Genomic DNA, 71,753 nt, shown 5'->3' with positions numbered 1-71,753 from the left:
CTTCCGTCATGTACAAAGCCAGCTCCATAAAGAAGTGGTTTGACCAGTTTGTGTGGTGGAAGCCTGACCTCAACCCTACTCAATACCTTCGGGGGGGAATTGGAACGTTGATTGCAATTCAGGTCTTCTCATCCAACATCAGTACCTGACCTCATACATGGTAGCCAGTTCCATAAAGACATGATTTGACCAATTTGGTGTGGAGGAACTGGAGTGTCCTGCACAGAGCCCTGACCTCAACCCTACTGAGCACCTTTGGGGTGAGTTTGGAACACTGATGGTGAGCCAAATCTCAATCGGCATCAGCACCTGACCTCAGAAATCGTGGCCAGCTCCATAAAGACATGGTTTGACGAGTTTGGTGTGGAGGAACCTGAGTTTCCTGCACAGAGCCCTGTCCTCAACCCTACTGAACACCTTTGAGATGAATTGGAACATTGATTGCAAGCCACGTATTCTTATTCAACAAAAGTACCTGACCTCATAAAGACATGGTTTGACCAGTTTGGTGTGGAGGAACTTGAATGTCCTACACAGAGCCCTGACTTCAACCCTACTGAACACCCTTGAGATAAGTTGCAATGCCAGTTGTGATCCAGATCTTCTCATCCAACATCAGTACCTGACCTCATAAATGTTCTTTTGGCTGATTAGACATACATTACCCCAGACACCCTCCATACTCTTGCTGGACGTCTTCCCAGAAGAGCAAAGGATGTTATAGCCACAAAGCCACTCTGTATTAATGGCTTTGGTTCTAGAATTAGATGTTCAACAAGCTCCCGTAGGTGTGTGATGGTCAGGTGTCCAGAAACATTCAGCTGTATAGTATATTTCTATCCAATTGCACCCTTGATCATATTATGTAGCCTCCTTCTATGACACCTTCATCTCACCTCAACCAATTTACTTTCCAGAGAGCGTTACCTGAGCACCTTACTACAAGTGGAAATGATGTTGAAGATTTGGTTCCCCGGGGTCAGCAGCTCCTCTTCCTCCTCTTCGTCCTACTCAGACTTTGACATGGAAGAACCTCAGCACAAAATGGCCAAGGTAAGGACAACTATGAAGACAGAAAAGGTTGACCCTATTGGTTTTGGGGAATATTTACTACTGTATGTGTACTCTGACCATTGTCATTGAGTGAGAAAATGAGGGGAATCAAAATTTAGACTTTTCTCCAGAACATGAGGAAGGGGGAAGTCATCCAGTGGGGATTTCCCTTCACTTTGGGAGATTTCCTCTAAATTCCTGTGAAATTTCACCAATGGTACACAGAAAAAACCTGGCAGGGGGTTTAACTACACTATCCAACTTGGCTTATAGACTCACTTCAAATATGTCTTGGCATTGGCCTCTTGAAGTTCCATGTATATTAAAAAAAAAAAAAATTAGACTGGGAGAAAAAGCAGCACAATGTGCTAACCAAGATGAGAACATGCTGATAGGATGAGAGTAGAGTGGTGGAAAGATGAGCCCGTCGGTCTACTGCTTCTCATTTCACTGTCCAGTCAAAGGCTAGGGAAGGGACAAGACCTGTTGGTATTAATTGCAGAGGAGAGAAATCAGGCAGGTAGAGCAGATCCATGAAGTATTTTATCTCTGTACTTAGTAGTATGCCCAACATTCACCTTTAAATTACGTTTGATCTTTTCCACCACCTTTTTGTCTTTAAATCCATCTGATGGTTTTTGTTTTTTTTGCAGCAGCCAAATCTTGTATCTGCTGGACAGAAAATCTGCCCTTTAAGACCAGTTCGTCCTTCAAGCAGTCCGACTATGAATAAACCACCAGAATGTCACACCTTAGCCCCAGTTCATAGAGACTGTGTGTGCTGCAAAGAAGTTTTGACAGAGTGGCCAACCATGAACTTGACCTGGATGCACACCGCGCCCATCTGCAACCCTCCTCTAAGCCAGGTGGACCTCCATCTCAACACCACTGTAGGCCAGGATTTGTTTTATCCTAATGGCAACAGCTGTGGCATCATTTTTGTGGTACAGAAGAGTCAGGCGCCGGTGTCCCCAACAGTGGAATCTGTAGACAGCGAAGATAAGCCTTTAGACCTTCGATATTACGGAGAGGGCTCACAAGAGCGTCTATCTCCCCGGAGTCGGAGCGCTCCGGCCATAGTTGACCTCCACGACCGAACTGATGTTGGGCAGTTGAAGTCTCGTTCACGTTCGCTCACAACATTCACGTTGACCTCCGGAGGTGAAAATACCTAAATCGCCTCATATCATGTCTCCCACTCAGTTCAAACTCTCCATTGAGATCACATGGGCCACCAGTCTTGGAAACGGGGAGACCCAGTCGAAATAGGGGGAAAACAAGAGAGGACAATGTTGCATTGTATTGTTCCATGTGAAGCCTTTTTGTTAAGGCTTTAAGATTTTGTTCTGTTACACTGAGCTGAATTCCAAAGAGATGCAAAAAAAAAAAAAAAGATGGACGCCCTACGTCCAACAAAGGCATCTTGAAGGGGAGTGAACAGCAATATCTGTTGTCTTTAAGTGTATTGTCTTCAAAAAAGCATTTTTGGCATGTTATCTATATAGAGATACAAACTATAGCTTGTGGCCAAAATGTTTCCTTTTTATATATACAAGATTTTATGTGGTAACTTACATTCAACACTGCTTGAAATAGAGACCAAACCATTCAAATTTGAAAGAGCGAAAAAAAAATTGAGCGTCCTCCAAGGAGAAATTTTATGAAGGGACGAATGTTGGTTCCTGAGGTTCACCGGTGAGCTCCTCACCTTCTCTGATAAAGTGAGCTTAGTGTTCTGTTGGGTCACTTGTACTTTGGAAATGGCAAAAATTTGTTGGATCGAAGACGTGTTTGCCGAAAATTCCCTGCAAACCACTTGCCTATCCATCGTTTCTAATGGCCATCTCTTTGCTTGACGTTGGCCAACGTCTGCCGCCTTGAGATTCCGAGGGTTAGAAGTTCCAGGAATGTTTTTCAGCCAATGTGCAGTGGATCAAAGCAAATTCCCTTGACTTGACCTCGCCTTTTTTTTTTTTTTTTTTTTTTTTTTTTTTTTTAAATGGGCTCCCAATGACCCCTCTGTCGGCCATTTTGGGGTTTATTTTTTTTTTTATTAAAGGCAAATAGGCTTTTCAGGTTGCAAAGGAATTTTTAACTTGGCTTTGTGAATGGGGTCGAAAATTCACTTTGCAAAGAATACCCACTCAATCCAAAAAAATAAAGTATTTAGCTTGCACATGATTGGATGTTGGAAGTCAGCAGAGCTCCAACAAGCTAAGGCAAGGTCAAATTCCACTGTAAAATTTGCAGCCTATTTGCCTTTAGTATATCGACCCCTTTGTCTCACTGAACTGAAAAAATGTAGGCAAAACGAAATGTAGGCAAAATATTTTATTTTTACATTTCATTACAGAAATATTTCAAGTGGAACTGCCATTTTTTGTTTTGGATAGAGCGAGGAATGGGTTAAATGGCTGTCATGTTTCGGGTGGGGGGGTGGTTCATGTCTCTAACAAAAAAATCCTGAAAGGTCTTTGCTCCAAAATTGAAGCCCAGTTTAAATCTGCTAAATACATCCCAGGTAGATCAGAACAAAAGGACTTCATAGTTTTTAAAGTAGAAAATTCTTTCCTCTGCCAGCCTTCTGCAGAGAAGAACTTTCTCTGTATGGAAGCGGTGGTCTCTCCGCAGAGGTCCACACGCCCCCCCTGCCGAGTCAGGCCTATAAGGCTGCCATCAGCGAGGACCTTGCTCCTACTGATTGGAGATGTCTCGGAGAGCATGCTGAAGGCTGGCAAAGGGTAGACTTTCCTACTTGGGCTATAGCTGCTTTCTGAAGAAACCCAACTGATGCACCTGGAATGATTAGTGGATCAAAACGAAGTTCAGTTGGAATTTTTGGTTGGGCAGGTTTTTTGGAATTCTGTTGAAAAGTTTCATCTTTTGTATGACAAAGCACAATTATTTTGGGTATTGTTGCCTTAGTTACACATTATTTATGCTGCCATTTTGTGCTCGAAAGCAATAGCTGTGATCCTGCAGCCTCGGTGTTCGGGACAGACCCATGACAGCGGTGGTTTCTGGGAGGACTAGAGGGCTAATTCCTGTCTTATTTGCAGCAGTAGCTTCAGTTGAGTGTATAGCAGTGGGGTTCACGATAAATGAACATTGTATGCATGTTTGGTTTTTTTTGGTTTTTTTTTTGTACCAACTCTGTTGCATGGGAGTCCCATGGAGGGTGGTAGATGGGTTCCCATGACTCTTCCCATAGGTGTTCAGTATTGTCTGTCTAGACAGATTGTTCTTCACGAATGCCAAATCAACGTTGGCTATAAATATGAAAACTTCCAGGGAGGCCATAGTGGTTGGATAGGGTTATTTTTGCTGCCAGCATATTTTAAAGCCAAAACTTCCTTTTGGATAGAGTGGAAATGGATATTTGGTTTCTAGACCAGCCTTGCTCGACACTTTTTAATCCAGAGAAACTCTTGAAATAATCTTCAGCGGTTGGGGAACTCTTCCCATGACTTGCCTTTTGGAGGGCATTAGGAGAAGGCCCCTTACATTAAGTGGCCAGTGGGAAGAATGCCCTCTTCTGTTGGTGGTCATTGGGATCAATGACCCTTGGTGATCAATGGGAAGAATGGTCCTTTACATTGGTAGCCAGTGGGAAGAATGCCCTCTTCTGTTGGTGGTCATTGGGATCAATGACCCTTGGTGATCAATGAGAAGAATGGTCCCCTACATTGAGTGGCCAGTGGGAAGAATGCCCTCTTCTGAGGGTGGTCATTAGGAATAATGACCCCCTAAGTGGTGATCAGTGAGAAGAATGGTCCCCTACATTGGTGGCCAGTGGGAAGAATGCCTTCTGAGGGTGGTCATTAGGAATAATGACCCCTAAGTGGTGATCAAGGAGAAGAATGGTCCTTACATTGGTGGCCATTAGGAAGAATACCCTCTTCTGTTGGTGGTCTTTGGAAACCATGATACTTGGTGATCAGTGGGAGGAATGGGCCTTACATTGGTGGACTTTGGAAACTATTATTATTATTATATAGTATTTATATAGCGCCACAAGGTTTGCTCAGCGCTGTACATTATAGGGGGGGACAGTACATGAGACAATACAGTAACAGAACAATACACGAGGGGTTCGAGGGCCCTGCTCTTTCGAGCTTAAAATCTAGGAGGGAGGGGATAGTGGTACAGGAGGAAGTGGCTGTGGGGGATGAAGTGGTAGGAGGAGTGGAGGAGAACGGCTGTTAGGTGAGGGCGGGGTAGGCTTCCCTGAAGAGATGGGTTTTCAGGGTGCGCCTAAAGGTGAGGAGGGTAGGTGACAGTCTGATGGATTGGGGTAGTGAGTTCCAGAGGATGGTGGAAGTCCTGCAGTCCGGCGTAGGAGAAGGAGACCAGGGAGCTAGAAAGTAGGAGGTCTTTTGAGGAGCAAAGAGTATGGGTTGGGTGGTATTTGACCATGACCCTTAATTAATGATCAGTGGGAGGAAGGGCCTTACATTGGTGGCCAGTGGGGAAAAATGCACTTTTCTGTTAGTGGTCATTGGGGATCAATGGGAAGAATGGTCCTTGCATTGGTAGCAATTAGGAAGAATGCCCTCTTCCGTTGGTGGTCTTTGGAAACCATGACACTTGGTGATCAGTGGGAGGAATGGGCCTTACATTGGTGGCCAGTGGGAAGAATGCCATCTTCTCTTAGCGGTCATTGAGAATGACCCTGATTGGTGATCTTTGGGAAGACTGGTAATGACATTAGTGGCCTGTGGGAAGAATGCCTTCTGTTGGTGGGCAAGGGGAAGAATGTCCTCTTCTCATGTTGGTTATTGAGAACAATGGCCCTTAGTCGATGCTCATTGGGAAGAATCCCCCCCCCCTTAGAGTCTGTTAAAAGTTAATTGGTTATGTACCTGGCTCTGCCAAGTGGTGATGGACCAGGAACTACGAAAGCAACACAAGATGGGAGGTCAATTGGCTACAACTTCGCAGTCGCTGGAGAAACCCTGGTTGAGAATGGCTGATCTAGACCCATAGGATGGATTGTTGGGTCACGCTACAGTATCTGCCCATTTATACTGTTGCATTTTAACACGTGTTACAATGCACTAAATCCATATGTCTAAGTTCCTTCCATTTTTAACAAAAAATCTAGGTTCTGTTTTTTGTTTTTTGCTTTTTTTTTGTTTTCTCATGTTTTAGTACATTCAGAGGTCCATAGAAGTCGATGTCAAAGCATTAACACTCAAATAACATACTTTTGATGTATTGACAACATATCTTAATGTGTCTGGGTCTCCAAAAGCCTAAATTCAAAAATGCATTAGAAAAGCTACCAAAATAAATGCACATGTATACGTCTAAATGGGCCTAAAAAGTTAGTGGGAGAGGAGCAAAGGCCAAAAAATAGGTTAGATTTGTGTGCCTATTGGTAGTTCCGTTTTAAGCCTGAGGTCTATTGGCCCTATGGGTGGTGGTCTATAGACATAGGATTGTTGCCTGAGCTGGACAAAATGGGCCGGATGGGATCCTTGTAATCTCTCATCTATGGGTACCTTCAGCCTGTAGCAATGCATTTTAATGTTTGAGTGGCTTTTTTACTTTTTTTTTTTTTTCCTTAGCATTCTCTTAATACGAATGGACAACAATGCGTGACGCATTGCCACAGGTGGGGAGCGGGCAGCCGCATTTAATGCTGTTTGGGGTAATTGAAGTTACTCTATGCACTGAAACGTTCTATGCAGTTTTGCAACATTTGTAAGATTTGGGGAGCTGGGATTAAAAACAAAAATTATTATAAAAGAATGACATCTCAATGGTTTCAGCGTATTTCTGATTTGTATAACTGACAATAAAGAAGGGCATTTTGTGCCAAGTAATTACACATTTTGTGACTCCTTTTTATTCTGCCACGTGTATTATTTTACTTTATTATTTATATTTATTATTATTTATATTTTATATTATTTATTTTTTATATTATTTATTTTTTATATTTATATTTTATGTTATTTATATTTATTATTATTTATATTTTATATTTATTTTTTATATTTATATTTTATGTTTATATTTATTATTATTTATATTTATTATTTATAATTATTATTTATAATTATTATTATTATTTATATTTATTATTATTATTATTTATAATTATTATTATTATTATTATTTATTATTATTATTTATATTTATTATTATTTATATTTTATTATTTATATTTTATATTTATATTTAATATTATTATTTATATTTAATATTATTATTTACTTTGTGTTGCAGCAATTGGTAGACCGCATTTTATTACCTGTATAGTACGCCCCTTCATTTTTCCCACTAAATGGACCCTTTATTACCAGCCTTTCTCAACCCTTTTCTAGGGACGCACCGATATCGGAGGCCGAATTGTATCGGGCGAAAATGGGGGTTATCGGCATTTTGCTGATTGGGGGGAGGGGGAAAGCAGGTGCTGGTAATGGCTGGCGATAAACGTGCAATTTTTACCATGTTTTGGTTAAGTCTTTCTATTACAATGGATTTTTATTGGTATCAAATCAGCAGAAAAATCCTAGGATGAGTCTTTCATAGGTCATGTGACTCAAACGCATCAAAAACACAACATGTCGGCGTTTTTACATGTTTTTGCTGTTTTCAATGCATTTCAGCCCTGGTTCACACCAATGCAGCCTGTGTTTTTTGTCTGTTTTTATAGTACATTGTTTTTTGTTTTGTTTTTTTCGTTTTTGTTTTTTTTTTTTTTTGGGGGGGGTGGTTTTTGTTTTTTTTCGGGGGTTTTCCTTCTGTTTTTTGGTAGGTTTTTCGTTTTTTTGGGGGGTTTTGGGTTTTTTTCCCTTCGTTTTTTTTTCTTTTTTGTTTGAGGAAGCATCAGCACAATCTCACTGATATCTATGAATTTTCATATATAAAAAAAAAATCCATCATATTCCTCTGATAGCATATTTATTTTACCCTTTTCCCTCCTTTCTTCTCATCTCTTTACTCAATATATTGACAAACAAACTTAACCCCTCCATAAGAATACAATACCCATTTTATCGATTACCGTCCCCCACCCCTCAATCTCCCCCCCAGTGCATTGTGTTTTTGATGTGGGTTTTTTTTTGCTTTTTTAATTATTTCTTTTGGCAGACTTATTGCTGGGCAAATTTTAAAAACGCTTCAAAACCGCACTACATGTGTTTTCTGCAGCTTCTCCATTGAGGTCTGTTGAACCAAAAATGCAAGGTTTTGTGTTTAAAAAAAAAAAAAAAAAAGTTCTTTTTTTAAAACGCAGCAAAAAAGCATATGTGTTTCTGTAAAAAGCCCTAAAAAACACATTGGTGTGAACCAGGCCTCAATGGGGAGGCGAGTGGGTTTTTTTTTTTTTCTACCAAATACAGGTGTACCTCAGTTTACGAACACCTCAGTTAATGTAATTTTTGGTTTACGAATGAAAATAATGGCCCAGTTTACAAATTTTTTTCGCAATACGAGCGGTTTCATTAGTTTTCAATGCATTTACAAATTTTTTTTTTTTTTTTTTTTAACCAGGTCTCTGTACAGTACTATGCTTTTAAAGTGTACTTTATAAAGTGTTTTGAACATAACTTGTTTGCCTTTTTTTCTGACCTCCAGAACGGATTAATTTGGTTTTCAATGCATTTGCAAATTTTTATTTATTTTTTTTTTTTAATGTCCCTTTTTTATGCCTTTTTAAAAGTGCACTTCATAAAAAAAAAAAGTCAAACTTTTATCTGTTCAAACCTCTTTCTGAAGTGCACTTTTAAAAAGGCATAAAAGGGACATTAAAAAAAAAAAATAAAAAAATTTTTTGCAAATGCATTGAAAACCAATTAATCCGTTCTGGAGGTCAGAGAAAAATTTTTGACTTTTTTTTTTTTTTTTTTTTTTTTTTTTTTTTTTTCTGACCTCCCGGAGCAGATTAATTGGTTTTCAATTTTTTTTTTTTTTTTTTTTTTTAATCATGTCCCTTTATGCCTTTTAAAAGTGTACTTCATAAAGAGGTTTGAACAGATAAAACTTTTTGACTTTTTTTTTTTTTAAGTACACTTTTAAAAGGCATAAAAGGACATGATTAAAAAAAAAAAAAAAAAAATTGCAAATGCATTGAAAACCAATTAATCTGCTCCGGAGGTCAGAAAAAAAAAAAAAAAAAAGTCAAAAATTTTTTTTTTATCATGTCCCTTTTATGCCTTTTAAAAGTGTACTTCATAAAGAGGTTTGAACAGATTAAAACTTTTTGACTTTTTTTTTTTTTTATCTGTTCAAACCTCTTTATGAAGTACACTTTTAAAAGGCATAAAGGGACATGATTAAAAAAAAAAAAAAAATTGAAAACCAATTAATCTGCTCTGGAGGTCAGAGAAAAAAAAAGTCAAAGTTTTCTCTGACCTCCGGAGCGGATTAATTGGTTTTCAATGCATTCCTATGGGAAACTGCGTTTCGGTTTGCGAATTTTTCGCAGCACGAACAGTCCCGCAGAACGCAGTTAAATTCGTAAACCAAGGTACTCCTGTATACACCAAAAATGCCGCAAGCAGGTTTTTTAACTTGTCAAGAAAAATGCAACAGACCATTGTAAAGACATACATTGAATTTAAAGGGATGCTTTTTTTTTTTTTTTTTTTTTTTTTTTTTTTTTTTCCTTCTTGCGTTTTGGACGCAAAAGCGCTTCACAAATTGCTCAGTGTGAAAGCAGCCTATTGGCCAAAGGTTCTGAAAATAAATTCATATTAATTTTACATTTGGATTAATTAAAACGTTGAATATAAAATTAATATAATATATAAAAAAAATATACTTTTTTTTTTTCTTTTTTTTAATTGTCCTTTTTTTTTTGGCCAAATGCATCCTGAAGTTTCGGTACAGAATTTTTTTCATTTTGGGGCATAGCTACTTTTTACCCCAGGGGGTCCCCTAAAATTTCCAGGTCTTGGGGAACCCTTGCTAAAACCAGTTCAGTGGGGGTGGGAAGGAATGTCCCATTGGTGGTCCGTAGGAAGACCCTGCAACCCTTACAGATGGCTACAAACTTGCTGCTGGCTCTAAGTGGCACTGGACCCTGAAGTGTGTAAGTACCATCAGATGAGAAGTCAAGTGGCCACAGCTTGAGGAACCTTTAGGGTTCAAAGGAATCCTGGTTGGGAATGGCTGCTTTATACCCCATACCGGAATATTCTAGGGAAACTAATGTCCACTACGCTGGTGGACTCCTGACATAAGGGCCAAGTATATACTGGTACAGTAGGGTACGCTTGCTTCCCAGTGTGCCATTCTCCAGCAATGATTGGTGCAAGCTCACAGGTACCTCTGTTCCCCACCGCCATTTTTTTTAAGGTGCCACTCTCCTCTTCTGCCATTGGGCAGCCATATATAAAATACAGTCATGGCCAATATTGTCCCGCCTGAATTTGTCAGATCACGCACCACTTCACCCAGAAAATTGTTGCAATTACAAATGTTTCGCATTCTCTTGTCTATTTCTTTGGTTTCTATCGGTAGGACACAAAAAGCCAAATCTGACGCATTCCACACAAAACCCCCCAAAAATGGGCTGGACAAAATTGGCAACCTCCATGTAATATTTGGTAGCACACCCCCTGGAATAAATAACTGAACACAATGGCTTCCTGTTACCGTCAATGAGTTTCTTCCACCTCTCTACTGGAATTTTGGATCGCTCTTCTTTCACCAACTGCTCCAGGTCTCTCAGATTGGAAGGGTTCCTTTTCCCAACTGATGGTTTGAGATCTTTCCATGGAAGCTCTATGAGATGGAGATCTGGATACATTGTTGGCCAGTTCAGTCCTCTCCAGCACTTTTTCTGAAACCATTTCTGGGAGCTTTGGGTCATTGTCCTGCTGGAAGACCCATGACCTCTGACGGAAACCCAACTTTCTGACACCGGGCCCTACATTGCACCCCCAGCATTCTTTGGTGGTCTTCAGACTTCGTAATGCCATGCACACGGTCAAGACATCCAGTGCCTGAAGCAGCAAAGCAACCCCAGAACATCAGTGACCCCCCACCATGTGTGACAGGAGGGACTGGATTCTTTTCTTTAACCACCTCCTGCCCACCATATAGTCCAATGACAGATGCAAGGCGGTTCTCTCGTTCTGATAGGACGTCATATGACGTCCTCCCATTCTCACTGCGCATGCGCGGCTCGGAGCGCGCAGTGATCGGCAGTGCGCTGTGTCCCTCAGACACAGCGGATCACCGATCACGGAAAGAGCCGGAGATGTCTGCTCGGTCATGTGATCAGCTGTGTCCAATCACAGCTGATCACATGTAAACCGGGAAATGCCGGTTATCGGCATTTCTCTCCTCTCGAGCCGTCACACTGACAGAGGAGAGCCGGTAATCGGCTTTCCGCGGAGGGGACATGTACAGTGTGCCCTGATGATCAGTGTGGCCCCAGCAGTGCCACCTGTAAGTGTCCAGTGCCACATCAATGCCACATATCAGTGGCCATCTGAGCTGCCTTTCAGTGCCCATCAGTGTTTGGGTTTGTTGAGTTTTTTGGGGGGGTGTTTGGGTCTTTTTTGGTTTGTTTTTGTTTGTTGGGGTTTATTTTGGATTTGTTGGTTTATTTTGGGGATTTTTTGGGGGGGGTTTGGGGCTTTCTTTGGTTTTGTTTTTGTTTTGTTTATTTTTTTGTTGGGGGTTTATTGGGGTTTTTTTTTGGGGGGGGGGTTCTTTGGTTTGTTTTTGTTTGTTTTTTTGTTGGGTTTTTTTTTGGGGGGGGGGGGTTTCTTTGGTTTGTTTTTGTTTGTTTTTTTGTTGGTTTTTTTTTTGGGGGGTGGGGGGGTTTGGGGTTTTTTGGTTTGTTTTTGTTTGTTGGGGTTTTTTTGGGTTTGTTGGTTTATTTTGGGTTTGGTTTTTTTTTTGGCTTTTTTTTGAGGGGGGGGGGGGTTTTGGGTTTTCTTTGGTTTGTTTTTTTTGTTGGGGGGGGTTGGGGCTTTTTTGGTTTGTTATTGTTTGTTGGGGTTCTTTTTGGGTTTGTTGGTTTATTTTGGGGTTTTTTTTGGGGGGGAGGGGTTTTGGGTTTTCTTATGTTTGTTTTTTTTGTTGGGGGGGGGGGTTGTTGGCTTTTTTTTGGGGGGGGGGGGGGTTTGGTTTGTTTTTGTTAAGGTTTTTTTTTGGGTTTGTTGGTTTATTTTGGGGTTTCTTTTTGGGGGGAGAGGGGTTTTGGGTTTTGTTTTTGTGGTGTTTTGTTTTTTTTGTTGGGGGTTTGTTGGTTTATTTTGAGTTTGTTTTTTTGGCTTTTTTTTGGGGGGGGGGGGGGGTTGGTGTGGTTTTTTTTTCCCCTGTGTTTTTTTTTTTTTTAATGAATAGTCAGGTTTTTCAAGAGGAGAAAAGTCTTCGTTATCAGTATTTGAAGTCTTCAAGAATGGGAGTGTCAGGTGAGAATCAAGGAAACAAGCCAAGGACTGTTTGCGCAGGAGAGATATTGTGAATATAACAGCTGCGATTATGCAGATCTATGGAGCACATTGGGGTTACACAAGAGGAAAGGTGAGAACAGCAGACAAAGGAACAATGGCTTGTCTCGGCCTTCAGATCTGTGTGCAGCTCCACGTGTTGTAAGGTGAGATGGTGCCTGCTGCGGGCGGAGCTGGGGAGTGCCTTTCTTTGCCTTGTGGCTGTACCTTGCAAATCCATGTGAGCGGACATTCCTCTGTCCTCGCAGAACATTGCAGTTAACCCAACATTGCCCGAGTTATGCCTACATAGGGCTAAATTCATGGGGAAAAAAAAACAAAAACAAAAAACCTGCAATGCAATGTGAGTGTCTGAAATTAACACAAAAAAATCCACCATAAGAGTGGAGGAACTCATGTTCTGTATGGAACCCTGCCCTCAACCCTACCCTCAACCCTACTGGACACCTTTGGGGTGAATTTGAACACTGATTGCAAGTCAGATCTCATCCAGCATCAGTACCTGACCCCATAAATATTGCCTGGCTCCATAAAGACATGGTTTGACCAATTTGGTGTGGAGGAATTTGAGTGACTTGTACAGAGCCCTAACTGCAACCCTACTCAATGCCTTTGGGGTGAGTTGGAACATTGAATGCAACAGCACAGGAATAGAGAAGACATCTTCCAAGGGGGACACTAGTTCTGGTGACCACCAAGGATTTCCCTCACTTCCCATTTTGGCTATGGGACAGGAAGTGAAGTCTCCCCAGTGGGACACAGATGGCAAAAAACTGAACACGCACACACACACACCCCAATCATGTGATTCAGGTGTTCCAATCCCCTCCATGGAGACAGGTGTATACAATCAAGCCCCTAGACATGCAGACTGCTTCTACAAACATTGGTGAAAGAATGGGTCGCTCTCAGGAGCTCAGTGACTCCAAGCGTGGTCCCGTGATAGGTGGTCACCTGGGCAATAAGTCCATCCGTGACATTTCCTGGCTACTAAATATTCCACGCTCAGCTGTTAGTGGGATTATAACAAAGTGGAAGCAACTGGGAACAACAGCCACTCAGCCACCAAGTGGTAGGCCACGTCACATGACAGGGCGGGGTCAGCGCATGCTGAAGTGCGCAGAAGTCACCAACTGTCTGCAGAGTCAATAGCTAAAGACCTCCAAACTTGATGTGGCCTTCAGATGAGCCCAACAACAGTGCGCAGAGAGCTTCATGGAATGGGTTTCCATGGCCGAGCAGCTGCATCCAAGCCTTCCATCACCAAGTGCAATGCAAAGCGCCGGATGCCGTGGTGTAAAGCACGCCACCACTGGACTCTAGAGCAGTGGAGATGTGTTCTCTGGAGTGACCAATCATGCTTCTCTGTCTGGTAATCCGATGGATGGATCTGGGTTTGGCGGTTGCCAGGAGAACGGTACTTGCCTGACTGCATTGTGCCAAGTGTAAATTTTGGTGGAGGGGGGATTATGGTGTGGGGTTGTTTTTCAGGGGTTGGGCTTGGCCCCCTAGTTCCAATGAAGGGAACTCTGAAGGCGTTAGCATAGATAGACATTTTGGACAATTTCATGCTGCCAACTTTGTGGGAAGAGTTTGGGGATGGCCCTTTCCTGTTCCAACATGACTGCGCACCAGTGCACAAAGCAAGGTCCATAAAGACATGGAGGAGCCAGGTTGGAGTGGAGGAACTTGACTGGCCTGCACAGAGTCCTGACCTCCTACTTCCCAAGCAGCTTGTTCTGGGGATCTGTGTTTTGTCTCCCCACAGCCGATGGTGCCATCTTTTAGGAAGCCTCGTCCTCCTTCTCTGAGATGTTGTAACTCCCATACCTGTGTGATGGGCCTTCCCAAGAACTTTCTGACTTTTTCCCAAAGATGCTGAATTTTTAATGTCGCACCCTCCTAGTTAAGGTTTAGGGTGCTAGATACATTTACTTTGGCTCCTCTATAGCCAGTGGAGCAGAGCTTGATTACTTTAGCCTGCTCTGTGTTTCACGGGCTGCTGGTCTGATTACTTCCCGCTGCTTTTTAGAGGGTTCTGGAATCACAGTGGGAGGAAAGGCAGAAGAGCAGTCTGAATATTTATGGGAACCCAGATAATTCCTAGGGAGGTACGCCTAGTAGGTGGCCGGGGAGCCCATAAATAGTATGAGGTCTGAAATTTCAGTCTGGAGAGCTCCCGAAAGAGCGCTCGGTGAACGTTGGGAGAGGGGGTCCAGCTGTTCTCTGGTACTGTGAATTTAGTTTCTCCTTCATTGAAAAAAGCCTGGTGGATATTGGAAAGTGGTAACTGATGATCCCGTGGCATTGTGAGTACTGACTTAAATTCTGAGCCCTAGTGACTGTGTGGCAATTCCCTGTTCTCCAAAAAGGCCCCAGTCAATACTCAGCCAGTGGTGATTTCTTTGGGAACCCTATCCTAGTTACTTCATCTGCTCTGTGACACAATAATGATCAGTAGAAAGAGAAGTAACCCATGTTCCCCTCATCCCATCCAAGTTCGATCTGCAACACAACACACTCCGTAGACTATTGCTGAGCCAGAGAGAAAGAAAGGCTGTGTGCCTGGCTGTGTTTGCACTAAATTTGGGGAACAAATCGGTTATCATCAGCGGCTCCTATGGAGGTGCGCTACATTAATTTGGTTACTGGATCTCTGGGCGCCATTCTCCGGCTGTCTGCTGACCTACTAGAGTAATGTCACTGCGATATTGCACTGTCCCATGCAATAATTCGATGCTGCCATTAGATGCCCTCAGTCTTCCGAGACAATAATTCAATTCTGCCACTAGATGTCCTCAGTCTTCCGAGACAATAATTCAATTCTGCCACTAGATGTCCTCAGTCCTCCGGGGCAATAATTCAGTTCTGCCACTAGATGTCCTCAGTCCTCCGGGGCAATATTTCATTTCTGCAACTAGATGTCCTCAGTCTTCCCGGGCAATAATTCAATTCTGCCACTAGATGTCCTCAGTCCTCCGGGGCAATAATTCAGTTCTGCCACTAGATGTCCTCAGTCCTCCGGGGCAATATTTCATTTCTGCAACTAGATGTCCTCAGTCTTCCCGGGCAATAATTCAGTTCTGCCACTAGATGTCCTCAGTCTTCCCATGCAATAATTCAGTTCTGCCACTAGATGCCCTCAGTCTTCCGAGGCAATAATTCATTTCTGCCACTAGATGTCCTCAGTCTTCTCGGGCAATAATTCAGTTCTGCCACTAGATGTCCTCAGTCATCCGGGGCAATAATTCATTTCTGACACTAGATGTTCTCAGTCCTCCGGGGCAATATTTCATTTCTGCCACTAGATGTCCTCAGTCTTCCCGGGCAATAATTCAGTTCTGCCACTAGATGTCCTCAGTCTTCCAGGGCAATAATTCATTTCTGCCACTAGATGTCCTCAGTCTTCTGGGGCAATAATTCATTTCTGCTACTAGATGTCCTCAGTCTTCCGGGCAATAATTGCATTCTGCCACTAGATGTCCTCAGTCTTCCAGGGCAATAATTCAGTTCTGCCACTAGATGTCCTCAGTCTTCCGGGGCAATAATTAAATTCTGCCACTAGATGTCCTCAGTCTTCCAAGGCAATAATTCAGTTGTGCCACTAGATGTCCTCAGTCTTCCGGGGCAATAATTAAATTCTGCCACTAGATGTCCTCAGTCTTCCTGGGCAATAATTCAGTTCTGCCACTAGATGTCCTCAGTCCTCCGGGGCAATATTTCATTTCTGCAACTAGATGTCCTCAGTCTTCCAGGGCAATAATTCAGTTCTGCCACTAGATGTCCTTAGTCTTCTCGGGCAATAATTCAGTTCTGCCACTAGATGTCCTCAGTCATCCGGGGCAATAATTCATTTCTGACACTAGATGTTCTCAGTCCTCTGGGGCAATATTTCATTTCTGCCACTAGATGTCCTCAGTCTTCTAGGGCAATAATTCAGTTCTGCCACTAGATGTCCTCAGTCTTCCGAGGCAATAATTCATTTCTGCCACTAGATGTCCTCAGTCTTCTCGGGCAATAATTCTGTTCTGCCACTAGATGTCCTCAGTCATCCGGGGCAATAATTCATTTCTGACACTAGATGTTCTCAGTCCTCCGGGGCAATATTTCATTTCTGCCACTAGATGTCCTCAGTCTTCCCGGGCAATAATTCAGTTCTGCCACTAGATGTCCTCAGTCTTCCGAGGCAATAATTCATTTCTGCCACTAGATGTCCTCAGTCTTCTCGGGCAATAATTCAGTTCTGCCACTAGATGTCCTCAGTCATCCGGGGCAATAATTCATTTCTGACACTAGATGTTCTCAGTCCTCCGGGGCAATATTTCATTTCTGCCACTAGATGTCCTCAGTCTTCCAGGGCAATAATTCTGTTCTGCCACTAGATGTCCTCAGTCTTCCCGGGCAATATTTCATTTCTGCCACTAGATGTCCTCAGTCTTCCGGGGCAATAATTCAGTTCTGCCACTAGATGTCCTCAGTCTTCCGGGGCAATAATTCATTTCTGCTACTAGATGTCCTCAGTCTTCCGGGCAATAATTGCATTCTGCCACTAGATGTCCTCAGTCTTCCAGGGCAATAATTCAGTTCTGCCACTAGATGTCCTCAGTCTTCCGGGGCAATAATTCAGTTGTGCCACTAGATGTCCTCAGTCTTCCGGGGCAATAATTAAATTCTGCCACTAGATGTCCTCAGTCTTCCTGGGCAATAATTCAGTTCTGCCACTAGATGTCCTCAGTCTTCCTGGGCAATAATTCAGTTGTGCCACTAAATGTCCTCAGTCTTCCGGGGCAATAATTAAATTCTGCCACTAGATGTCCTCAGTCTTCCAAGGCAATAATTCAATTCTGCCACTAGATGTCCTCAGTCTTCCAGGGCAATAATTCAATTCTGCCACTAGATGTCCTCAGTCTTCTCGGGCAATAATTCAGTTCTGCCACTAGATGTCCACAGTCTTCCAGGGCAATAATTAATTTCTGCCACTAGATGTCCTCATTCTTCCAGGGCAATAATTCAGTGCTGCCACTAGATGTCCTCAGTCTTCCAGGGCAATAATTCAATGCATCCACTAGATGTCCTCATTCTTCCAGGGCAATAATTCAATTCTGCCACTAGATGTCCTCAGTCTTCTCGGGCAATAATTTAGTTCTGCCACTAGATGTCCACAGTTTTCCAGGGCAATAATTAATTTCTGCCACTAGATGTCCTCATTCTTCCAGGACAATAATTCAGTGCTGCCACTAGATGTCCTCAGTCTTCCAGGGCAATAATTAATTTCTGCCACTAGATGTCCTCATTCTTCCAGGGCAATAATTCAGTTCTGCCACTAGATGTCCTCAGTCTTCCAGGGCAATAATTCAATGCTGCCACTAGATGTCCTCAGTATTCCAAGGAAATAATTCAGTTCTGCCACTAGATGTCCACAGTCTTCCAGGGCAATAATTCAGTTCTGCCACTAGATGTCCTCAGTCTTCCCGGGCAATATTTAATTTCTGCCACTAGATGTCCTCAGTCTTCCCGGGCAATAATTCAGTTCTGCCACTAGATGTCCTCAGTCTTCCGGGGCAATAATTACTTTCTGCTACTAGATGTCCTCAGTCTTCCGGGCAATAATTGCATTCTGCCACTAGATGTCCTCAGTCTTCCAGGGCAATAATTCAGTTGTGCCACTAGATGTCCTCAGTCTTCCGGGGCAATAATTAAATTCTGCCACTAGATGTCCTCAGTCTTCCAGGGCAATAATTCAGTTGTGCCACTAGATGTCCTCAGTCTTCCGGGGCAATAATTAAATTCTGCCACTAGATGTCCTCAGTCTGCCTGGGCAATAATTCAGTTCTGCCACTAGATGTCCTCAGTCTTCCGGGGCAATAATTAAATTCTGCCACTAGATGTCCTCAGTCTTCCTGGGCAATAATTCAGTTGTGCCACTAAATGTCCTCAGTCTTCCGGGGCAATAATTAAATTCTGCCACTAGATGTCCTCAGTCTTCCTGGGCAATAATTCAGTTCTGCCACTAGATGTCCTCAGTCTTCCAGGGCAATAATTCAATTCTGCCACTAGATGTCCTCAGTCTTCTCGGGCAATAATTCAGTTCTGCCACTAGATGTCCACAGTCTTCCAGGGCAATAATTAATTTCTGCCACTAGATGTCCTCATTCTTCCAGGGCAATAATTCAGTGCTGCCACTAGATGTCCTCAGTCTTCCAGGGCAATAATTCAGTTCTGCCACTAGATGTCCTCAGTCTTCCAGGGCAATAATTCAATGCGTCCACTAGATGTCCTCATTCTTCCAGGGCAATAATTCAATTCTGCCACTAGATGTCCTCAGTATTCCAAGGAAATAATTCAGTTCTGCCACTAGATGTCCACAGTCTTCCAGGGCAATAATTCAGTTCTGCCACTAGATGTCCTCAGTCTTCCCGGGCAATATTTCATTTCTGCCACTAGATGTCCTCAGTCTTCCAGGGCAATAATTCAGTTCTGCCACTAGATGTCCTCAGTCTTCCAGGGCAATAATTAATTTCTGCCACTAGATGTCCTCATTCTTCCAGGGCAATAATTCAGTTCTGCCACTAGATGTCCTCAGTCTTCCAGGGCAATAATTCAATGCTGCCACTAGATGTCCTCAGTATTCCAAGGAAATAATTCAGTTCTGCCACTAGATGTCCACAGTCTTCCAGGGCAATAATTCAGTTCTGCCACTAGATGTTCTCAGTCTTCCCGGGCAATATTTCATTTCTGCCACTAGATGTCCTCAGTCTTCCCGGGCAATAATTCAGTTCTGCCACTAGATGTCCTCAGTCTTCCGGGGCAATAATTACTTTCTGCTACTAGATGTCCTCAGTCTTCCGGGCAATAATTGCATTCTGCCACTAGATGTCCTCAGTCTTCCAGGGCAATAATTCAGTTCTGCCACTAGATGTCCTCAGTCTTCCGGGGCAATAATTAAATTCTGCCACTAGATGTCCTCAGTCTTCCAGGGCAATAATTCAGTTGTGCCACTAGATGTCCTCAGTCTTCCGGGGCAATAATTAAATTCTGCCACTAGATGTCCTCAGTCTGCCTGGGCAATAATTCAGTTCTGCCACTAGATGTCCTCAGTCTTCCGGGGCAATAATTAAATTCTGCCACTAGATGTCCTCAGTCTTCCTGGGCAATAATTCAGTTGTGCCACTAAATGTCCTCAGTCTTCCGGGGCAATAATTAAATTCTGCCACTAGATGTCCTCAGTCTTCCTGGGCAATAATTCAGTTCTGCCACTAGATGTCCTCAGTCTTCCAGGGCAATAATTCAATTCTGCCACTAGATGTCCTCAGTCTTCTCGGGCAATAATTCAGTTCTGCCACTAGATGTCCACAGTCTTCCAGGGCAATAATTAATTTCTGCCACTAGATGTCCTCATTCTTCCAGGGCAATAATTCAGTGCTGCCACTAGATGTCCTCAGTCTTCCAGGGCAATAATTCAGTTCTGCCACTAGATGTCCTCAGTCTTCCAGGGCAATAATTCAATGCGTCCACTAGATGTCCTCATTCTTCCAGGGCAATAATTCAATTCTGCCACTAGATGTCCTCAGTCTTCTCGGGCAATAATTCAGTTCTGCCACTAGATGTCCACAGTCTTCCAGGGCAATAATTAATTTCTGCCACTAGATGTCCTCATTCTTCCAGGGCAATAATTCAGTGCTGCCACTAGATGTCCTCAGTCTTCCAGGGCAATAATTCAGTTCTGCCACTAGATGTCCTCAGTCTTCCAGGGCAATAATTCAATGCGTCCACTAGATGTCCTCAATCTTCCAGGGCAATAATTCAGTTCTGCCACTAGATGTCCTCAGTCTTCCAGGGCAATAATTCAGTTCTGCCACTAGATGTCCTCAGTCTTCCAGGGCAATAATTCAATGCTGCCACTAGATGTCCTCAGTCTTCCAAGACAATCCTTTAATTCTGCCACCAGATGTCTATAGGATTCATCATGAGATAAGAGGACTTTGGCTCTCTGTCCTGCTGCTGGTGTGTCCCAGGCCATGTCCCAGTATCACAGCATCAACCTTACCTGAGTTCCTGCACATGAGCACTAACTCAAAAAATTCATTCATTTCAGCCACTGGGGCAGCGAGTAGTCAATCCCTACATATTCAAAGGCCTCTGGGGCTAAGACCAAACAATAAAATGGGCGTGATGGGCAGTTCTTGCATTTATAGTGGTAGGGTCTGGGCTGGACCAAGCAATAGAGAGTGCGTGATGGGTGAATCCTGCAGGTTACTGCATATTAAAAAGGTGCTCTTGGGGCTGGACCAACCAATAAAATGAGTGGGATGGGTGATTTTTGCAAATTTAGAGGTGGGGTTGGGGCTGGACCAACCAATAAGGCGGGTGTGATGGGTGGTTCCTGCGTATTTGGAGGCATGATCTGTGCTGGACCAACCAATAAAGTGGGTGTGATGGGTGGTTCCTGCATATTTAGAGGTGGGTGTCTGACCTAGACCAACAAATAAAGTGGGTGTGATGGGTGGTTCCTGCATATTTAGAGGTGGGGTCTGGGCTGGACCAACCAATTAATGGCATGTGATGGGTGGTTCTTGCACAGGGGCAGACTGACAACTCATGGGTCCCCCGGGCAATAGGGGATCATGGGGCCCCTGTGTCCTTGCCCAAACTCAAAAAAGCTTATGAAAAATGTACCAGGGGCATCTCATGGGGCCCCCTACTGACCCCAGGCCCTCAGGCAGTGCCCGAGTTTCCAAATGGTCAGTCCGCCCCTGTTCCTGCATATTTAGAGGCAGAGTCTGGGCTGGACCAACCAATACAGGGAGTGGGTTGGGTGGTTCCTGCATATTTTAAGGTGGAGTCTGAGGTGGACCAACCAATAAAGTTCATGTGATGGGTGGTTCCTGCATATTTAAAGGAAGGGTCTGGGCTGGACCAACCAATGAAGTGAGTGGGATGGGTGGTTCCTGCATATTTAGAGGCAGAGCCTGAGGTGGACCAACCAATAAAGTGCCTGTGATGGGTGGTTCCTGCATATTTAAAGGAACGGTCTGGGCTGGACCAACCAATGAAGTGAGTGGGATGGGTGGTTCCTGCATATTTAGAGGCAGAGTCTGAGGTGGACCAACCAATGAAGTGCATGTGATGGGTGGTTCCTGCATATTTAAAGGAACGGTCTGGGCTGGACCAACCAATGAAGTGAGTGGGATGGGTGGTTCCTGCATATTTAGAGGCAGAGTCTGAGGTGGACCAACCAATAAAGTGCATGTGATGGGTGGTTCAATCATATTTAGAGGCAGAGTCTGAGGTGGACCAGCCAATAAAATGCATGTGATGGGTGATTCCTGCATATGTAGAGGCGATGTCTGAACTGGACCAATCAATAAAGTGGGTGTGATGGGCAATTCTTGCATATTAGGAGGCAGGTCTTGGCTTGGACCAACCGATAAAATTAGTGTGATAGGCAGTTCCTACATATTTAGAGGCGGGTGTCTAGGCAGAACCACTCCATATAAAGTGGGCATCATGTGGACACACCCACCTTAAAGTGGGCAGGCTGGGGGCGGGGTTAACAGTATCTCCTATACCAGTGGTTCTCAACCTTTCTAATGCCGCGACCCCTTAATACAGTTCCTCATGTTGTGGTGACCCCCAACCATAAAATTATTTTCGTTGCTACTTCATAACTGTAATTTTGCAGTGGGAGGAGTAGTGCCACGTCATTGGTGTCAGTGGGAGGAATAGTACCCCATCATTGGTGTCAGTGGGAGGAATAGTGCCCTATCATAGGTGTCAGTGGGGGGAATAGTGCCCCATCATTGGTGTCAGTGGGAGGAATAGTGCCCCATCATAGGTGTCAGTGGGGGGAATAGTGCCCCATCATTGGTGTCAGTGGGAGGAATAGTGCCCCATCATTGGTGTCAGTGGGAGGAATAGTGCCCCATCATTGGTGTCAGTGGGAGGAATAGTACCCCATCATTGGTGTCAGTGGGAGGAATAGTGCCCCATCATAGGTGTCAGTGGGGGGAATAGTGCCCCATCATTGGTGTCAGTGGGGGGAATAGTGCCCCATCATTGGTGTCAGTGGGGGGAATAGTGCCCCATCATTGGTGTCAATGGGGGGAATAGTGCCCCATCATTGGTGTCAATGGGAGGAATAGTGCCCCATCACTGGTGTCAGTGGGAGAAATAGTGTCCCATCACTGGTGTCAGTGGGAGGAATAGTGTCCCATCACTGGTATCAGTGGGAGGAATAGTGCCCCAACACTGGTGTCAGTGGGAGGAATAGTGCCCCATCATTGGTATCAGTGGGAGGAATAGTGCCCCAACACTGGTGTCAGTGGGAGGAATAGTGCCCCATCATTGGTATCAGTGGGAGGAATAGTGTCCCATCACTGGTATCAGTGGGAGGAATAGTGCCCCAACACTGGTGTCAGTGGGAGGAATAGTGCCCCATCATTGGTATCAGTGGGAGGAATAGTGCCCCAACACTGGTGTCAGTGGGAGGAATAGTGCCCCAACACTGGTGTCAGTGGGAGGAATAGTGCCCCATCATTGGTGTCAGTGGGAGGAATAGTTCCCCATCATTGGTGTCAGTGGGAGGAATAGTTCCCCATCATTGGTGTCAGTGGGAGGAATAGTGCCCCATCATTGGTGTCAGTGGGAGGAATAGTGCCCCATCATAGGTGTCAGTGGGAGGAATAGTGCCCCATCGTTGGTGTCAGTGGGGGGAATAGTGCCCCATCGTTGGTATCAGTGGGAGGAATAGTGCCCCATCGTTGGTGTCAGTGGGGGGAATAGTGCCTCATCGTTGGTATCAGTGGGAGGAATAGTGCCCCATCGTTGGTGTCAGTGGGAGGAATAGTGCCCCATTGTTGGTGTCAGTGGGGGGAGGAATAGTGCCCCATCGTTGGTGTCAGTGGGGGGAGGAATAGTGCCCCATCGTTGGTATTAGTGACACCAATGTTTGGGTACTCTTCCTCCCACTGACACCAATGATACTTACCTTGCTGACCCCTGCTCCAGCCTGTTCTCGCTCGCTCCCTCCCTCTCCCATGGTACAGACACTTACCGGTCAGATGTCTTCCTTCTCCGGCCGCTCTCCTCCTCTTCACTCGCTCGATCTTGGCGGTGCCGCTCGGCTCCTCCTCTCCAAGCTCCACCTCCTCGCTGGTGATTGGCCGCCTGTGTGCCTCTCCTGAGCTACAGTTCCGGCGGCCAATCACCAGCGAAGGATTGATCCCGGGGGTGTGTCCAGATGACAGGGACGGCATGTCATCCCGCCCACACCTGGAGACGGATAGAGGAGCGGTGTCTCGGTTCCTAAGGCCATCGGAAATATGTGTTTTCCGATGGTCTTAGGCGACCCCTGTGAAAGTGTCGTTCGACCCCCAAAGGGATCGCGACCCCCAGGTTGAGAACCGCTGTCCTATACTCAAAGTAGATTTAAAAGTAATCACTAAGCTTTACCATGTTCATGCCATTTCAGAAATCTTCAAAGTTTTTTTCTGCAGCTTTCAAGAAAATAATGCCTGGTGGTCCTGCCAAGAAGGTCTTTGCTTAGACATTTCCTGGTATAGAGTGACAACTGTCTCCCAGTTGTGGTCCTGCGTTGTCACGTGTCCTACTGGTGCCAACACACACGGTCCACCATTGTGACCTTCAGGAAGCCGGTCCAGAGAGATGTAAAAAAATGGATGAAACTTAAAGCAAAATGAATATTTTATGGGGGGAAAACATGGCAATTGTTTATAATAAGCAGTGCTTTACAACAAACGTTTCAAAAACAAATATTTTCAAATAAAATTCTACTGGTGTATGGCCAGCTTTAGTAAAATATTTATATATGTTGCATAGATAAGCCTGAATGGTTCAAATAAATCAAGACTTAACCTTCAGATTCGTGCTGGAGTCCCAAGGTGACTGGTCCTCTTTAATAACATTCCGGCATAGAAAATACCACCAGCTGCCTCTAGTCTTAAAGTTGAACTGAAGGCAAAGCTTTTACTTCATGTTGGGTAAAGTAGGGAAGGGTTACAAGGGGGAGATTTTACCTCACTTCCTGTCCTATGGCCAACACAGGAAGTGAGAGGAAATCCCTCCAAAATGATGGATATTCCTGGTAGTCACTGAAAGTAGTGTCCTCATTGGAAGATTTCTCCCCTATTCCTGTCTTGGTGACCAAAATTTAGGATCTTCTTTCACTTCTGGTGGATAACAGACATTACAACACTTCCAGTCCCACAACCACAACAGGAAGTGAGGGAAAATCCTTCCAAAGTGAGGGAAATCCCTAACTGTCACCAGAACTAGTGTCCGCAATGGAAGAATTTCCCTTTTGGGATCTTCTTTACTTCCATTGATATTCCTGTTTTGGTGAAAACCCAAAATTTAGGATCCTCTTTTACTTCTGGTGGATAACAGTCACCAGGACACTTACTGTCTCATAGCCACAACAGGAAGTGAGAGAAAATCCTTCCAAAGTGAGGGAAATCCCTAAATGTCACCAGAACTACTGCTCACAATGGAAGAATTTCCCCTTTGGGATCTTCTTTACTTCCATTGATATTCCTGTTTTGGTGAAAACCCAAAATTTAGGATCCTCTTTCACTTCTGGTGGATAACAGTCACCAGGACACTTACTGTCCCATAGCCACAACAGGAAGTGAGGGAAAATCCTTCCAAAGTGAGGAAAATCCCTAATTGTCACCAAAACTAGTGTCCGCAATGGAAGAATTTCCCCTTTGGGATCTTCTTTTGCTTCCATTGATATTCCTGTTTTGATGAAAACCCAAAATTTAGGATCCTCTTTTACTTCTGGTGGATAACAGTCACCAGGACACTTACTGTCCCATAGCCACAACAGGAAGTGAGGGAAAATCCTTCCAAAGTGAGGAAAATCCCTAATTGTCACCAAAACTAGTGTCCGCAATGGAAGAATTTCCCCTTTGGGATCTTCTTTTGCTTCCATTGATATTCCTGTTTTGATGAAAACCCAAAATTTAGGATCCTCTTTCACTTCTGGTGGATAACAGTCACCAGGACACTTCCTGTCCCATTGCAAAAACAGGAAGTGAGAGGAAAGTTCTCTGAAATTAGGGAAATCCCTGGTAGTCATCAGAACTGGTGTCTTTGTTAGAAGATTTCTACTCTATTCCTGTTCTGGTGACATCCCAAAATTTGGGATCTTCTTTCACTTTCAATTCCAGGGATAATGGTCACCAGAACTAATAGAGTGAATCTCCCTAATGGGGACACAGACAGAAATAAAAGCCTGACAGGGGTTCTAATCCCTCTTCACTCTATTCAAAACTAAAAAAAATGCCTTCAGCTAGATTTTAATGGCAAATAACAGAATAATAAGCCAACAGATTTCAAATTTCCTACGTAGACACACGAGAATCTTTAAAAACACATTTTTGAATTGTTTCCATAGACTTTTCACATAGTATAACTATTTACACCCTTCAGCCCTTTAAATGCCAGTGAATCATGGAACCATCAACACTAAATTTTTATAAGGACGTCATAGAGGCTGTGGTCTCGGGGGACAATCTGGAAATCTGAGCCCATACTTCCAGGGATGTTGGAGAATGTTGCCTCAGTTTCTACTTGGCAGACTTCACTGGTCATTGTTGGTTGAAGAGATGATAAACTTGAAGATGGTTTCATGTGAACCATTCAACGTTGATGTCATAATTAGAAAAAACAATAAGACCACCATACATGATATTAACATTGGCAGGTTGATGGCATAGAAATGTTCTTCTTGACCATGACATGATGGTCTTCATTTGGTGGTCCTCCACTGGCTCTTGAGTTGATCCTGAAATCCAACACATCTTGATCAAACATATTATTCTGGAATCAGACGTTTCGACAGCAGGATTTTCTATCTTCTGCTATTTGGCCTTCAGATTGACCTTGATTGGGTTGGTTGGATAAGACAACTGTGTTCTCTTTTGGGGTTTCACCTTTGTTCCTCAGAACCCTCCTGTGAATGTCTAGAACATAAGAAGAGACAAGTCTAAACTTTGCCACATTTTATAATCTAACTGTACCAATTCAATTAGAATCACCAACTATGATGTGCAAGGTCTGCCTAACTGGATACAAATTGATTGGATAGTTAAGGTCAGGTCTTATAATTATGGTAAATCTAAGGTTGATTATGACCAGTAGATGGATCTGAGGATGGGACTAGACCATGAGACGGAGCTAAGGATAGAGCTAGACAACGAGATAGAGCTGAGGATTGAGTTAGACCACAAAAGGAGCTGAGGATGGAGCTAGACCACATGATGGGACTAGACCATGAGATGGAGCTGAGGATGGAGCTAGACCATGAGATAGAGCTGAGGATTGAGCTAGATGATGAGAAGGAGCTGCGGATGGAGCTAGACCACAAGAAGGAGCTGCGGATGGAGCTAGACCACAAGAAGGAGCTGTGGATGGAGCTAGACCACGAGAAAGAGCTGAGGATGCAGCTAGTCCTCTAGTTGGAGTTGAGAAAGGAGCCAGACCACTAAATGGAGCTGAGGATGGAATTAGATCACTAGATGGATCTGAGACCACTAGATGAAGCTTAAGATAATAGGAAATATAATTACATTATCTAACTGTATCAGATAATTTAGAATCACCAACTATGTAGTGAAAGGTCTGCCTAAATGGATACTGATTGATTTGGTCAGGCCTTAAGATTTTAGTAACTCTAAGGTTGATTATGGCCAGTAGATGGAGATGAGGATGGAGCTATACCACTAGATGGAGTTGAGGATTGAGCTATACCACTAGATGAAGTTGAGGATGGAGCTAGACCACAAGATGGAGCTGAAGATGGATCTAGACCACTAAATGGAGCTTAAGAGGAAGCTAGACCATGAGATGAAGCTAAGGATAGAGCTAGACCATTAAATGGAGCTGAGGATGGAGCAAGACCACTAAATAGATCTGAGGATGGAGCCAGACCATGGGATGGAGCTGAGGATGGAGCTAGACCATAGGATGGAGCTGAGGATGGAGCAAGAACACTAACTTGAGCTGAGTATGAAGCTAGACCATGAAATGCAGTCAAGGATGGAACTAGACCACGAGATGGAGCTGAGGATGAAGTTAGACCACTAAAGGGAGCTGAGAATGGAGCTAGACCATGAGATGGAGCTAGACCATGAGGTGGAGCTGAGGATGGAGCTAGATAGCAAGATGGAGCTGAGGATAGTGATAGAACACTAGATGGAGCTGAGGATTGAGCTAGACCACTAGATGAAGTTGAGGATGGAGTTAGACCATGAGATGGAGCTGAGGATGGAGCTAGACCATGAGATGGAGCTGAGGACAGAGCCAGACCACTAGATGGAAATAGACCACAAGATGGAGCTGAGGATGAAGCTAGACCAAAAGATGGAGTTGAGGATGGAGCTAGACCAATAAAGGGAGCTGAGGATGGAGTTAGACCACCAGATGGAGCCGATGATGGAGCTAGACCACAAGATGGAGATGAGGATGGAGCTAGACCCATAGATGGAGTTAAGGAAGAAGCTAGACCACAAGATGGAGCTAGATCACTAAATGGAGCTGAGGATGGAGCTAGACTACTAGATGGATCTGAGGATGAAGCTAAACCACTAGATTGATCTGAGGATGTAGCTAGGCCACAAGATGGAGTTGAGGATGGAGCTAGACCACTAAATGGAGCCAATGATGGAGCTAGACTACGAGATGGAGCTAGACCACTAGATGGAGTTGAGGAAGAAGCTAGACAACAAGATGGCGCTAAACCACTAATGGAGCTGAGGATGGAGCTAGACCACAAGATGGATCTGAGGATGGAGCTAGACCACAAGCTGGAGCTGAGCATAGAGCTACATCGCTAGATAAAGTTGAGGATGGAGGTAGACCATGAGATGGAGGTAGACCATGAGATGGAAAGGAGGATGGAGCTAAACCACGATAGGGAGCTGTAGATGAAGCTAGACCACTAGATGGATCGGAGGTCACTAGATGGAGTTTAGGATCATAGGAAAGTCTGTACTTTTTATAACCCTCAGCTCCATCTAAAAAGGCCATAATGAGGTATTTTCCTAAACCATTTTTTTCTATTAATGAATAACTTGCAACTTGTAGAAGAAATAAGAGGAGAACAATTGATTTAGCCCCATTCTCACATATAAATGTGCAGCAGTTTCATTGGATGAATAGCGATGCAATTCTTTTATATATAAAAGCATACTAATGTGTTACCCACAAGGTTTTATGCATTACCTGCTTCCCTATACCAAGGATGTATTATAAGGTATGTGTCCACTTATCCACTACGTGACTTCCACCACAATTATGTTTGTGCCGTTTGTACTTTGACCTAATGGATGGCACATCACGAGCTTTTCTTAGAAGACCACTTCAGTATTCAGTACCGAGCACAGGCTCTGGAGTGGTATTCTAAGAAAAGCTCTCGCTGTGCTGTTCCTTTGGTCGGAGTACAAATAGCACAAACATATTTGTGGTGGAACTCATGCAGAGGATACCTGAATACATCCCTCATAGGATACGTTCTTGGAATGCGGAGGCAGATGATGTATTTAAACTTGGAGGTTGTAATTTATGGCGTACAGTTGAACATTAACCCTTCTGCACACATACAGTATACTAAAATACACATTTCGTACATGAACCATGCACTTAACCTCTTCAGTACCAGACTGATGAAAGCAGGGGCGGACTGACCATTTGAAAACTCAGGCACTGCCCGAGGGCCCGGGGTCAGTAGGGGGCCCCATGAGATGCCCCTGGTACCCTTTTCATAGGCTTTTTTGAGTTTGGGCAAGGACGCAGGGGCCCCATGATCCCCTATTGCCCGGGGGCCCCATGAGTTGTCAGTCCACCCCTGGATGAAAGACTTCCTCTTGCCTGTAGTAGACTGATGATATCATCTCAGCCTAGACAAAGTCATAGACTGGAGCACATTGACTGCCCTCACCTCTAAGGATTGTTTCGAAAGCCAGTTCCACATTGGTTGAATCAAGCGCAGAGGTCTCTATGAACAACAGTCCATTGCTGTCTGTTAACAGAAGTAAAAAAAAAAGAATTAAAGAGGATTTCGCCTTTAACTCAAACTGCATAAAAAAATACATAAGAGCCAAAACTACATTACTGTAATAGATAAAAAAATGATTCCTGACCTGCCCATTGATTGATCAATGCTCTGCTGGCGTTAAACACGCACATAGCAAAACAGCCTGTAATTTTGGAAGTGGGCGAGTTTGTGATTAGGCAAATGTTCAGCTGCTGCAGATCAGCAGTTAACAGAGGAGGCATGTTGACAGATTGGAGAACTTCCTTATGACAGCCATAATGTATATAACTCATATGTGTATAAATTAGGGTACAGGACAGAAATACACTAGGCAAGATACACTATATGGCCAAAATTTCTGGACACCTGAGCAGCACACCTATATGAACTTGTTGGACATACCATTCCGAACCCATGGGCATTAATATGGAGTTGACCCTCTTTGATAGTATGCTTCTACTTTTCTGGGAGGATTCTCCACAATTGCCCATTCATCCAAAAGAAGACCTGTGAGGTCAGGTACTGATGTTGGATGAGAACACCTGGCTCACCGTAGGTGTTCCAATTCAAGATGTTCAGTAGAGTTGAGGTTGGGTTCTGTGCAGGACACTCGAGTTCCTCCACACCAAACTGGTCAGACCATGTCTTTATGGAGCTGGCCACCATTTGTAAGGCCAGGTACTGATGTTGGATGGGAAGACCTGGTTTACACTCAATGTTCTATTTCAGTAGAGTTGAAGGTCAGGGTTCTGTGCAGGCATCTTGAGTTCCTCCAAACCAAACTGGTAAAACCATGTCTTTATGAAACTGGCCATCATTTATGTGGTCTAGTACTGATGTTAGCGTAGAAGACCTGGCTCACCATCAGTGTTCCAATTCAATTAATGATGTTCAGTAGGGTTGAGGTCAGGGCTTTGTGCAGGACATTTGAGTTCCATGTCTTTTTGAGGCTGGCCACCATTTATGAGGCTGATGTTGGATGAGAAGACCTGGTTCACAATCAATGTTACAATTCATTCAAAAGGTAGGGTTGAGGTCTATACCATACTTATACTTATATTGGTCCAACCATGTCTTTATGGAGCTGGCCACCATTTATGACATCAGATGTTGAATAGGAAAACCTGGATCACCATCACCATTTCAACTCATCCCAAAGGTGTTCAGCAGGGTTGATGTCTGGGCTCTGTGTAGGCCACTTGAGTCTCTCCACACCAAACTGGTCAAACCATGTCTTTGTGGAGCTGGCTTTGTACACAGAAGCACCATCATGGTGGAACAGGAAAAGGACCTTCCCCAAACTGTCACCACAAGATTGGGCAAGAACAATTTTTTAAAATTTCTTTAAATGCTGTAGTATTATGAGAACCCTTTACTGGGTACTCAGTAATTTAGAGGGGTGTCCCTAAACTTTAGTCATATGGTATAGTCCAGTGATGTTGTAGCGCCCACTCGTGGTTACCTGCATACATCTTGGCTTCCTCGGAGGGCACTTCGCGAGCTTCATCTGCCAGGTCGTTCTTGTTGCCCACCAACATGACAATGATACTGGCATCTGCATGGTCATACAGCTCCTTCAGCCAGCGCTCTATGCTGTCGTAGGACTGGTGCTTGGTGATGTCGTACACCAAAAGTGCTCCGACGGCACCCCTGTAGTAACTAGAAATGGAACCAGGGTGATCAGACAGCTCCTTAAAGGCAATATGACCTAAAATAATATTGTTGCAAATTAAGGAAAGAGTCATAAAACACCACTTGAAGCTAAAAAAAAAAAAAGGGGCCTCCTGAAACTGCAAGGGTTGAATGCTCATTAGATCTTGGGTTAAAGGACTAAGGTGTAATATTTACCTTATTACTCACTCCGGCAGGCTTACTCCATGCAGTGCGACGGGTCCCAGCAAGCTTCCTCTCTATGCCTTCCTGTACTAAAGACCAGTCACTGCTGCTTTCTCAACTTGTGCAGGTAGATTGGTCTCGTCTCCGCCCCCTCCTGTAGTTTTCTATAGTGGGTGCTGCCCGCTTGGCCCCTCCCACAGCTCTGCTCTCTGCACAGGCTATGTACAGCACAGTGATGATGTCACTGCTACGTTTAGAAGGTAAGATCTTGGTTTGCAAAGGCATTTGCAGCTGCTGTGATTCTCAATTTTCCATAAATACAGAATTTTTGAACAGGCATTTAGAAGCATTCTCTGTAGCATTTCCTGAGCATTTTTCAAGCATCTTGTGATATTTCTGGACACGTTGCGATTGTTTTATGAGCAAATACAACAACAGGTGGAGATGATGGAATATTCTAGTGAAACGCTGCATTCAGGCGATTTTTTATAACGTGCCCCAAGCAGTCCAGTGTACAGTCCCATCAGGAAACAATGCAATTCATACAAGTCTCTGGCAATGTTTCCAACAGCTGCAGAGTGCTAGGAAATGCTTAAAGGGGTTGAATGTTCTTTTTTGTAGTTGTGCTTTAACCGCCCAGCTACCAACTAGTAGGAAAACAAAAAAATTGTGAAGGCTGAGTTATAGTGAGTAACAACATGAAAACCCAGCCTGCAGCCTTTGAACTTCAGAACGGGTTGAGCCTTAATTTTTGTAGTTGGGTTCTAACCACCCAGCAGCTAACCAGTAAGAGAAAAAAAATTTGCAGAGGCTGTTACAACATGAAAACCCGTTGCAAGGGTTGGGCCAAGGGGTAGGCAGAAGTGGCGCAGCCTTGGAACTTCAGTACGGGTTGGGCCTTCATTTTTGTAGTTGGGTTCTAACCACCCAGCTGCTAACCAGTAGGAGCAAAAAATTTTGTAGAGGCTGTTACAACATGAAAACCCTTTACCAGGGTTGGGCCAAGGGGTAGGCAGAAGTGGCGCAGCCTTGGCCCTTCAGGACGGGTTGGCCCTTCATTTTTGTAGTTGGGTTCTAACCACCCAGCTGCCAACCAGTAGGAGAAAACATTTTTGTAGAGGCTGTTACAACATTAAAACCCTTTATCCAGGGTTGGGCCAAGGGGTAGGCAGAAGAGGCGGCAGCCTTGGCACTTCAGAACGGGTTGGGTCTTCATTTTTGTAGTTGGGTTCTAACCACCCAGCTGCTAACCAGTAGGAAAAAATTTTTTTGTAGAGGCTGTTATAACATGAAAACCCTTTATCCAGGGTTGGGCCAAGGGGTAGGCAGAAGAGGCGGCAGTATGGGCACTTCAGAACGGGTTGGCCCTTCATTTTTGTAGTTGGGTTCTAACCACCCAGCTGCTAACCAGTAGGAGAAAAAATTTTTGTAGAGGTTGTTACAACATGAAAACCCTTTATCCAGCGTTGGGCCAAGGGGTAAGCAGAAGAGGCGGCAGCATTGGCACTTCAGAACGGGTTGGGCCTTCATTTTTGTAGTTGGGTTCTAACCACCCAGCTGCTAACCAGTAGGAGAAAAAAATTTTGTAGAGGCTGTTACAACATGAAAACCCTTTATCCAGGGTTGGGCCAAAGGGTAGGCAGAAGGGGCAGCAGCCATGGCACTTCAGAAGGGTTGGGCCTTCATTTTTGTAGTTGAGTTCTGACCACCCAGCTGCTAACCAGTAGGAGGAAAATTTTTTTGTAGAGGCTGTTACAACATGAAAACCCTTTATCCAGGTTTGGGCCAAGGGGTAGGCAGAAGAGGCGGCAGCCTTGGCACTTCAGGATGGGTTGGCCCTTCATTTTTGTAGTTGGGTTCTAACTACCCAGCTGCTAACCAGTAGGAGAAAAACATTTTGTAGAGGCTATTACAACATTAAAACCCTTTATCCAGGGTTGGGCCAAAGGGTAGGCAGAAGGGGCAGCAGCCATGGCACTTCAGAAGGGTTGGGCCTTCATTTTTGTAGTTGGGTTCTGACCACCCAGCTGCTAACCAGTAGGAGGAAAACATTTTTGTAGAGGCTGTTACAACATGAAAACCCTTTATCCAAGTTTGGACCAAGGGGTAAGCAGAAGAGGTGGCAGCATTGGCACTTCAGAACGGGTTGGGCCTTCATTTTTGTAGTTGGGTTCTAACCACCCAGCTGCTAACCAGTAGGAGAAGAACATTTTGTAGAGGCTGTTACAACATGAAAACCCTTTATCCAGGGTTGGGCCAAGGGGTAAGCAGAAGAGGCGGCAGCCTTGGCACTTCAGAACGGGTTGGGCCTTCATTTTTGTAGTTGGGTTCTAACCACCCAGCTGCTAACCAGTAGGAGAAAGAATTTTTGTAGAGGCTGTTACAGTGAGTAACAACATGAAACCCCTTTATCCAGGGTTGTGCCAAGGGGTAGGCAGAAGAGGCTGAAGCCTTGGGCGCTTCAGAAGGAAGGGGGTGCAGAAAGGGCAGGACCTGCATCCTATGCTGCTGATGTAGTTCACAGCTCATGCCATGACAGGGTGCACTTTGATCTTTTCGCTTTGGGTGCTAAAGGACTCTTTCTTCAAGCTACATGTCTATCAGGTAAGTAGAGCATGCGGGTTATGCCACACGGCCGAGTCTGGACTTACGCGGATGTGATTGCTCGATAGCGCTCCAGTCCGGCCGTGTCCCAGATCTGCGCCTTCACCAATTGCCCATCCAGCGTCAGAGTGCGCGTAGAGAACTCCACCCCGATGGTGGTGCGGCTGTCATGGTTGAACTCGTTGCGGGTGAAGCGGGAGAGGAGGTTGGTTTTGCCCACTCCAGACTCACCGATCAAAACCACTGCGGAGAACGAAGAGGGGATTTTAAAAAACACCAGTAATAATTATTCATGGCAAATCAAATCTTTGCATTTTAAAGTACTCTGTCCTTAGCGGTGACCAATAACGAGCTGTGGTCACTAATGTATAGTGGATTGTATACGTCTTCTAGTCTTATTTTCTATAATAAGAACTAAAAAAAAATAACATTTTGTAAGGTAAATATGAGATTTTGTATACTAATGTTATGCATTTTTATTTTCAGCCAGCAGGTGGAGCTCTCAGCCCCTTTTTCACATTCTACAGGCTCTCATTGGCTCCACTGTTGAAAAAAAAAAAAAACAGAGCTCAATAGCTCAAGCTGAAATTTACACACGCAATTGAATGAGTCAAAGCAATGACTCCTCCCCCTCCCTTAGTATGATTTTGGGGTTTCTAAGAGATGTATTAAACATCTGTAAGCTAAAGATAGTACCAGAAGTACCGTAATACTGTAAGTGACACGGAAAAGACATAGATGTCCGGACTTGCCAAGACAGCCCCACATTTCGGACCTGTTTGGGTCAAGGTGTCTCAGGATCACAGTATCACCCTTATTTGAGATACTGCACTGTTAAAGCATTCATTGTGATCATTGGAAAGGGGGGCACAAGTGGGTGAGCCCCAAATAGATACAGACAGGGTTTGGGTGGGCCACTTCCAAACGTGGGTGTGGTTAGGTTTGGAGCCGTTTGGTTAGGTTTGGAGTCGATGGGGAAAGCCTGAGGCAGACTGTGGGTGAGGTTAACTGTTTGAATGCAGTAAGTGATGGAGGAGAGCCTGTCTGAGCAGTGAAAGGGTCCTTGAATGGTCAGAACAGGCATCCCAAGGGAGACTGGTGGGTGCTCCTCTGTTGACCAAGATCCATGGTTAGCTAGGTTGAAGTAAACCAGTAGAAAAAAAATAAATAAATGGAAAACCTTACAGAATCCTATTCCCACAGTTGATCCAGAGGAACCGACAATTGAGCCAGAGGAATCCATGGTTGCTACAGAAGAACCCACAGTTGATACAGGGGAGCCCACAGTTGATACAGAGGAAATCACAGTTGATCCAGAGGAATCCACAATTGACACAGAGGAACCCACAATTGACACAAAGGAACCCACAGCTGACACAGAAGAACCCACAGTTGTTACAGAGGAACTCATAGTTGATGCAGAGAAAACCACAGTTGACACAGAGAAATCCACACTTGATCCAGAGGAATCCACAATTGACACAGAGGAACCCACAGTTGACACAGAATAACCCACAATTATTACAGAGGAACCCACCCTTGATCCAGACGAATCCACAATTGACACAGAGGGACCCACAGTTGACACAGAGGAACCCACAATTGACACAGAGGAACCACAGTTGATCCAGAGGAACCCACAGCTGACACAGATGAACCCATAGTTTATACAGAGAAACCCACAGTTGACACAGATGAACCACAGTTGATCCAGAGGAAACCACAGCTGACACAGATGAACCCATAGTTTATACAGAGAAACCCACAGTTGACACAGAGAAACCCACACTTGATCCAGAGGAATCAGCAATTGACACAGAGGAACCCACAATTGACACAGAGGAACCCACAGTTGACACAGAATAACCCACAATTATTACAGAGGAACCCACAGTTGATACAGAGAAACCCACACTTGATCCAGAAGAATCAGCAATTGACACAGAGGAACCCACAGTTGACACAGATGAACCCATAGTTGATACAGAGGAACCCACAGTTGACACAGAGGAACCCACATTTGACCCAGAGGAACCCACAGTTGATACAGAGAAACTCACCGTTGATCCAGAGGAACCCACAGTTGACACAGAGAAACCCACAGCACAGTGGCTAAATGGTTAGCCCTTCTGCCTGGCAGTACTAGGGTCGTTGGTTCAAAGCCCAACCACAGCACCACCTGCCTGGAGTTTGCATGTTCTCCCTGTGCCTGTGTGGGTTTCCTCCAAGTACTCCGGTTTCCTCCCACGCTCCAAAGGCATGCTTGTAGGTGAATTGGATCCTGTCTAAATTGGCCCTAGTATGTATATGTATGAATGTGAGTTGGGGGCCTTAGGTTGTACACCCCTTGAGGATTAGGAACCTTAGATTGTACACCCCTTGAGGATTAGGGACCTTAGATTGTACACCCCTTGAGGATTAGGGACTGATGGGCAATATATATATGTAAATTTATGGTGTTATATAAGTACCTGAAATAAATAAATAACCCACAGTTGATCTGGAGGATCCCAAAATTTATACAAAGGAACCCACAGTTGATCTGGAGGAACCCATAATTTATACAAAGGAACCCACAGTTGATCTGGAGGAACCCATAATTTATACAAAGGAACCCACAGTTGATCTGAAGGAACCCATAATTTATACAAAGGAACCCACAGTTGATCTGGAGGAACCCATAATTTATACAAAGGAACCCACAGTTGATCCAGAGGAAGGCAAAAAATCCTATAAAGTATGGTCCACTTTGCTCAAGTAAAAAAAATGGAAACCCTACAGAATACTGTTGATCTAGAGGAACCAATAATTGATCCAGAGGAACCCACCGCTGTTACAGAGGAAGGCAAAAAATCCTGTAAAGTATTGTCCACTTTGCTAAAGCGGTTAAAATAAATTCCTTCTTGACCCCCCAGGAGACAATGTGATATTCCCTGGATCAACAATCTCAAGGGCAGTGTTGAGAATGGTCGTACAGTCCTGTTTGGCACCTACAGACAGGTATCATAATGGTATTGCAATACACCACAGCACATGGGCCCTTTCACACTTATGCAGGTGAAAATGCCATAGAAAAATTTGTTTGTGCATTGCCATGCATTTTCAGAGAGCTGCAACACAAAGTAGCCTGTTGCATTGAGGACCCATGGAAAGTAAATAATGCACCTGAATAAGCAGGCCCTAAAAAAAAAAAAAAATTTTTAAAAGTTTCCGTGTAAATGACAGCCATCACAAATATGTCTAACAGGATTATTTCCAATGATTAGCTCCATCTAGTGGCCATAAGGCATTTTTTTTTTATTGCAGTATTTCAGGAAAATACCTCATTATGGCCACTAGTTGGAGTTGACAATCATAGGAAACAAACCTACTGGGAAAATTACGGGAATTATTTGTGACTGCTGTGCCAATGCTTGAGTATTTTTTTTTTTTTTTTTTAGAAAAAGGCCCATAAGTGCGAATGGGGGCTAAAGTGTTACCTGCTAGTCACTGGAATTAGCGATTGTAGCAGTGATTGCACTCGCATATATAGTCGCTTTGTCTGCCCTGTATAGCAAACTCATCACTGATTGTTGGTGAGGAGCGCTCTTGTGCTATGGTGGTCCTTAGGCTGGCCATACACTTTACCAGTGGTCTCCAAACTGTGTCCTGGGGGCCAGACGTGGCCTTTTGCTTGTCTTTATCTGGCCCTTGGAGCACTGTTCTACCAACTGACACCAATGATGAGCACCATTCCCCCTACTGACACCATCAATGGGGCACTATTCTTCTAATTGATATCAACAATAGGGCACTATTCCTCCCAATAAAACCAATGATATGTCACTGATGCTGGAGCATTTTGTACTCCCCCTGGCCACAGTTTGGCCCCCCCCCCAAACCTAAAGGGCAATAAACTGGCCCTTTGCTTAGAAAATGTGGCGACCCCAACCTTTCTCAAACCTTTATAGACAGAGGAAACCTTTCAGATCCCAGGGAACCCCTGGTAAGATTAGCCCATTGGGGTCATTGGGAAAATGCCCTTTACATTGGTGGTGGTAAGTGGGAACAATGCTGCCCTAACTGGGGTGGCCAGAATGACACCCTTGTAGTCCTCCTGCTGGCTCTACCAAGTAGCATTGGATCTGGAGCAATGCAGTCACCATCATATCGGAGGTTAGTTATCCACAGCCTAAGAAACCCCTAGCCAACCTAGAATGAACCCTGGCTATAAGGACACACCTACACAACCCATTCTATTGGTATCCAGTCTGGTAGGCCCCTACATTACATAGTTGAAGGTAGATTGTACAATCAGATAGTACAGTGTATGGCCATATGCAGGGGTGGACTGACCATTCGAGCACTCTGGCACTGCCCGAGGGCCCGGGGTCAGTAGGGGGCCCCATGAAATGCCCCTGATACCTTTTATAGGCTTTTTTGGGTGTGCTTTGAGTGTGGACAAGGACATAGGGGCCCCATGATCCGCTATTGCCTGGGGGCCCCATGAGTTGTCAGTCCGCCCCTGACCATGTGTAGGATGATGTCATAAGAAGTACACATGCAAAATTGATCAGAGTTTCCTGAAAAAGACAACTTGGAGTGGATGAAGGTCTCGGAGATTGTATCTGAAGGTATAATGCCAAGACAAATTTTACAGGCTAGGCTGAGTTTGTCGGTAAATACTTCCTGAGATGACTATCATCAGCTTGTTGACTCTGTAGGACCTAGGATAAAGTCAAGAACTGGATAAAGGGAAACGCAACCCTGTTTGATCATCGTTTTTTTATTTTCAGATATATACTGTAAGTGATCAGATAATTTATACAATCTTATTGATGGGTGCAATTTGTAGAGCCTAGGCCAGCCCTTCTCAGATTGGGTTCTTCCAGAAGTTGCTAGGGGTTCCTTGAACAACGGCAATTTATGGCTCTCAGATATACAACTGCTGCCAGCAGATATCTTTTTAGCTATCTGTAAGGGTGGCATTCCTCCCAAAGACCACAAGTGTAAGGAGCATTATTCGTAAAGACAACCAATGTAAGGAGCATTCTTCTCACGGACCACCAATGTAAGGAGCATTTTTCTCAAAGACCACCAATGTAAGGAGCATTCTTCTCACGGACCACCAATTTAAAAAGCATTAATCTCAAAGACCTCTAATGTAGGGAGAATCCTTCTGAAAGACCACCAATTTAAGGAGCATTATTCTCAAAGACAACCAATACTGTATGAGGAGCATTCTTCTCAAAGACCATCAATGTAGGGAGAATCCTTCTTAAAGATCACCAAAGTAGGGAACATTCTTCTCAAAGACCACCAATGGAAGGAGCATTCTTCTCAAAGACCATTAGTTTAAGGATCGTTCTTCTGAAAAAAAACCAATGTAAGGAACATTCTTCTCAATAACCACCGATGTAAGGGGCATTCTTCTCACTGACCACCAATGTAAGGGACATTTTTCTCAAAGACCACCAATGTAAGGAACATTCTTCTCAAAGACCATCAGTTTAAGGAGCATTCTTCTGAAAGAAAACCAATGTAAGGAGCATTCTTCTGAAAGAAAACCAATGTAAGGAGCATTCTTTTTTTCTGACCGCCAATGTAAGAAGCATCCTACTCAAAGACCAACAATGTAGGGAGAATCCTTCTTAAAGATCACCAAAGTAGGGAACATTCTTCTCAAAGACCACCAATGGAAGGAGCATTCTTCTCAAAGACCATCAGTTTAAGGATCATTCTTCTGAAAGAAAACCAATGTAAGGAACATTCTTCTCACTGACCACCAATGTAAGGAGTATTCTTCCCACTGACCCCAATGTAAGGGACATTCTTCTCAATGACCACCAATGTAAGGAGCATTCTTCTCAATGACCACCAATGTAAGGTGCATTCTTCTCACTGACCACCAATGTAAGGGACATTCTTCTCAATGACCACCAATGTAAGGTGCATTCTTCTCACTGACCACCAATGTAAGGAGCATTCTTCTCACTGATCGCCAATGTAAGGAGCATTCTTCTGAAAGACCACCAATGTAAGGAGCATTCTTTTTTTCTGACTGCCAATGTAAGAAGCATCCTTCTCAAAGACCACCAATGTAGGGAACATTCACAGGCAGCAAGACAACTAGGTCCCTGTGCTTTTCTATTTAATGCAGGCAGATCATGGCTGGTGGGAGGGGCTAAGAACATCAGTACTCCACTCAAGAGCCCTCAGCCATGATGCAAGCAGTGGGAGGAGTTATGCAAAAATAAAAAATTATTTGATGGGTCAGTCTGAAGGAGTGGGTGTTCCTAGACAGGCTGCATTTGCATGCAAACTCCCACATGTGGAGCTGAGCCTCCATGATTGAAAGAACTGAAATCCAATGAATGAAAGGGGACGGGCCAGAGACAGTCAGGCTGAGGAGGAAAGACCTAGATGATGCTGGACGTCCTCCGGCCAGGAAATGAGGCGGAGCTCTAGCTGACATGCTGAAGCTTTTAATGCACATTGTGAGAAGCTCACAGTGTGCGGTGAAATCAAGAGCGAGCTGTTCCAGTCCGGGAGAGGAGCCTAGTATCATAATACAATAACAATCTTTGCTGCACAGAATCCAGTAAATTCTTTGTGGTTTCTGTCTGAGGATTGCTGGGCAGATCCGCTCCCTCGCAGTACAAACACATCTGACCTAGGTGTGTACAAGTGAGGCAAAGATCACAAAGCCAGCCTAGAGTCAGCAATGGATTAATGACTGGGCGTAGATCGCTATCTGCCGTTCATCGGCCTTTATCCTCTGCCTTCCTGCGCATTGCTCATTGCTTTAAAGTGGTAGTAGAAAAAATAAATCCCCCGCAAGGCAATGGCATAATGTGCTAGTATCCCACATGGAAGAAAAATATATATTTTTTATTACAAAATATACGAAAAAAATTTTTAAAAATACAAATCTACATTTTTGGAATGCATTTACAAATATATGTAGAAATACTGTATATGTTAAATGTTAAAATGACTTTTTTTTTTATAAAAATCCCCCGCAAGGCAATGGCATAATGTGCTAGTATCCCATATGGATGAAAAATATATTTTAAATATATTTTAAAAATATTCTTCCCAAATATATTGACATATATGTGGAATGCTAAAATTTTGGCCATATTCAATATATTTAAAAATATATTTATATAAATTTATACATAATATATATATATATATATATATATATATATATATATATATATACACACTGTATTTTGAAATGCGTTTTTATTACAAAATATATGACAAATATTTTTAAAAATACATTTAAAATATACTGTATGTCTTTAAAAATACAAATCTACATTTTTGGAATGCATTTACAAATATATGTAAAAATATATGTTAAAATGACTTTTTTTATATGTTAAAAAAAATCTGAAGAATATATAAATTATATATATTTAAAAAATAAATATATATATATATATATATATTAATAAATATAAAAATAATATTTTATATTTCAAGCAGGGGTGGACTGACAACTCATTGGGCCTCCGGGCAATAGGGGATCATGGGGCCCCTGTGTCCTTGCCCAAACTCAAAAAAGCCTATGAAAAAGGTACCAGGGGCATCTCATGGGGCCTATATACTAAAGGTAATTGTTAAGAGGTTATCAGTTAAGTTATCATGTCACCCAATATTCGGTTTCTATTCAGTAGCCAAAAAAGGCATTCAAAAAAGAGGGGTTTGTGAAAAGAGATTCACAGAAAAGCGGCTACATAATGAATAGAACGTGACACTCAGAAAATTTCCAAAAATTATGCTTTATTACACATATATAGATATGACATATGGGCATATGCCCTGGTTTACCATCACCTCAGTATGAGACAATAACACACAGACCTAAAACCATATAAAATGACATCAAGACCGGTCTAAATGCATGTGCAACAGAAAGAATGACTTCAAGAGTCTAATACCTCTGCAGCGCAAGCACATAGGTGAACACTTCCATGGGGAGGTGTATCCAAAAATTGTACCATAAGTATACCATAATATTGAATATATAATAAGTGACCATATCAATCTAGTGAATCCCAATAAGGGAATCCAAAAATTATACTATGGATATATATGTATATCACATGTATGCAAGGCAGCAGCACAAAAGGCGTGAAGAAGAGAACAATAGGCCTAGGGCCTGTATGGAAAAAGACATAAATGTCCAATAAATGATACAATGCATTCCTGTGCCAGCACACGTGGTTGGGGCCCATTCATCTGTAATATGAACAGCTGTATCTCAGAGCTTTTGAATGAAAATAAGCCCCCGTTATTCCCAGGATGGGAGAAAAGATGCAAATAGCAACATTCTGCTTGAAATGGTGTCTTCACCACTGTTTGTGGACTACACACCACCTTTTGTAGAAAAAACAACAAGACATATCCCAAGGTATCTTCTGCTTGTAGAAATATATATGGTGTTATATCCTGTGTCCTACATAAAGCACCATGATGTCCCCATCCTGTAGTAAAACAAATAATGTGGGAAGTCACTGACAGAGCTTACACTCAATAAGATATATAGATCATATAGATCACAGAGGATCATATATCTAATGTCCCGCAACAATCCACTCACCACCTGTGCTGTGGAAAATGAGAATAAAAGAAATGTCCTTCATGGGTATTGCCATACACGGCCACAGAGACCAGGGAGCCACCGCTGACATCCACCGATATACCGCGGGCTCCAGCCCCCTCTTGGCGCTTGTGCTGCTCACACTTGCCTCATGGCATGTGAAGATGGCTTCCTCCTCATGGACCAGCGTGCGTTCCACCTAGTGCGCATGACCGGAAGTGACGTAACTGACGTATGACGTCAACGCGTTTCGCCGATGGGCGTATCTCACTCAGCTTCGTCAGGACCAACGAAGCTGAGTGAGATACGCCCATCGGCGAAACGCGTTGACGTCATACGTCAGTTACGTCACTTCCGGTCATGCGCACTAGGTGGAACGCACGCTGGTCCATGAGGAGGAAGCCATCTTCACATGCCATGAGGCAAGTGTGAGCAGCACAAGCGCCAAGAGGGGGCTGGAGCCCGCGGTATATCGGTGGATGTCAGCGGTGGCTCCCTGGTCTCTGTGGCCGTGTATGGCAATACCCATGAAGGACATTTCTTTTATTCTCATTTTCCACAGCACAGGTGGTGAGTGGATTGTTGCGGGACATTAGATATATGATCCTCTGTGATCTATATGATCTATATATCTTATTGAGTGTAAGCTCTGTCAGTGACTTCCCACATTATTTGTTTTACTACAGGATGGGGACATCATGGTGCTTTATGTAGGACACAGGATATAACACCATATATATTTCTACAAGCAGAAGATACCTTGGGATATGTCTTGTTGTTTTTTCTACAAAAGGTGGTGTGTAGTCCACAAACAGTGGTGAAGACACCATTTCAAGCAGAATGTTGCTATTTGCATCTTTTCTCCCATCCTGGGAATAACGGGGGCTTATTTTCATTCAAAAGCTCTGAGATACAGCTGTTCATATTACAGATGAATGGGCCCCAACCACGTGTGCTGGCACAGGAATGCATTGTATCATTTATTGGACATTTATGTCTTTTTCCATACAGGCCCTAGGCCTATTGTTCTCTTCTTCACGCCTTTTGTGCTGCTGCCTTGCATACATGTGATATACATATATATCCATAGTATAATTTTTGGATTCCCTTATTGGGATTCACTAGATTGATATGGTCACTTATTATATATTCAATATTATGGTATACTTATGGTACAATTTTTGGATACACCTCCCCATGGAAGTGTTCACCTATGTGCTTGCGCTGCAGAGGTATTAGACTCTTGAAGTCATTCTTTCTGTTGCACATGCATTTAGACCGGTCTTGATGTCATTTTATATGGTTTTAGGTCTGTGTGTTATTGTCTCATACTGAGGTGATGGTAAACCAGGGCATATGCCCATATGTCATATCTATATATGTGTAATAAAGCATAATTTTTGGAAATTTTCTGAGTGTCACGTTCTATTCATTATGTAGCCGCTTTTCTGTGAATCTCTTTTCACAAACCCCTCTTTTTTGCATCTCATGGGGCCCCCTACTGACCCCAGGCCCTCCGGCAGTGCCTGAGTTTCCAAATGGTCAGTCCGCCCCTGATTTCAAGTATATTTTTCTTCCATGTGGGATGCATCGCATAATAGCATATGATGAAATACTTACCTTAGATCGAAGCCCTCCAGCCATGCGCTGTCACCGTTGACAAGGCTTCCATCGTCACCCGGTCTCCCTTCTGGGTTCCCGAGCTCTGGTAGCTTGAATGGCCAAGCCTCGATGACGCCACTCCTGTGCATGCACGCGGGAGTCACAGGCCACGGCACAATGCTCTGAAGGAACTGCATGGTATGCCATTCCTTGAAGGAGTATGCGCCGTTGATGCCACCAGATGCCAAAACAGCGAATATCTCATTTTACTACGAGTAAGCTGTATTCTGAGCTTACCTGTAGGTTAAAACCACAAAGCGGACTTTACTACTGCTTTCAGTGGTGACACCAGAAGCAAAGACCGAGGCTTTCAACCATGAAACCCTAGGGTTCCTCCAGAGGTTGGTAAGGGTTCCTTGAGCAATGAGTACTTTCTGCCTCTCAGTTCCCACTGACACCACTGGTCTTTTTAGTTAATTCGGTAATTCTTCCCAATGACCATCTCACTAATATATCGTGAGTTGTAGATATAGAAAGTTTTAACAGGGGTTCCCTGGGATCGGAACGTTAAATCAAGGGTTCCTCCATACTGGAATGGTTGAGAAAGGCTGGATCAACAGTTGCAGATTGCACTAATATCTTATGCACGCCATAGAGGGGTCAAATTCCAAACTAATTTTCTTTAGAAAATCTGAATTTTCGTGCATTTTGTAACCCGATGGCGCCACCATTGATTTCGAAATTCGGCCAACCGAGCCTTCAATTTCCCCCCATGTTGCTACAGAAAAGAATTTTCGTGGCCAAGAATTTTCTGTTCTTTCCAGGTCACAGCTAAGGCTCATTTCTTTTTTGTTTTTATTTCCCGCATAATTTTCCCATCATTGATTCGAAATTCGTTCATTTTTCAAAACATTTCCAACATGCCCAATAACTTAAATTCGATGGCCACACGAAAATCATCCATTTCTGTGACCCACTAACAGTGCTTATAAAAGATTTTCGAAATAAATTTCTTTCGGAATTCGACCCGTGTATGGCCGGATTTAGACTGACAAGCTTAGAGTACTTGTGGCAGATTTCTCGTTGCCTAAGTGGTGACACTAGTAGCTTAGACTTGGGCTTAGAAAACCTGTTTAACATCCTCCAATCTTTTCGGAAGGCTTTCCAGAAGATTTTGGAGTTTGTCTGGGAGTATATTTGTCTATCCAGCCAAAAGAACATTTGTGAGGTCAGGTACTGATGTTAGATGAAGACCTGGCTCACCACATCTGTGTTCCAAATCATCCCAAAGGTGTTCTGAAGGGTTGAGGTCAGGGCTCTCAGGAGGCCACTTGTGTTCCACCACACCAAACTGGTCAATCAATGTCTTTATGGAACTGGCCTCCATGTATGAGGTTAGATATTGATGTTGGATGGAAGACCTGGCTCACAATCTGTGTTCCATGTCATCCCAAAGGTGTTCTGAAGGGTTGAGGTCATGGCTCTCAGGAGACCACTTGTGTTCCACCACACCAAACTGGTCAATCAATGTCTTTATGGAACTGGCCTCCATGTATGAGGTCAGATACTGATGTTGGATGGAAGACCTGGCTCACAATCTGTGTTCCATGTCATCCCAAAGGTGTTCAGTAGGGTTGAGGTCAGGGCTGTGTGCAGGGCACTTGAATTCATCCACACCAAACTGGTCAAACCATGTCTTTACAGAGTTGGCCACCCTTTATGAGGTCAAGTACTGATGATGGATGACCTGGCTCACAAATGCTCTCAGGAGGCCGCTTGTGTTCCACCACACCAAACTGGTCAATCAATGTCTTTATGGAACTGGCCTCCATGTATGAGGTCAGATACTGATGTTGGATGGAAGACCTGGCTCACAATCTGTGTTCCATGTCATCCCAAAGGTGCTCAGTAGGGTTGAGGTCAGGGCTGTGTGCAGGACACTTGAATTCATCCACACCAAACTGGTCAAACCATGTCTTTACAGAGTTGGCCACCCTTTATGAGGTCAGGTACTGATGTTGGATGACCTGGCTCACAAATGCTCTCAGGAGGCCGCTTGTGTTCTACCACACCAAACTGGTCAATCAATGTCTTTATGGAACTGGCCTCCATGTATGAGGTCAGATACTGATGTTGAATGGAAGACCTGGCTCACAATCTGTGTTCCAAATCATCCCAAAGGTGTTCTGAAGGGTTGAGGTCAGGGCTCTCAGGAGACCACTTGTGTTCCACCACACCAAACTGGTTAATCAATGTCTTTATGGAACTGGCCTCCATGTATGAGGTTAGATATTGATGTTGGATGGAAGACCTGGCTCACAATCTGTGTTCCATGTCATCCCAAAGGTGTTCTGAAGGGTTGAGGTCAGGGCTCTCAGGAGACCACTTGTGTTCCACCACACCAAACTGGTCAATCAATGTCTTTATGGAACTGGCCTCCATGTATGAGGTCAGATACTGATGTTGGATGGAAGACCTGGCTCACAATCTGTGTTCCATGTCATTCCAAAGGTGTTCAGTAGGGTTGAGGTCAGGGCTGTGTGCAGGGCACTTGAATTCATCCACACCAAACTGGTCAAACCATGTCTTTACAGAGTTGGCCACCCTTTATGAGGTCAAGTACTGATGATGGATGACCTGGCTCACAAATGCTCTCAGGAGGCCACTTGTGTTCCACCACACCAAACTGGTCAATCAGTGTCTTTATGGAACTGGCCTCCATGTATGAGGTCAGATACTGATGTTGGATGGAAGACCTGGCTCACAATCTGTGTTCCAAATCATCCCAAAGGTGTTCTGAAGGGTTGAGGTCATGGCTCTCAGGAGACCACTTGTGTTCCACCACACCAAACTGGTCAATCAATGTCTTTATGGAACTGGCCTCCATGTATGAGGTCAGATACTGATGTTGGATGGAAGACCTGGCTCACAATCTGTGTTCCAAATCATCCCAAAGGTGTTCTGAAGGGTTGAGGTCAGGGCTCTCACGAGACAACTTGTGTTCCACCACACCAAACTGGTCAATCAATGTCTTTATGGAACTGGCCTCCATGTATGAGGTTAGATACTGATGTTGGATGGAAGACCTGGCTCACAATCTGTGTTCCATGTCATCCCAAAGGTGTTCTGAAGGGTTGAGGTCAGGGCTCTCAGGAGGCCACTTGTATTACACCACACCAAACTGGTCAATCAATGACTTTATGGAACTGGCCTCCATGTATGAGGTCAGATACTGATGTTGGATGGAAGACCTGGCTCACAATCTGTGTTCCAAATCATCCCAAAGGTGTTCTGAAGGGTTGAGGTCAGGGCTCTCACGAGACAACTTGTGTTCCACCACACCAAACTGGTCAATCAATGTCTTTATGGAACTGGCCTCCATGTATGAGGTTAGATACTGATGTTGGATGGAAGACCTGGCTCACAATCTGTGTTCCATGTCATCCCAAAGGTGTTCTGAAGGGTTGAGGTCAGGGCTCTCAGGAGGCCACTTGTATTACACCACACCAAACTGGTCAATCAATGACTTTATGGAACTGACCTCCATGTATGCGGTCAGATACTGACCTGGCTTACAATCTATGTTCCATGTCATCCCAAAGGTGTTCAGTAGGGTTGAGGTCAGGACTGTGTGCAGGGCACTTGAATTCCTCCACACCAAACTGGTCAAACCATGTCTCTACAGAGTTGGCCACCCTTTATGAGGTCAGGTACTGATGTTGGATGACCTGGCTCACAAATGCTATCCTAATTCATCCCAAAGGTATTCAGTAGGGTTGAAGTCAGAGCTCTGTGCAGGACACTTGAGTTCCTCCACCCTAAACTGGTCAAACCATGTCTATATGGAGCTGTCTTTGTACACAGAGGCCCAGTCATGATGGAACAGAAAAGGGTCTTCAAACGGTTACCACAAGGTTGGAAGAGCCCAAATATCTACAACGTCTTTGTATACTGTAGTATTAAGAGTTCCCTTCATGGGAAACACCGAAATTCGACCACACAGAGGTATGGCCATACCTTTGTGCATATCTTTGGCCATACTGTGTACTGCACAGCATTTGGTCTTGGTGTTGCCCGTTTTTGCCCAGACTGAACGATTATTTCTTGTCAGTAGTTGCAGGAAAACATTTCTCCCAATTTCTGAGAAGGAGAAGCACAAAGTTTGTCGATAAAGGACACGCCCCGGCCACACCCCCAATTATGCAGCTCATAAAGCTGTAATATGCATTAATTTCCGGATTAAACCCAGAGGTGCCTTATTTAACCGATCCTTTATACAGGCCTTTCAATATAACAAATAAAATCGTTCATAGGTCGTATGAAAGTGTATTTCTAAAAACAAAATTCACATAGCTATTCCTTGTGCGAAACTGCTTGCACATTCGTTCTGTGCAAATGAGCGCAAAATCAAATGTTTTTAGGCAGGTTAAATGTTAATCGTTCGTAAAGAATGGCATGAATCAGGGAAATACCACATTATGGCCATTAGATGGAGCTGATGATCATAGGAACTAAAATACTGATTTACTATGATCGTCAGCCCCATCTAGTGGCCATAATGGGGAATTTTCCTGATTTACTCTGTTATGTATGAATGAATGACATTCGACCTGGAGAGAAAATCGCCTAATAATATTCGATTTTGCCCCTATATGCACAAAATGAATATACATGCAGTTTCTAGGGAGGAAAAGCTCCGCAAATTGTTCCATAAACACCCTCCTTAGTGTATGTATAACACGTAAAATCGATAATATATTTTTATAGGGGTGCGTACATCAGACTTAAAAGAGGGACTTGAGTAGGAAAAACGTGGATTTGGTACCCAAAGAGGGTCAGGTTCAGGGGCGGACTGACAACACATGGGGCCCCTGGGCAATAGGGGATCATGGGAAAATGAGAGATGGCCATTATTCCAGCATTGCCAGATATTTTTCGGAAGTACAAGATATTTAAGCGTCTACCCAACATCCAACTTTGACACCATTTATCTTGGAGGACAAGCCTGTGTAGATCCTTCAAAACATGGAAATGAAGCACCAGGGGCGGACTGACAACTCATGGGGCCCCCAGGCAATAGGGGATCGTGGGACCCCTGTGTCCTTGCCCAAACTCCAAAAAGCCTATGAAAAAGGTACCAGGGGCATCTCATGGAGCCCCCTACTGACCCCGGGCCCTTGAGCAGTGCCCGAGTTTCCAAATGGTCAGTCCGCCCCTGGTCAGGTCTTCTCAGTGAAAGACAGTAGGGGTTATGGATGGACATCTCCAAAGGGTGGAGGCATCTGCCAAGTCCTGGAGAACTTGCCCCTATGGCTCTGTTGGCTCCCCAACGTTCCTCACTGCATTGCTCAGCAGATCGCTTGGAAGATTCCCTGCCCTGAGGACGGTCAGTTGGCCGCAGTCGGCACGCCCTGGCAGAAGCCATTTGTGGATCCACATTCCGATCCTCTTATCTCAAGCTAGGGCACCCACAGTAGATAGGTAGGGCCAGGATGTAGAGGAAGGCACGGCCAGGTTCCAGAACACGATCTCATTGTGTGCAATCAGGGGTGGTAAGACTAACCGTTGCACCAAAGAAATACACTCCATACTTTTCAAAAGTTCATACAAAACCCTTGTTTTTCGGCAGAGCCAAAATGTTCTTCAAAGCGACTGGGAGAGAAGGGTTAACAGTGCATAGAGGACTTACCTTTGAACACAAAGTTGTACTCGTCCTCTTCTGACTTCATGGCTGTGGCTGGAACATGAATTCCTCGTTCCTGTCGTGTCGCCCGGATCGGGGGGATGTCGCTGCGGTCTGCCCTTTGGGTTTTAGGGTTGGCAGGCTGCGTCAGAGTTGCAGATAGGAGAGGGGATTCCTGGCATAGCTGGGCCTCCCGTGGAGAGGCAGGTGGAGCGTCAGCTCGGCAGGTGGGGACAGGTGCAGTGATGTGACTCAGTGGGCGTTGCAAAGTTAACCGTGTTTGGTTGGGTGTCACCTTTCAGGCTCGACAGGTAAGACAGACCTCTCCGGGCTTGTGATGACTTGAGTGAAGCAATCACCCAAGCAACTGTTAACCAGTTCCCTGCTAGAGCTGACTACCCTGACTGACTGTCCCTAAGGATGACCCTACACAGCCAGATCCAAAGCTGAACTGAGCTGAACATGGACATTTGGGTCAAGATTGGGCCTTGCTGGTCTTCCGAATGTTGGATTTGGTTACCAGGGTCTAGCACCTGATCTTGACCCCACTGTCCATGTTCGTCTCATAATTGGGTCTTGGGGGTCTTCCTAATGTAGGATTTGGCTACGAGGGTCTAGCACCCAATCTTGACCCGACGACCTATGTTAGGGTCCTTTCACACGGGCGTTCCATTTTTTTTTCTTCAGTTCAGTCATGTTTTTTCAAGGAAAAAAACGGATGACTTTACATCCGTTTTTTGTCAGTTTACATCAGTTTTTTTCATGTTTTTCATTTGTTTACATCGGTTTTCATCCGTTTACATCCATTTTTCATCCGTTTAGATCCATTTACATCCGTTTTTCATCCATTTTCATCCGTTTTTGGTCTGTTACAGGTTTTTTTGCAGAAGAAAAATAGGGTTTTTTAAAAAAAACGGATCTTAACGGATGCGGACAATAACGGATGGAAAAAGATGTTCATCCGTTTACATCCGCAAGTCCACAGAACTACATGGGGGTCTGTTTTTCATCCGTAAACTGACAGATGAAAAACGGACATACAGAATGCCCATGTGAAAGGGGCCTAAAGCTCAAAATTGCGCCATGGTGGTCTTCCCCAGGTTGAACTTGGCTATGATGGTCCTGCACTCAATCTATGAGAGTCCAGCACTCAATTTTGACCCGCCTGTCCATGTTTGGCTCAAGATTGGGCCTTGATGGTCTTCACAAGGAAGGATTTGGCTACGAGGGTCCAGCACCCAATCTTAATTTGACTGTCCATGTTTGGCTAAAGATTGGACCTTGGTGGTGTTCCCAAGGTTGAGTTTGGCTACAAGGGTCCAGCACTCAATCTACGAGGGTCCAGCAGTCAATCGTGGCATGACTGTCCATGTTTGGCTCAAGATTGGGCCTTGGTGTTTCCAAGGTTGAGTTTGGCTACAAGTGTCCAGCACCCAATCTACGAGGGTCCAGCACTCAATCCTGGCATGACTGTCCATGTTTGGCTCAAGATTGGGCCTTGGTGTTTCCAAGGTTGAGTTTGGCTAGAAGGGTCCAGCACCCAATCTACGAGGGTCCAGCACCCAATCTTGGCATGAATGTCCATGTTTGGCTCAAGATTGGACCTTGGTGGTGTTCCCAAGGTTGAGTTTGGCTAGAAGGGTCCAGCACCCAATCTACGAGGGTCCAGCACCCAATCTTGGCATGACTGTCCATGTTTGGCTCAAGATTGGGCCTTGGTGGTGTTCCCAAGGTTGAGTTTGGCTAGAAGGGTCCAGCACCCAATCTACGAGGGTCCAGCACCCAATCCTGGCATGACTGTCCATGTTTGGCTCAAGATTGGGCCTTGGTGGTGTTCCCAAGGTTGAGTTTGGCTAGAAGGGTCCAGCACCCAATCTACGAGGGTCCAGCACCCAATCCTGGCATGACTGTCCATGTTTGGCTCAAGACTGGACCTTGGTGGTGTTCCCAAGGTTGAGTTTGGCTACAAGGGTCCAGCACCCAATCTACGAGGGTCCAGCACCCAATCTCGGCATGAATGTCCATGTTTGGCTCAAGATTGGGCCTTGGTGGTGTTCCCAAGGTTGAGTTTGGCTACAAGGGTCCAGCACCCAATCTACGAGGGTCCAGCACCCAATCTCGGCATGACTGTCCATGTTTGGCTCAAGACTGGACCTTGGTGGTGTTCCCAAGGTTGAGTTTGGCTAGAAGGGTCCAGCACCCAATCTACGAGGGTCCAGCACCCTATCTTGGCATGACTGTCCATGTCTGGCTCAAGATTGGGCCTTGGTGGTGCTCTCAAGGTTGGATTTGGTTACGAGGATCCAGCACCATTTTGGTCAGCGTGGGACTGGGATGCCTATTAGTAAGGTAAGTCCAACATTTTAGGCCAGCTCAGCACCTAGAGAATGTGTTGCGGTAATTCGCTCTAGGACATTCCTCCCCAGCCTGACTGTCCCCAGACAGTCATTGGATTCCAGTTCTTCCAATCGTGGAGGCTCAGCATCACATGTGGGTGTTACATAGCCTACGTAGGAACGCCCACTCCTACTTGTTACATTTGCATAACCCCCTCCACTGCTTGCATCAGGGCTGAGGACTCTTAAGGAGTACGGAGGCAAGGTGCTGTGATGTTTTCAGGAGGCTATGTACAGCCCCCTGCCACCAGCCAGGATCTGTCTGAATTGCATAGAGAAGCACAGAGACCCAGTGATGGCATCACCAGGTCTAAAATAAGATATGTATGGAAAACAAAAAGGTTTTATTTATGATGGGAGGGGGTGGGGGGGGGGCTTTCATCTATATAAAGACCATCAAGAATTTTCTACCGGGCTATTTTTGACCCTCGTTCACACTTACGCAGATTTCAGTGCGTTTTCCAGTTTGCAGAAACGCACTACAGTCCATTTAACATGATTTCCTATGGATCTAGTTCACATTTGTACATTTTGAGCCGATGCGTTTTTTTTTTTTTTTTTCAAGGGTCGGGGACTTTTGTTCCTGCAGCAGATTACGTATTTTTTTTCCGTTCAAATTTTTTTAGGGTTTTTTTTTTGCCAATAGGAAAGTATTGACTTTGAAGCGACTTTTTTTTTTTTTTTTTAATAAATGTTTATTGCGACTGATGCGATTTTGGTTGGGTGCGACTTTACACTCTCTGGCACTCAAGTAGCATCAAAGTCGAATCAAAGTCGCACTACATGAACAGAACAAAAGTTGCTTCAAAGTCGCTCCCATCGAAAGTCGCATCGTAGTCAATACATTCCTATTGGCAAAAAAAGAAAAACTCGTCAAAAGCTAATACGATTGTGGTGCCTGGAGTTTGGCTCTTGCAGTCTGTGTACCATCAGAGAAATTTCACTTTGCTTCCTGTCCCAGGGATTCATCAGGAAGTTAAGCAGGCCATACATGGGTCGAATTCCAAATGATTTTTCGATTGAACCCTTGAGGGTTAGGGACCTTAGATTGTACGCCCCTTGAGGGTTAGGGACCATAGATTGTACACCCCTTGAGGGTTAGGGACCTTAGATCGTACGCCCCTTGAGGGTTAGGGACCTTAGATTGTACACCCCTTGAGGGTTAGGGACCTTAGATTGTACACCCCTTGAGGGTTAGGGACCTTAGATTGTACACCCCTTGAGGGTCGGGGACCTTAGATTGTACACCCCTTGAGGGTTAGGGACCTTAGATTGTACATCCCTTGAGGGTCGGGGACCTTAGATTGTACGCCCCTTGAGGGTCGGGGACCTTAGATTGTACGCCCCTTGAGGGTCGGGGACCTTAGATTGTACGCCCCTTGAGGGTCGGGGACCTTAGATTGTACGCCCCTTGAGGGTCAGGGACCTTAGATTGTACATCCCTTGAGGGTTAGGGACCTTAGATTGTACGCTCCTTGAGGGTTAGGGACCTTAGATTGTACGCCCCTTGAGGGTTAGGGACCTTAGATTGTACGCCCCTTGAGGGTTAGGGACCTTAGATTGTACGCCCCTTGAGGGTTAGGGACCTTAGATTGTACATCCCTTGAGGGTTAGGGACCTTAGATTGTACACCCCTTGAGGGTTAGAGACCTTAGATTGTACGCTCCTTGAGGGTTAGGGACCTTAGATTGTACGCCCCTTGAGGGTTAGGGACCTTAGATTGTACACCCCTTGAGGGTTAGGGACCTTAGATTGTACGCCCCTTGAGGGTTAGGGACCTTAGATTGTACACCCCTTGAGGGTTAGGGACCTTAGATTGTACACCCCTTGAGGGTCGGGGACCTTAGATTGTACACCCCTTGAGGGTTAGGGACCTTAGATTGTACATCCCTTGAGGGTCGGGGACCTTAGATTGTACGCCCCTTGAGGGTCGGGGACCTTAGATTGTACGCCCCTTGAGGGTCGGGGACCTTAGATTGTACACCCCTTGAGGGTCGGGGACCTTAGATTGTACGCCCCTTGAGGGTCAGGGACCTTGGATTGTACATCCCTTGAGGGTTAGGGACCTTAGATTGTACGCCCCTTGAGGGTCGGGGACCTTAGATTGTACGCCCCTTGAGGGTCGGGGACCTTAGATTGTACACCCCTTGAGGGTCGGGGACCTTAGATTGTACGCCCCTTGAGGGTCAGGGACCTTAGATTGTACATCCCTTGAGGGTCAGGGACATTAGATTGTAGGCCCCTTGAGGGTCGGGGACCTTAGATTGTGCGCCCCTTGAGGGTCGGGGACCTTAGATTGTACGCCCCTTGAGGGTCGGGGACCTTAGATTGTGCGCCCCTTGAGGGTCGGGGACCTTAGATTGTGCGCCCCTTGAGGGTCGGGGTCCTTAGATTGTACGTCCCTTGAGGGTCGGGGACCTTAGATTGTACGCCCCTTGAGGGTCGGGGTCCTTAGATTGTACGCCCCTTGAGGGTCGGGGTCCTTAGATTGTGCGCCCCTTGAGGGTCGGGGACCTTAGATTGTACGCCCCTTGAGGGTCGGGGTCCTTAGATTGTACGCCCCTTGAGGGTCAGGGACCTTAGATTGTGCGCCCCTTGAGGGTCGGGGACCTTAGATTGTGCGCCCCTCGAGGGTCAGGGACCTTAGATTGTGCGCCCCTTGAGGGTCGGGGTCCTTAGATTGTACGCCCCTTGAGGGTCGGGGTCCTTAGATTGTACGCCCCTTGAGGGTCGGGGTCCTTAGATTGTACGCCCCTTGAGGGTTAGGGACCTTAGATTGTACCCCCCTTGGGGGTCGGGGACCTTAGATTGTGCGCCCCTTGTGTTTCTCATGCAATTCTTCATGCACGTTTTTGACGATGTCCAGTTAATTTTTTCCCTTTTTCTTCCATGTAAATAGGGACGTGCGTTGTGGTGCGTTTTTTGGTTTGTTTTGGTGTGTTCCGGTGCAGTTTTTATGCATTTTTGACACGTTCCGGTGCGTTTGACAATTTCCAGTTCATTTTTTCCCCTCTTTTTCTTCCATGTAAATAGGGACATGTGTGTTCCAGTGTGTTTTTTGTCCGTTTTGGTGCGTTCCTGTGCATTTTTGATGCATTTTTGAAGCGTCCTGGTGTGTTTTTGACAATTTCCAGTTCATTTATCCCCTCTCTTTTCTAGGGATATGTGCGTTCCAGTGCGTTTTTTTTTCCGTTCTGGTGCATTCCGGTTAGTTTTTGACAATTTCCAGTTAATTTTTCCCCCTCACTTTTTCTTCCATTTAAATAGGGACGTGTGTTCCAGTGCGTTTTTGGTCCATTTTTGGTGCGTTCTGGTGCATTTTTGATGCGTTCCGGTGCGTTTTTGACGATTTCCAGTTAATTTTTCCCCCTCTCTTTTCTAGGGACATGTGCGTTCCAGTTCGTTTTTTGGTCCGTTTTGGTGCGTTCCGGTGCATTTGTGATGCGTTTTTGACGCATTCCGGTGCGTTTTTGACAATTTCCAGTTCATTTCCCCCCCCCCTCTTTTTCTTCCATTTAAAAATAGGGACATGTGTGTTCCAGTGCATTTTTTGGTCCGTTTTGGTACGTTCTGGTGCATTTTTGATGCATTTTTTATGCGTTCCGATGCTTTTTGACAATTTCCAGTTAATTTTTCCCCTCTTCTTCTTCCATTTAAATAGGGACATGTGCGTTCCGGTGCATTTTTGACATGTTCCAGTGCGTTTTGACAATTCCCTGTTCATTTTTTCCCCTCTTTTTCTTCCATTTAAATAGGGACGTGTGTTCCAGTGCGTTTTTGGTCCATTTTTGTGAGTTCCGGTGCATTTTGGATGCGTTTTTGATGCGTTCTGATGCATTTTTGACAATTTCAAGGTCATTTTTTCTCCTCTCTTTCTTCCATTTAAATAGGGACAAGTGCGTTCCAGTGCGTTTTTGCTGCGTTCCGGTGCATTTTTGATGCTTTTTTTCCCCCTTTTTCTTCAACCTAAATAGGGACATGAGCATTTTTGGTCCGTTTTGGTGCATTTTTTATGTGTTTTACTGCATTCCAGTTCAGTTCTGTGCAGGAAAAATACTTTTTTTTTTTAATTGGATCGGATTTGTAGCAGATAGTAAAAAATATATTGAATTTTTTCACAATTTTCCATCTACAGACGTATCTCGGTGTACGAATTTAATTCAGTCTGCGGGACTTTTAACATTGCGAAAAATTCGGAAACCGAAACGCGAATTCCCATAGGAATGCATTGAAAACCAATTAATCCGTTCCGGAGGTCAGAAAAAAAGTAAAACAAAAAAAAAAAGTTACAAAAAAAGTCTTCTGTTCAAAACTCTTTATAAAAAAGTGCACTTTAAAGGCATAAATACTGTACAGGGATGTGATTAATAATAAATTCGTAAATGCATTGAAAACCAATTAATCCGTTCCGGAGGTCAGAAAAAAGGAAAAACAAAAAAAGTAAAAGTAAAAAAAAAAAAAAATATTTTATCTGTTCAAAACTCTTTATGAAGTGCACTTTAAAGGCATAAATACTATACAGGGACGTGATTAAAAAGCAATTTGTCAATGCATTGAAAACCAATTAATCCGTTCCGAAGGTCAGAAAAAAGTTAAAAAAAAAAAGTTTTTCATCTGTTCAGAACTCTGTATAAAGTGCACTTTAAAGGCATCAATACTGTACAGGGACATGAATAAAAAGCAATTCGTAAATGTATTGAAAACCAACTAATCCGTTCTGGAGGTCAGAAAAAAGGAAAAACAAAAAAAGTCAAAAAAAAAAAGTCTTTTATCTGTTCAAAGCTCTTTATAAAGTGCCTTTAAAGGCATAAATACTGTACAGGGACATGATTAAAAATTAATTTGTAAATGCATTGAAAATCAATTAATCCGTTACAGGAGGTCAGAAAAAAAAAAAAAAAGTAAAAAAAAAAAAAAGTCTTTTATCCATTCAAAACTCTTTATAAAGTGGACTTTAAAAGGTATAAATACTGTAATTCAATCTGCGGGACTTTTCACATTGCGAAAAATTCGTAAACCGAAACGCGGTTTCCCATAGGAATGCATTGAAAACCAATTAATCCGTTCCGGAGGTCAGAAAAAAAGTAAAAACAAAAAAGTAAAAAAAAAAAAAAAAGTCTTTTATCTGTTCAAAGCTCTTTATAAAGTTCCTTAAAGGCATAAATACTGTACAGGGATGTGATTAAGAATGAATTTGTAAATGTATTGAAAGCCAACTAATCTGTTCTGGAGGTCAGAAAAAAGTAAAAAAAAAAAAAAAAAAAAAAAAAAAGGTCTTTTATCCGTTCAAAGCTCTTTATAAAGTGGACTTTAAAAGGTATAAAAACTGTAATTCAATCTGCGGGACTTTTCACATTGCAAAAAATTTGTAAACCGAAACGCAGTTTCCCATAGGAATGCATTGAAAACCAATTAATCCGTTCCTGAGGTCAGAAAAAAGTTAAAAAAAAAAAAAAAAAGTCTTATCCATTCAAAACTCTTTATAAAGTGCACTTTAAAAGGCATAAATACTGTACAGGGACATGATTAAAAAGCAATTTGTAAATGCATTGAAAAAAAATCAATTAATCGGTTACAGAGGTCAGAGAAAAAAAAAAAAATTTGCATTGCGAAAAATTCGGAAACCGAAACGCGGTTTACTATAGGAATGCATTGAAAACCAATTAATCCATTCCGGAAGTCAGAAAAAAGTAAAAAAAGTTACAAAAAAAGTCTTCTGTTCAAAACTCTTTATAAAGTGCAGTTTAAAGGCATAAATACTATACAGGGACACGATTAAAAAGCAATTTGTCAATGCATTGAAAACCAATTAATCCGTTCGTATTGTGTAAAAAATTTGTAAACCGTGGCGTTATTTTGAATGGATTTTCAATTGAAAACCAATTAATCCGTTCCGGAGGTCAGAAAAAAAGTAAAAAAAAAAAAAAGTCTTTTATCTGTTCAAAGCTCTTTATAAAGTGCCTTTAAAGGCATAATTACTGTACAGGGACATGATTAAAAATTAATTTGTAAATGCATTGAAAATCAATTAATCCGTTACAGGAGGTCAGAAAAAAAAAAAAAGTAAAAAAAAAAAAAGTCTTTTATCCATTCAAAACTCTTTATAAAGTGGACTTTAAAAGGTATAAATACTGTAATTCAATCTGCGGGACTTTTCACATTGCGAAAAATTCGTAAACCGAAACGCGGTTTCCCATAGGAATGCATTGAAAACCAATTAATCCGTTCCGGAGGTCAGAAAAAAAGTAAAAACAAAAAAGTAAAAAAAAAAAAGTCTTTTATCTGTTCAAAGCTCTTTATAAAGTTCCTTAAAGGCATAAATACTGTACAGGGATGTGATTAAGAATGAATTTGTAAATGTATTGAAAACCAACTAATCTGTTCTGGAGGTCAGAAAAAAGTAAAAAAAAAAAAAAAAGGTCTTTTATCCGTTCAAAGCTCTTTATAAAGTGGGCTTTAAAAGGTATAAAAACTGTAATTCAATCTGCGGGACTTTTCACATTGCAAAAAATTTGTAAACCGAAACGCAGTTTCCCATAGGAATGCATTGAAAACCAATTAATCCGTTCCTGAGGTCAGAAAAAAGTTAAAAAAAAAAAAAAAAGTCTTATCCATTCAAAACTCTTTATAAAGTGCACTTTAAAAGGCATAAATACTGTACAGGGACATGATTAAAAAGCAATTTGTAAATGCATTGAAAAAAAATCAATTAATCGGTTACAGAGGTCAGAGAAAAAAAAAAAAATTTGCATTGCGAAAAATTCGGAAACCGAAACGCGGTTTACTATAGGAATGCATTGAAAACCAATTAATCCATTCCGGAAGTCAGAAAAAAGTAAAAAAAGTTACAAAAAAAGTCTTCTGTTCAAAACTCTTTATAAAGTGCAGTTTAAAGGCATAAATACTATACAGGGACACGATTAAAAAGCAATTTGTCAATGCATTGAAAACCAATTAATCCGTTCGTATTGTGTAAAAAATTTGTAAACCGTGGCGTTATTTTGAATGGATTTTCAATTGAAAACCAATTAATCCGTTCCGGAGGTCAGAAAAAAAGTAAAAAAAAAAAAAAGTCTTTTATCTGTTCAAAGCTCTTTATAAAGTGCCTTTAAAGGCATAATTACTGTACAGGGACATGATTAAAAATTAATTTGTAAATGCATTGAAAATCAATTAATCCGTTACAGGAGGTCAGAAAAAAAAAAAAAGTAAAAAAAAAAAAAGTCTTTTATCCATTCAAAACTCTTTATAAAGTGGACTTTAAAAGGTATAAATACTGTAATTCAATCTGCGGGACTTTTCACATTGCGAAAAATTCGTAAACCGAAACGCGGTTTCCCATAGGAATGCATTGAAAACCAATTAATCCGTTCCGGAGGTCAGAAAAAAAGTAAAAACAAAAAAGTAAAAAAAAAAAAGTCTTTTATCTGTTCAAAGCTCTTTATAAAGTTCCTTAAAGGCATAAATACTGTACAGGGATGTGATTAAGAATGAATTTGTAAATGTATTGAAAACCAACTAATCTGTTCTGGAGGTCAGAAAAAAGTAAAAAAAAAAAAAAAAGGTCTTTTATCCGTTCAAAGCTCTTTATAAAGTGGGCTTTAAAAGGTATAAAAACTGTAATTCAATCTGCGGGACTTTTCACATTGCAAAAAATTTGTAAACCGAAACGCAGTTTCCCATAGGAATGCATTGAAAACCAATTAATCCGTTCCTGAGGTCAGAAAAAAGTTAAAAAAAAAAAAAAAAAGTCTTATCCATTCAAAACTCTTTATAAAGTGCACTTTAAAAGGCATAAATACTGTACAGGGACATGATTAAAAAGCAATTTGTAAATGCATTGAAAAAAAATCAATTAATCGGTTACAGAGGTCAGAGAAAAAAAAAAAAATTTGCATTGCGAAAAATTCGGAAACCGAAACGCGGTTTACTATAGGAATGCATTGAAAACCAATTAATCCATTCCGGAAGTCAGAAAAAAGTAAAAAAAGTTACAAAAAAAGTCTTCTGTTCAAAACTCTTTATAAAGTGCAGTTTAAAGGCATAAATACTATACAGGGACACGATTAAAAAGCAATTTGTCAATGCATTGAAAACCAATTAATCCGTTCGTATTGTGTAAAAAATTTGTAAACCGTGGCGTTATTTTGAATGGATTTTCAATTGAAAACCAATTAATCCGTTCCGGAGGTCAGAAAAAAAGTAAAAAAAAAAAAAAGTCTTTTATCTGTTCAAAGCTCTTTATAAAGTGCCTTTAAAGGCATAATTACTGTACAGGGACATGATTAAAAATTAATTTGTAAATGCATTGAAAATCAATTAATCCGTTACAGGAGGTCAGAAAAAAAAAAAAAGTAAAAAAAAAAAAAGTCTTTTATCCATTCAAAACTCTTTATAAAGTGGACTTTAAAAGGTATAAATACTGTAATTCAATCTGCGGGACTTTTCACATTGCGAAAAATTCGTAAACCGAAACGCGGTTTCCCATAGGAATGCATTGAAAACCAATTAATCCGTTCCGGAGGTCAGAAAAAAAGTAAAAACAAAAAAGTAAAAAAAAAAAAGTCTTTTATCTGTTCAAAGCTCTTTATAAAGTTCCTTAAAGGCATAAATACTGTACAGGGATGTGATTAAGAATGAATTTGTAAATGTATTGAAAACCAACTAATCTGTTCTGGAGGTCAGAAAAAAGTAAAAAAAAAAAAAAAAGGTCTTTTATCCGTTCAAAGCTCTTTATAAAGTGGGCTTTAAAAGGTATAAAAACTGTAATTCAATCTGCGGGACTTTTCACATTGCAAAAAATTTGTAAACCGAAACGCGGTTTCCCATAGGAATGCATTGAAAACCAATTAATCCGTTCCTGAGGTCAGAAAAAAGTTTAAAAAAAAAAAAAAAAAAGTCTTATCCATTCAAAACTCTTTATAAAGTGCACTTTAAAAGGCATAAATACTGTACAGGGACATGATTAAAAAGCAATTCGTAAATGCATTGAAAAAAAATCAATTAATCGGTTACAGAGGTCAGAGAAAAAAAAAAAAAAATTTGCATTGCGAAAAATTCGGAAACCGAAACGCGGTTTACTATAGGAATGCATTGAAAACCAATTAATCCATTCCGGAAGTCAGAAAAAAGTAAAAAAAAAAAAAAAAAAAGTTACAAAAAAAGTCTTCTGTTCAAAACTCTTTATAAAGTGCAGTTTAAAGGCATAAATACTATACAGGGACATGATTAAAAAGCAATTTGTCAATGCATTGAAAACCAATTAATCCGTTCGTATTGTGTAAAAAATTTGTAAACCGCGGCGTTATTTTGAATGGATTTTCATTTGTAAACCGAAAATTTACGTTTCCCGAGGTGTTCTTAAATCGAGGTACGCCTGTATTTTTGTTTATTGTGAGAAGAAAAATTTTTTAAAACCCAGTGCTGATCAAATACCACCAAAAGAAAGCTCTGTGTGAAAAAAAGATATGCATTTCATTCGGGTTCAGTGTTGCATGACTGCGCAATTGACAGTTATAGTAGCGCAGTGCTGAATAGCAAAAAAAAAAAAAAAAAAAAAAAGAAGCTGGTCACGAAGGGGGTAAAATCATCCAGTGGTTAATAAAGATCTGTTTTCATCATTTTTATTTTATTTTTTTTTCATCTTGGTGCTGTTGATCTCCTGCAGCCTCACTTCCTGTCTCCTTGCACCCCAGCGATGGCGGCATGGCGTTTCTCGAGAAACAGGAAGTGCCGAACAAGAACTGTCAGTTTACATTGGAAGGATAGATAACCCCTAGCGATGAACTTCTCTTTTTTGCTTCCTCTTGGGCTCCCGATTATACCTTTTGAAGCATTTTGTTACATCTGTTCCATAAATGCAAAAAAAAAAAAAAAAAAACCCAAAAACTAAAAAAAAAAAAAAAAAAAAAGAACTAAAAAAACAAACAAAAAAAAAACCAAAACAAGAAAGAAAACAAAACAAAAAAAACAAAAACAAAAAACTTGTTGATCCTGCCATGAATCTTGAGAGCGGACACTTCCTCCTTTCTTGCCTGGTCGAGAATTACATTGCATCTGCTGAAGGGTTTTGCCGAGCCTTCACGGACTTTGCGTTCGGCCATGTGCGCAGACTGAACGCGATTCCTGTACCTTCTCAATGGCACCGCGGTCACCAGTTTTTTTTTTTTATTTTTATATGCTGTATCAATGTAACACTTTCAGGTATTTATTTTCTCGCATCACAAAACCCCCTGACAATGCCTTCAGCTACCTTTTTTTTTTTTTTCTTCTCCTGAAAGGGTGGCACCATCTTTGTTCGGACATCATGCAAGGTCAGCACCTACCTTCTGGGCTAGGATGACGTCTTAGAGACAACACAAACATGTAAATCCTGGTGTCCGTGTAGTTTTTGGCTGTGTTCACAAATGTCTGACACAGATCAGCCCCCTACTGCAGCCTCTCCACTTGTTACTGGCTACAAAGTTACACTGTACACAGGGCCGTGCATAAGGGGGGGGGACCACCAGTCCTCCTGTAGGGGGCCCAGGCCAGCGGGGGGGGGGCAAGGCAGCTGGGTGAATTGGATGTGGGCAGGGAGGGTGATCGGTATGGTGGGAGGTGTAATTACTGGAAACGATCCCGTGTGACCCTGCAGCATCTGAAAGCTTCTTCTCCTTTCCTTCCCGCTGGCTCTCAGCTGCTGCAGAGAGAGCAATACAGGGGATCGGTTCAACTAATTGCCCCCCCCCCGCCACACCCATCACCCTCCCTGCGAACCATACGTTTTCCCCTGTGTGCCCCACCCCCGCAGTGCTACAAGATCCCCTCCTCTCCTTTCAGTAGCTGCAGGCACACAATAAGATCTTTCAGGATGGAGAGTGGGGGAGAGAGTCACATTTACCAGCCCCTGCCTTTCCCGAATGAACACAATAAGTGATCGGTACCAATCACTCACTGTGTACATTCATAACCGAAGCCTCGTAAACTATGTTTTTCATTTATGGAAGAGGGGCCCCTGCCAGGTTGGCTATATGGGGCCCCTTGGTTTCTAACACGGGGCCCTATCTGTACAGTCTGAATGTGTCATGTTTCACATGACTGTCATATGCCTTTACCTGGCCGCTGTATACAAACGGCCAGACGGTGGCAGTCTAGGGGCAGGTTGCCGTTCATAAACGGCACCCGCCATTTTGGACTGTGCGCGCTCCCTGGGAGCGCGCAGCACCGCGATCCGGTGCCCGCTGTATCCTCCGGACACAGCGGAACACTGATCGTCATACGGGACCTCTGCGCGAGGTCCCGATCATGTGATCACTGATTGGCCAATCAGTGATCACATGCAGAGTAGTAAGCAAGATGTCACTTCTGACATCATTGCTTACTACGTGTGAAATCTGTGAATGATCACAGAGATCACATGGTACAGGGCCAGGGGTGGACTGACAACTCATGGGGCCCCCGGGCAATAGGGGATCATGGGGTCCCTGTGTCCTTGCCCAAACTCAAAAAAGGCTCATGGGCCCCCTACTAACCCCGGGCCCTCGGGCAGTGCCCGAGTTTCCAAATGGTCAGTCCGCCCCTGTACAGGGCTATTCACAACAGCCTTGTACCATGTGACAAGCTGTGACCAATCACAGCTCACACAGTATTTCTCAACGGCTGCAAGAATGCAGCCAGAGAGAAGGAGAAATGATTGCTTTTACAGCCTTTATGGGTGTAAAAGCAATCCGTGAAAAAAAAAAAAAAATCTTCATCACCCCCCACAAGTAGTAGTGTCACCATGGTGACACTGTATTGCTAGGGTGACAGTAAGTTAAAAAAAAAAAATATATATATATATATATAAAAATAATTTTTTTTTTTTATATAAAAATTAGAATAAAAATGTAAAAAAACATTTTTTTTAAATTATAATTTTTGGTTATAAACTAATTTGGGTTATTTTTTTTTTTCTAAAACGATAACGGAATAAACTTTGGCCAAGATTTATGATGAAATATTATATATTTGCAAAATTTTATAAGAAACACTTTTTTTCAAAATTTTTGGACATTTTCATTTATATATCAAAAAAAATAAAAAATAAAAATCCCAGTGGTGAATAAATACCACCAAAATAAAGCTCTATCTGTCTTAAAAAAATGCTAACAAATTCACATGGGTACAGTGTTGCATGACCGCGCAATTGTCAAAGTGTGATAGCGCTGAAAGCTGAAAATTGGCCTGGACAGGAAGCGGGGGGGGGGGGGGGGGGGGGGAAGTGTCCGGACTGGAAGGGGGGGGGGGAAAGTGTCCAGACTGGAAGGGGGGGGGGGGGGGAGTGTCCAGACTGGAAGGGGGAGGGGGGGGGAGTGTCCAGACTGGAAGGGGGGGGGGGGGAATGTCCAGACTGGAAGGGGGGGGGGGGGGGGAGTGTCCAGACTGGAAGGGGGGGGGGGGGAGTGTCCAGACTGGAAGGGGGGGGGGAAAGTGTCCAGACTGGAAGGGGGGGGGGAAAGTGTCCAGACTGGAAGGGGGGGGGGGAAAGTGTCCAGACTGGAAGGGGGGGGGGGGGAAGTGTCCGGACTGGAAGGGGGGGAAGTGTCCGGACTGGAAGGGGGGGGGGGGGGAAGTGTCAAGACTGGAAGGGGGGGGGGGGGGGAAGTGTCAAGACTGGAAGGGGGGGGGGGGGGGAAGTGTCAAGACTGGAAGGGGGGGGGGGGAAGTGTCAAGACTGGAAGGGGGGGGGGGGGGAAGTGTCAAGACTGGAAGGGGGGGGGGGGGGAAGTGTCCAGACTGGAAGGGGGGGGGGGGAAGTGTCCAGACTGGAAGGGGGGGGGGGGGGGAAGTGTCCAGACTGGAAGGGGGGGGGGGGGAAGTGTCCAGACTGGAAGGGGGGGGAAGTGTCCAGACTGGAAGGGGGGGGAAGTGTCCAGACTGGAAGGGGGGGGAAGTGTCCAGACTGGAAGGGGGGGGAAGTGTCCAGACTGGAAGGGGGGGGAAGTGTCCAGACTGGAAGGGGGGGGGGGGGGGGAAGTGTCCGGACTGGAAGGGGGGGGGGGGGGAAGTCTCCGGACTGGAAGGGGGGGGGGGGGGGGAAGTCTCCGGACTGGAAGGGGGGGGAAAAGTGTCCGGACTGGAAGGGGGGGGAAAAGTGTCCGGACTGGAAGGGGGGGGAAAAGTGTCCGGACTGGAAGGGGGGGGAAGTGTCCGGACTGGAAGGGGGGGGGGGGGGAAGTGTCCGGAATTTAAGGGGGGAAAGTGTCCGGACTTGAAGTGGTTAAGTGTTTTGTATTTTGTCTCTGCTCCTCCCTTTCCCCTGGATTAGTTCATGCTGTATAGATAGCCCCACCCCTTTTCCCAGTAAGGCATTGCAGCTCTAGCCTCATGTCATGAAGCAGGACACATTATGATCTTTTGACCTATCAGATGTTCACTGTTGTAAGATTGTCTCAGTTTATGGAATAAACTTCTCAAGATCTACAAGGTGTTGTCTGGATCGAGTCACTGCCTGTGTTATTCAACTAAGATTGGAGTTGTCGCTATCTCATCACAACTGTAAGTTACAGAGATCACACTTTCAATGCTTCGATTGGAGAGACAGAACAGAATGATCACTGGGGGAGGGGAGACTAAGGGAATTCTAACTCTTGCCTGCAGCAGACTGGTGACTAGGCCGAAGTCACTGGAGTCCAACTATTATTTTTTTGTTTGAATAACATAAGTTGGACCTCAGTGTAATCATGGAGACTTGTAATGTTACTGAGAAGTCCATTTTCACCGCAAATCGCCCGGCGCAACTGGTTTCGATCAATGAAGCACAAACACGGTTTCATATTTAAATACTTTTTACTATTTTTCCATTTCATTTTCCCACAAAATTTCCGGCCTATATACACACATTTTTTTTTTTTTGCTCTTTCAATAAATCTTTTGCACACTCAGCGGAGTACAGAATGAGAATACAATGATAGATTTCTGCCTTTTGTACAGCAATGGCGTGCGGCTTCCACCACAAACCAAAAATGTGGCCATTGTAAAGGAAATCTGTCGCTTTGCCCTGAAATCTGTCCCTCTGACCACTGAGGGCAAAGTGACAGGTTCTCTTAAGAAACCTCCTTCCCCACCTACTGATACCCACCGTGGCAACTTTTTACCGTCACCCCATTCTTCCATCGCAGGCAGTTTAGATCACCTGCTACCCTTCCGCATGTGACAGCTTTTAGGCCTGGTGATTGGCTGCTCTGAGGGACAGGGAGGTAACAGGCTGCTCTAGGCTCTGCCTCCTTGGAAGAGAAGGTCACAGGCCACTCTTGGCATTGCCTTCACTGAGAAGGGGGAAAAGGTCACATTTCACTCAGCACTGCTTCCTCAGGGGAGGGAGAAAAAGATCACATGCTGTTCTGTGCATTGTCTCCTCGGAGGAGGGGAAGGTAAAAGGTCGCTCTAAGCACTACCTCCTTAGAGGATAAGGTCCCAGACCACTCTTAGCACTGCCACCACGGAGAAGGTCACAAGTCTCTAGGAGCATTGCTTCCTCAGGGGACAGAGAAGGTCACATGCTGTTCTGTGCACTGCCTCAGAGGAGGAGGGGGAGAAGGTCACATGTCTTGCTGAGCATTGCTTCCTCAGGGGAAGGAGAAGAAGGTCACAAGCTGCTCTGCGCACTGCCTCGGAGGAGGGGGAGAAGGTCACATGTCTTGCTGAGCATTGCTTCCTCAGGGGAAGGAGAAGAAGGTCACAAGCTGCTCTGCGCACTGCCTCAGAGGAGGGAGAGAAAGAAAAAAAGGTCTAAGAACTGCCTCCTTGGAGCATAAGGTCACAGGCCACTCTTAGCACTGCCATCACAGAGAAGGGGGAGAAGGTCACATGTCTCTCTGAGCATTGTTTCCTCAGGGGAGGGGAAAAAAGGTCACATGCTGCTCTGTGCACTGCCTCAGAGGAGGGGAAGGTAAAAGGTCACTCAAAGCACTGCCTCCTTGGAGGATACGGTCCCCGGCCACTCTTAGCACTACCACCACAGAGAAAGGGGAGAAGAAGGTCACATGTCTCTCTGAGCATTGCTTCCTCATGGGAAGGAGAAAGGTCACATGCTGTTCTGTGTACTGCCTTGGAGGAGGAGGGGGAGAAGGTCACAGTACGATCTAAGCACCGCATCCTCGGGGGAGGCAGAGAAAGTCCTATGCCATTCTGAGCACCCCTTCCTCGGAAGAGGGGGAGAAGGACACAGGCTGCTCTGAGCACCAAATCATCGGAGGAGAAGGTCACAGGCTGGTCCAAGCACCGCATCCTCAGAGGAGGGGAGACAGTCACATTCTGCTCTTAAAACTGCATCCTCGGAGGAGGGGGAGAAGGTCACCAGGCCCTCTGAGCATTGTCTCCTTAAAAGGAGAGGGAGAAGGTTACTGGCCACTCCGAGTGCTGCCTCCTCCTCAAGAGTTTAAAAGTCACAAGTAGTTCTGATTGTTGCCTCCTCTCGGAGAATAAAAAAGGCCATAGGCCACTCTGAGCACTGCCTCCTCGAAGGAGGGGAAGGAGGTCGTATGCCGCTCTGAGCACTGCCTCCTCGAAGGAGGGGAAGGAGGTCGTATGCCGCTCTGAGCACTGCCTCCTCGAAGGAGGGGAAGGAGGTCGTATGCCGCTCTGAGCACTGCCTCCTCGAAGGAGGGGAAGGAGGTCGTATGCCGCTCTGAGCACTGCCTCGGAGGAGGAGGGGGAAGAAGGTCGTATGCCGCTCTGAGCACTGCCTCGGAGGAGGAGGGGGAAGAAGGTCGTATGCCGCTTTGAGCACTGCCTCGGAGGAGGAGGGGGAAGAAGGTCGTATGCCGCTCTGGGCACTGCCTCCTCGGAGGAGGGGAAGAAGGTCGTATGCCGCTCTGGGCACTGCCTCCTCGGAGGAGGGGAAGAAGGTCGTATGCCGCTCTGAGCACTGCCTCCTCGGAGGAGGGGGAAGAAGGTCGTATGCCGCTCTGAGCACTGCCTCCTCGGAGGAGGGGAAGAAGGTCATATGCCGCTCTGAGCACTGCCTCCTCGGAGGAGGGGAAGAAGACCACAGACCACTCTTAGCACTGCCTCCTTACAGGAAGGGGAGAAAGTTACAGGCTTCCCTCATACCTAGAAGATCGGGTATTTACAAAGGGCTGTAACGAATGAATAAAATCAACAAAGAGAAGTATCAGTGGGTGGGATTATAAGAGAACCTGTCCATTTTGCTACTAACCAGCAAAGTGATAGATTCTCTTAATAGTAAAAAAGCAAACTGAGCGAAGCTTAGACATGGATATGGAAATGATTTCTAGTGATAGGCTGCCTGCAGTACAGGATCAAACAGAATGGCAGAAGCATCATGTAGACAACATGTGTTTTCGGCAGTGACCACAGTCCTTCACGTATCAGTTCTCCCGCATAGTCTCAGTTCACGGTTTGCTCCACACACACACACAGGCAGGCAGTTGTCAGCGCCTCGTCCCTCCTAACTCGCAGACACCTGATTTAAAGGTTCCTCCAGGTAACTGACTAATGCTTGGGCCTAAAAGGAAAAAACAGGGGATTAGAAACCACATGAACATCGAACTGCAGGAAATTATAAAATTGCCAATTATAACAGCTGTGAATTATTAAAAAAAAAACAAAACAAAAAAAAAAAACTATTTAAAGTGTTACTAAACCAAATCAAAAACTTGACCACATATAACAAAGCCACAATTCCTTACAGTATGTTTTGCACCCCCAAGTGTCAGTGTGCCATAGTTCTTGAACCCCCCCTCCCCCCCAAGTGTCAGGATGCCATTGTTCTGGACTCCCCCCAGTGTCGGCGCGCCATTGTTCTGGGACCCCCCCAGTGTCGGCGCGCCATTGTTCTGGGACCCCCCCAGTGTCGGCGCGCCATTGTTCTGGGACCCCCCCAGTGTCGGCGCGCCATTGTTCTGGGACCCCCCCAGTGTCGGCGCGCCATTGTTCTGGGACCCCCCCAGTGTCGGCGCGCCATTGTTCTGGGACCCCCCAGTGTCGGCGCGCCATTGTTCTGGGACCCCCCAGTGTCGGCGCGCCATTGTTCTGGGACCCCCCAGTGTCGGCGCGCCATTGTTCTGGGACCCCCCAGTGTCGGCGCGCCATTGTTCTGGGACCCCCCATTGTCGGCGCGCCATTGTTCTGGGACCCCCCAGTGTCGGCGCGCCATTGTTCTGGGACCCCCCAGTGTCGGCGCGCCATTGTTCTGGGACCCCCCAGTGTCGGCGCGCCATTGTTCTGGGACCCCCCAGTGTCGGCGCGCCATTGTTCTGGGACCCCCCAGTGTCGGCGCGCCATTGTTCTGGGACCCCCAGTGTCGGCACGTCATTGTTCTAGACCCCTGAGTGTCAGCGTGTCATTGTTCTAGACCCCCGAGTGTCAGTGTGTCATTGTTCTAGACCCCCAAGTGTCAGTGTGTCATTGTTCTAGACCCCCAAGTGTCGGTGTGTCATTTTTCTGCAATCACTAGATATTATTTTGGCACACCAACTATCAGTTTCATTATTTTGCCATGTTTGGAACTCCTCGTATTTACCCCTTGATGGCTAACACTGTACATGGATGCAATCTGGCAGCAGCGCCTTACCTTCGCTTTCAGCATGCCAAATCCAACAGTCTCCTTGGCATACATGCACAGCAGCAGGTTGGACACTCTTGTAATCGCAACACGGCCTTCCTGCAGGGGGCAGCAACAGACAAGTCATCAGACAAGGCAATAACTCCCCTACCAATGAGGAGCAACAAAGGATACAACACTGATATCCCAAGGTTCAATCAGTCCACTGCCATGCCAGATCCCCTTAGAGAGAGAATAGATATTAAAGCAAAGCAAGATCTTAGAAATTCACAGTCACCTACTTTTGTGATCCTCACCCTGCTGTGCCATTTACAGATTTTCAAAGCCTGCAGTTCTGCATTCCGCCGTCCCGTCTCCCGCCATCCACTGCTTTTGGTTCTGTCCAGGGGGGGACTGACCGTTTGGAAACTCGGGCACTGCCCGAGGGCCCGGGGTCAGTAGGGGGCCCCATGAGATGACCCTGGTACCTTTTTCATAGTCTTTTTTGAGTTTGGGCAAGGACACAGGGGCCCCATGATCCCCTATTGTCCGGGGGCCCCATGAGTTGTCAGTCCGCCCCTGTTTGCGCCCCCTACCTGACTTACAGCAGAGTGGCCAGCCAATAACCTCGATGCAACGCCGTCACGTCTGGGTTACAGGCTGGCTAGAAAGGACAATAAAAACCTCTCAACAATTTTCACAAATCCCCCCCACCACAGAAATTCCCGAAACCCCACTACAGGCTTTGCCCGAATCCATGGCTCGCGCACCTCTCCTCCTGCCATATCTGCTCCAACACAGCCTGGGTACCCCGACACCAAAACACACCCTAAGCTCCCGCCCTGATTGCCGACTCAGATCCGATCCCCGATGGGTGACAGCAGCAATGGAACGGGTGTCCAGGCGCAACCTCCAAGGAGAGAGCAGGGAGGACAAAGCCGTCCTGTCACATCGCCGTCGGAGAGGCAGCGGCTGGGTGCCCTGGTGTTCCCAGACTCCCTGCACACAGCAGTCCTTGTGCAGGCCATAGACCGGTCGAACATCAGCCGATTTTTCAAACGATAAACGAAAAATCGATTGTTCGTTAAGCCGACATTACCACCAACGATTCCAAAAATCGGCCGACTTAATCATAAAGTTCACCTCATATAATAGCCAAACTTCTGTTCCTTGCAGGTCACGGCTCATGCGCAATTTTTTTTCCGTTAAAACGATCGTCCGATTCGGCCATCATTGCTGTGAAAAATCAGCCGTTTCCAAACATGACCCATAATCTCTAAGTGCAAAATACCCGAAAACCGGCCGACCAATTAACCCACTAACAGTGGGAAAATCGGCCAATTTTCGAACCGTCTATGACCGGCATTAGTGCTGGTATGTGAAGAAAAAAAAAAATAATAATTTAGCTCTGCTGCGGCGAAGCACCATAGTGACACTGTACTACTTGTAGAGGGTGATGAAGATTTTTTTTTAACATACTGTCACCCTAGCAGTACAATGTCACCATGGTGACACTGTACTACTTGTAGGGGGTGATGAAGATTTTTTTCTTTTTTTTACACTGATTGCTTTTACACCCATAAAGCCTGTAAAAGCAATACTTTCTCCTCTCTGGCTGCATTCCTGCAGTCATTGAAAAATACTGTGTGAGCTGTGATTGGTCACAGCTTGTCACATGGTACAAGGCTGTTGTGAATAGCCCTGTACTATGTGATCTCTGTGATCATTCACAGATTTCACACGTAGTAAGCAATGATGTCAGAAGTGACATCTTGCTAACCCCTCTTCATGTAATCACTGATTGGCCAATCAGTGATCACATGATCGGGACCTCGCACAGAGGTCCTGTACAGCATTTGGTCACCGGATTGCGGTGCCGCAAGCTCCCAGGGAGCGCACACAAGCAGTGAATGCGGGGGGCCGTTTATAAACGGCGACCAGCTTCAGCACTGCTCCCGTCCGGCCCGTCTACATAAAGTGGTT

The 71,753-nt window shown here is 44.3% G+C and overlaps 3 protein-coding genes across 3 annotated transcripts in view; 1 reads left to right on the top strand and 2 right to left on the bottom strand.

Moving 5' to 3' along the window:
- The window catches only part of CIART (circadian associated repressor of transcription), a 22,420-nt gene extending 15,534 nt beyond the window's left edge, over nucleotides 1–6,886 (top strand). The window contains exons 4-5 of the mRNA XM_089657021.1: nucleotides 918–1,053; nucleotides 1,707–6,886. Coding sequence (XP_089513147.1) covers nucleotides 918–1,053; nucleotides 1,707–2,228 — 658 coding nt within the window. The 3' untranslated portion in view covers nucleotides 2,229–6,886. The remainder of the gene's footprint in view (nucleotides 1–917; nucleotides 1,054–1,706) is intronic.
- A 17,272-nt stretch (nucleotides 6,887–24,158) lies between these two features.
- Nucleotides 24,159–50,089, bottom strand: RAB25 (RAB25, member RAS oncogene family). Its single transcript, XM_089657020.1, has 5 exons — nucleotides 49,854–50,089; nucleotides 34,017–34,212; nucleotides 30,992–31,188; nucleotides 29,434–29,514; nucleotides 24,159–26,458 (listed from the first exon to the last, which is right to left on the bottom strand). Exons 1-5 carry the CDS (start codon nucleotides 49,891–49,893, stop codon nucleotides 26,322–26,324), a joined length of 651 nt encoding a protein of 216 aa, XP_089513146.1. The 5' UTR covers nucleotides 49,894–50,089; the 3' UTR covers nucleotides 24,159–26,321.
- A 15,944-nt stretch (nucleotides 50,090–66,033) lies between these two features.
- Nucleotides 66,034–71,753, bottom strand: part of LAMTOR2 (late endosomal/lysosomal adaptor, MAPK and MTOR activator 2) — a 12,299-nt gene continuing 6,579 nt past the window's right edge. Inside the window, exons 3-4 of the mRNA XM_089657019.1 lie at nucleotides 69,801–69,890; nucleotides 66,034–68,732 (exon numbers count right to left, since the gene is read on the bottom strand). Coding sequence (XP_089513145.1) covers nucleotides 68,676–68,732; nucleotides 69,801–69,890 — 147 coding nt within the window. The 3' untranslated portion in view covers nucleotides 66,034–68,675. The remainder of the gene's footprint in view (nucleotides 68,733–69,800; nucleotides 69,891–71,753) is intronic.

The sequence above is a fragment of the Staurois parvus genome, unplaced genomic scaffold, assembly GCF_062004578.1.
Source record: "Staurois parvus isolate SC_StPar_1 unplaced genomic scaffold, SC_StPar_1.0 ptg000956l, whole genome shotgun sequence".
Lineage (NCBI taxonomy): Eukaryota > Metazoa > Chordata > Amphibia > Anura > Ranidae > Staurois > Staurois parvus.
Note: the sequence above shows the minus strand (reverse complement) of the source record. Positions and strands in the feature narration are given on the sequence as shown.

What these genes read in the sequence shown, in the direction of transcription:
- RAB25 (XM_089657020.1), bottom strand. Translation starts at nt 49,893, where the DNA reads ATGAAGTCAGAAGAGGACGAGTACAACTTTGTGTTCAAAG. An exon ending in GTACAACTTTGTGTTCAAAG is followed by an intron (nt 34,213 to 49,853) that starts GTAAGTCCTCTA and finishes CGTTCTCCGCAG; the next exon opens with TGGTTTTGATCGGTGAGTCT. An exon ending in TATCGAGCAATCACATCCGC is followed by an intron (nt 31,189 to 34,016) that starts GTAAGTCCAGAC and finishes TTCCATTTCTAG; the next exon opens with TTACTACAGGGGTGCCGTCG.